Source organism: Miniopterus natalensis, chromosome 2, assembly GCF_054644295.1.
Source record: "Miniopterus natalensis isolate mMinNat1 chromosome 2, mMinNat1.hap1, whole genome shotgun sequence".
NCBI classification, from domain to species: domain Eukaryota; kingdom Metazoa; phylum Chordata; class Mammalia; order Chiroptera; family Miniopteridae; genus Miniopterus; species Miniopterus natalensis.
The window spans coordinates 74,487,354-74,559,442 of record NC_142082.1 but is presented as its reverse complement, the minus strand read 5'-3'; the positions used below and the strand labels follow the sequence as shown (position 1 = coordinate 74,559,442).

The following is a 72,089-nucleotide window of genomic DNA, read 5'->3' as shown; positions in this document are numbered from 1 at the left end:
ATGACCATATGATTTTTGTCCTTCATTTGTTTATGTGATGTATCACATTTATTGATTTGCAGATGTTATACCAGCCTTGCATCCCTGGAATAAATCCCACTTGGTTGTGGTGTATGATCTTTTTAATGTATTGCTGGATCCAGTTTGCTGGTATTTTGTGGAGGATTTTAGCATCTATGTTCATCAGGGATACTGGCCTGTAATTTTCTTTCATTGTAGTGTCTTCATCTGGTTTTGAGATTAGGATGATGCTGGCCTCATAAAAAGAGTTTGAGAGATTTCCCTCCTCTTGAATTTTCTGGAATAGTTTGAATAGAATAGGTGTTCATTCTTCTTTGAATGTTTGGTAAAACTTGTCTGTAAGTCCATCTGGTCCAGGACTTTTGTTTTCTGGGAGTTTTTTTAGTACTGCCTCAATTTCATTAGTTGTTATCAGCCTATTCAGGTTTTCTGCCTCTTCTTGACTCAGCTTTGGAAGATTGTATGCTTTCTCTTTTTTATTTGGATCTTTTCTCTTTGTTTCTTGGTGAGTCTGGCTAAAGGTGCATCAATCTTATTTATCTTTTCAAAGAAAGAGCTCTTGGTTTCATTGATTTTTTGTGTTTTTTTTTAGTCTTTATGTCATTCATTTCTGCTCTGTTCTTTAATATTTCCTTCCTTCTACTCCCTTGGTGCTTTTCTTGCTGTTCTTGTTCTAGTTCTTTAGTTGTTGTGTTAGATGGTTCAGTAGAGCTTTTTCTTGTTTCTCGAGGTATGACTGTACTGCTATGAACTTTTCTTTCAGGACTGCTTTCGCTGTGTCCCATAGGTTTTGGGTTGTTGTTTGTTCACTTTTGTTTTTTCCAAGAAGTGTTTGATTTCTTCCTTGATCTCATTGGTAAACCATTCATTGTTTAATAACATGCTATTTAGCTTCTATATGTTTGAATATTTTTGAGCTTTTTATACTGGTTGATTTCTAGTTTCATGGCATTGTGTTCCAAGAAGATGTTTGATATGATTTCAATCTTCTTGAATTTTTAGAGACTTGTCTTGTGCCCTAACAAGTGGTCTATTCTTGAGAATGTTCCATGTGCAAGTGAAAAGAATGTGTATTCTGCTGCTGTGGGATAAAATGTTCTGTAAATGTCAATTAAATCCATTAGATCTAGTGTGTCATTTAATGTCTGTGTTTCCCTATTGATTATTTGTCTTAATGATCAGTCCAGTGATGGTAGTGGGGTGTTAAAGTCCCCCACTGTGATTGTGTTGCTGTTGATCTCTCCCTTAAAGTCTGCCAAGAAATTTTTTATATATTTAGGTGCTCCTATATTGGGTGCATATATATTTATAAGGGTTATATCCTCCTGTTAGATTGATCCTTTTAGTATTATGTAGTGACCATCTTTGTCTCTTGTTATGGTCTTTATTTTGAAGTCTATTTTGTCAGAAATAAGTGTTGCTACTCCAGGTTTTTTTTTCCTTTCCATTTGCATGGAATATTTTATTCCATCCTGTCACTTTTAGCCTGTGTGAATCTTTTGCTCTCAGGTTGGTCTCTTGTAGACAGCATCTATTTGGGCCCTGTTTTCTTATGCATTCAGCTACCCTATGTATTTTGATTGGACCATTTATTTTGTTTACATTTAAGTTTACTATTGATATATGCTTATTTAATGCCATTTTCTCCCTTTATGCTGATGTACCTTTTTCTCACTATTTTTCTTTTTCTTAGAGCAGTCCTTTTTGCATTTCTTGCAATGCTGGTTTCATGGTACTGAACTCCTTTAGCCCTTTTTCATCTGGGAAGCTCGCTATTTCACCTTCAATTTTAAATGATAGCCTTGCTCGATAAAGCAATCTTGGTTGCATGTTCTTGCTTTTTATTACTTTGAGAACTTCATGCTACTCCCTTCTGGCCTGAAGAGTCTCTGTTGAGAAATCAGCTGTCAGCCTTATGGGGGTTCCCTTGTAGGTCACTGCTTGTCTCTCTCTTGCAGCCCCTAATATTCTCTCTTTTTCCTTGACATTTGCCATTTTAATTATGATGTGTCTTGGAGTGGGTCTCTTTGGGTCCCTCTTGTTTGGAACCCTCTGTGCTTCCTGAACTTGTGTGGCTTTCTCCCTTGCCAGCCTAGGGAAGTTTTCTGTCATTTCCTCCACCAAGTTCTCTGTCCCTTGCTCTCTTTTCTCCCCCTCTGGTATCCCTATGATGAGAATGTTGTTTTGCTTCATGTTGTCCCAAAGCTCCCTTAGACTGTCATGCTTTTTAAGTGCTTTTTCTTTTTGTTGCTCTGATTGAGTTTTTTCTACCTTATCTTCTAAGTCACTTTTCTATCCTTTGCTTGACTGAGCCTGCTTTTAATTCCTTCCAGCGTATTCTTGATACCAGATACAGTATTCTTCATTTCTGCCAGATTCTTATTTATGATATTTATCTCCTTTTTCATGTTTTCACTAAGTTCCTCGACCTTACCATTAAGTGTCTTGTTGTTTTCATTAATTTCCTTGAGCATCTTTATAACCATGACTCTGAACTCTATTTCTGATAACTCGATTAACTCCATCTCATCAAGGTCTTTTTCTGGCAACTTTTCCTTTTCTTTAGTTTGAGGGTTGTTTCTTTGTCTCCCCCTTTTGGTGGCTCTTAGTGTCTGTATCTATACATTAGATATTGTTGTTGTCTCCCAGTCTTGTGGGGTGGGATTTTGTAGGGCGTATCCAGTGGAGCCCAGAGATGTGTTTTCCTTATACTTCTGAGCTCTTTGTTCTAGGTGTGTCCCTTTTGTGGGTGTCCCTTTTATGGGTTCTTTGGGCTTTGCTGTTGTGATTGGGTCTAGATTGTTGACCCATTCTTGGGAAGACTCTCTTCTCAGGTTGGCTAATTGTGTGTCTCAGCCCCAACTACGTTGTGTGAGCTGTTGTACGGGTGCTGGCAAGGCTAGACAATACACAACCAAACTCCCAGGAAACAAGCGGTATCTTACAAAATATCTTGACAATGACAATGAAAACATCCCAAGTAAAAATAGAATTGGGAGAGTGAAGTGAGAACACAAATGCTAACTCAAAAAAAAAAAAAAAAAAAAAGGAAAAAAAGAAAGAGGGGAAAAAATAGAGATAGAGAAAAGGATATTATTGCTAATAGTAACAAAAATTAAAAATAATTATAATCAACTAAAATAAAATGTTAAAAATAGAGAAGCTACTGGGAGATAAAAGGGGCAGAGAAAAGATTCTGAAAGAAGGGCAAGCAGAAAATTAAGGGTAGAGTGTAGGAACAGGATAATAGTTGAAAATGAAAAAATAAAAATACAATAAAGAGACAAACAGAAACTAACAATCAAACAAAAAGGAAGACAGAGGGAGAAAAAGAAAAAGAAAGAGAGAAAGAGTTATGCCAATGGATGGAGAAGAGAGAGAGGGAGAAATAAAGCAAGGGGAGGGAGGGAGTCCAATAAGATATGGGGGAAACTATAGAGAAAAGCAGTAAACTTATTGGTTATAATGATAATGTCCCAGCAATTAAACAGGGAATATCAAGAAAATCTTGATAGTAGAACAAAAGATAGGAGAAAACAAAACAAAAACAAACCAAAATACCAGCAAAGCAAAACATATAAAAAAATTAATTAAAACATTAAAAAATTTGAAAAGAAAATTTTTTCCCCTCTCTCTCTTTTTCCTAAGAAATAAAGTCAGTCAGATGAGTTTCATCTGGGCAGTTTTTGTTGTCTGTGGCTCACTGTTTTGCTGATTTCAGTTCTCCTGAGAGGTACTTGTGTATCAGCCAATGTCAGGAGCTGTCTAGGTTTGGTCTGGTGTCCTTAGGTAGATGGTTCATCTGAGGCTCTCTGTGGGCCTCCTCACCCTTGTGGTTGCCTGGTCTTACTCCAGAGTCTTCTGAAGAGTTTTTAGTGTGCAAGGTGGCTAGTGTAGCTCGGGATATCACTCCTCTTACTTAGAGGTTTTGCTGTCAGGCACTCACTGTGCAGGAGTTAGTCTCTGCTCCACAGCCAGCTCCTCAGTCCCTACCCTATCTTCCAATTCTAGTTCCCCATGCACTGGCCTGCTGCAGGTTCAGATTGAATTCAGTCTGTTGCTTTTTTCTGTATGGTTAGTTTCAGAAGCCTGGGCTCACTGGGTTCGATTAAAAAACATTACAGGGAGCCCTTTGCCTGCCCAGCGCCCAGCAGGGGTTTTCAGCTTTTCCTCCAGTTCCCAAATATTAGTCCCTGAGAGTCTTATTCTTGCAATGTCCTCCTGTGAGCTGTTCTCCCTTCCCCCCTCAGGATTGTGCCTTGCGGAAGATATCTGGGGCATCAGTGAGCTGGACCAATATACCTGTCCTGTTGGGGGTGGTGCTCTTAGTCTGCAGGAGAGGTAGGGGTGCTCCACCCCTCCTTTCCCAGATCTGGTTGACTGGTTGCACAGAGTGAGAAAATTTCAAACCCTCCACAATGCAGACATAAATCCCAGCTTTCGCCAGTCTGTCTGCCCAATGCAAGCCAAGAAGGTGGGAGCCAGTTCAGTGATCAAAAACTCAAAAACACACAAAGCAACATACAGGCAGAGAGTCTGCCCTGCAAGGTCCAGCTGGTCCGGCTGCCCTTGCCCCTAGGAACCAAACAGTAGGGGACACATAGTAGGCTCCACGGAGCTCCCCTGCAACGCTGATCTCAGTAAAACTGGGGTGGTTCCTTGTGTGCTATCCTGGCACCGCTAAAGGTGGGTCAAGGATACCAGAGTCGCCCCACTGGGAGCTCAGGTGGCTGGAGGAAAGGTCCGCCCCACAGGCAGCTCCAGTCTCTCTCTGTCAGCAGGAGGGCTCCTCCCCTCCCCCACGCCACACAGATGCAGTGCTTTCTGGGGCTCAACACAGTGCCTTAGAGGGAGGCAGAGGGTTCCCTGTGCGTCTGCTCAGTGCAGACCTCTGGTCCCATACTACTCGGGTGCCGCACACTGTGGGACAGCCCTGTGTGTAAGACACCTGTTGCAGCTGCCATTAGAAGCTTTGTTTCCTAGGAAGGCGTCCCCTCCTCGCGGACTCACCGCTCCCCTGGGTCCCTCTGCCCTGTGCGCGGGGCGCTCCTTCCCCTCTAGTCCACTCCAGGTGTGGGATCCTTGCTTTTGGATGTGGGTCTGCACTCCCGAGGGGAGGGAACTTTGCAGCCTCCAAGCCTTGGGGCTTGGAGCCCAGCACAGGCTTCAGGGGGGGACTCCCCCTTTATACACCCCCCCTTACCAGACTCTATGATGTTTCCTCAGTGCTCTCTACTTGAAATATGTCCACTCAGGTATGTTTCTCTGGTGTTTCCAAGCTGGTTACCTAGTATTTTAAGAATATATCAAGTCTGTGGCTGGGACCAGGGGCGCTCTGCTGCTTCTCACAGGGCCGCCATCTTCGCCTCATCCTCACTACCCCTTTCTTTCCTTATGCTCTCCAGATCTTTCCTCTTCCTCATAGCATTTACATCTATGTGGGTTTTGCTCCTTTATAAATTTGATTTAGCCCATCATGAACTCTTCAGCTTCTCTCTGCATCAATTTAATTTTTTTGGCTGAATTTTGAGAGACAGAGAGAGCTTGTGAGCGAGTGCTCCAGGCTTTTAACAACCACGAATAAATGCATCTATAATCAGTCAACTTTGTTCCATCTCCATGGCTACTATTTTAGTTAAATCACTATTATCTCTCCCCTGAATTAGTATAGTAACTTTTCCTACCACCATCTTCTCTCACTCCCAAATCCATTTTCCACACCCTTCAGAGAGTTCCCATTACTTTCATGATAAAGTACCAATATTTTAACACCCTTATAAGACTCATGATCTAGCTCCATCACTGGCTCCTTCAGTGCATCTCCAGCCTCATTTCTCACTTCTCAGTCTTGTGCCCTACCTCTCATTATACTGAAAATATAAGTTACTTAAAATATACCACATTCTTGCTTACCTCTGGTTCTATGCTGTTCCTTCCATCTGGAAAACTCTTCCTCTACCACTACAACTGGCCTTCTCCTGCTTAATTTTCAGCTTAAACATCACTTCCTCCAGGAAGTCTTCCTTGACAGGTCACTTGACTATGCTGCTATATACTCCCTTAGTACTGCACTTTCTCTATCATATAAAAACAATTTATGTTTTGTCTGTTTGTCAGTCTTTTTAGGTAGAATGTAAGCTCCATGATAGCAAGGAATATATCTGTCTTGTTCACCACTGTATTCCTAGTATACAATAGGCACTTAATAAATATTTAATAAATGAGTAAACGCCCCATCATAGGTCACTGATACTGTTAGATATTGGGAGTAGGGGAAGTTCATGACATATGGCTGTACCTTAATTCTAATGGATATGTCTTTAAAAAAATTATCTTTATTGTTGGAAGCCGGTCTGTGAGACAAGAAGTTTTCCTTAGTAGCAACTATGGTCCTTATCGGCAACACAGTTGAAATACTTAGCAGTTACCCAAAATCTGATCTCTTTTTGTGACCTTGAATATTAAATTACTTTACCAGGTTGTAAGATTCCTGTGAAGCTCAGCCCAAAGCAACCTACCCTACTCCCACTGTAACAGAACTAAAATATCAACTCCTTGCCATGACCTGCAAGATCTCACAATGGGGTCTCTTCCTGCCACTCTCACCTCATCCCAATCTCTCTGTCTTACTCACTGTGCTCCAGCCTCCTCTATTCCTCAAATGCCCCTTGTGTGTATTTCAGGGCCTGTGCACTTGCTATTCATTCTATTAAGAGCTCTCTTCCCTAGATTGTTGCATAGTGAGGGTCTCCTTTTCATCCTTGGTTTTTAGTTAACACATCCCCCCCACCCAAGAGGCCTTCCCTAGACACCCTATGTAAAACAGCCCCCACCCTTTCTAAAATAAACCTTTTTTAGTTTATTTATCATAAACTAAAATTACCTGGTATATTTGCTTGCTCATTAATTCTCCGTCTCCCCATGAGAAGGTAAGCTCTAGGAGGGCAGGGAACTTGCTTGGCTCATCCTCTGTTGTATCATCAGAATCTAGAACAGTACTTAGGGTAACAGTTGCTCAAATAAATATGCCAAATGAATGAATGAATGAATGAATGAAATGAACAGGAAGGCTTGTACCCAGAATTGGCAAAGATTTTTTTTTTTTTACCTGAACCCTCGATGTTTTAATACTATACTCTTTCCTGAGGAAAATGCAAAAAGAAGACAGTCTAGCCAAATGTATGCCAACAGTGTTTTCTGCTTTCCCCTGCGGACTCCTCCAGGCTCCCTCATCCCTCTCCCACCCACTTCTGACCTGGACCCTTTCTCCTGACAGCCCAGGACAGAGCCAATCCTTACAGCCTCTCTTTCTCCCTATTGACTAGGGCTGCCCTGAGCCTATCAAGGTCCCTAGGGTGCATGCCAAACAAACTGCACATGTATCAAGTATTATTTGAAATAAGAAAGAGGATTAATTAGAGCTTTATAATCTCTGAACCTCTCCCCACCTTGCTGTCTTACACTGACAGGCATAGGCCAGGTTCTTTACTCATGCTGGGGATGTGAAGTTTACTTAGGATGCAAACAAGCCAAAAAGATAGTTTTGCAAAGAGATTTAAATATGTATCTGTCAGAATGGTCACTTGCCAAATGATGTTTGTGTTCTGTAATTCCATCACTTCATGTCTACATCTGGCGTTAAACATACTGTGGGCTTGGTATCCAGTCTCATAGAACCACCGATGCTGCTAAAATCAAATGATCTAAACACTCTGAAATTGTAAGGCCTTTGTTGAGGAAGGTCACCATGGTTCCATCAAAACCTGAAAAATACCTTTGGGGCACTCTGCACAGCACATTGGCCCAGCAAGAGCATTGTGTGCAAGCAGACCTGGAGATGGATTGCCCGGTCATCCAGCAAGTGAAGCATTATGTGTCTGTCTGGTTGAGAAGAGATAAAAAGCATGGATCAGACAGAATGAAATGTGGCCAATGTTTGGCAAGGGCTGTTCAATGAAAATAAAAGGTCTTAACAAAGAGTGGCTTGCAATTTCGGATCTCCTAGGAGAGAGAATTTGGTGTGTGTAATTAGAAATTTTATATCAGGTGTTAGATTCACAAAATAGGCAGGCTGCTTTCTGGAAGCCTGACATCTGAGGACAGGGAGTCACTGTGCTCTCCACTGGCTTGGGGCTGCCCCTAGGGAATAACTCACGGGGAGGTTGGAGGGCCAGACCTGGCTTATGCCCAGCATGTCAAAGAGCAATGAGTTATCCAAGAAGAGGCAAGGACTGAGCCCAAGAGAATCTGAAGAGACAAAGAAGCCAGTGTTCTGCCCTGGCTAGTGCCAAGAAGCCTCTTTTAACCTCATTGCTTTTACTCAAACATTTAGCAGTAAACTCATCCTTATGCCTTTAATGGTAAAAATCTTCTGGCCAGGGCAGGAATCAGATAACATAAATTTGGGTACATTTGAAAGTAAATGGAAAAAATGAGAAATGATGATACAGTTATATCAAGAAGGCTAAATGGACTGGAAGTTTGGTGGTTTTGAGGTGGCTTTGACTCCTCGTTTCCTGGTGCTTCGATGTTTATCTCTGGGCCTTGGTGGGGGATAAAGTGACTCATTGTACACGGGGCCATGTAGTACTTTCTGGACTGCGATAAACATTTGGAGACAAGGTTAAAGCAATCTGAGGCCAATTTTGCTAATTAAATTATACTGTTTAGCTCATAAGGTGTTTTTCTAAATTAAATTAAATCAGTAAACATTTATCAAGCATCTGACTGTCATGTGAGAGGCTAACACATAAAAATGAACAGGATTTGAAATGCAAGGAAATGTAAAACAAACCAGCAGCATGGAGATTATAGTTAATCTTTTCTGAATTGTCTCCACAGAGTTAGAGACAGGAAGTGAACTAACTTACTAACAGCCAAAAGGGAAACTTTTTCTGGGAAATATCCCTAGATATGGCCAAAATAAATATTTTGATCTGGGAGAAAACAAAAGTTAATATGAATGTAAAACTGACCTTCACATTAAGATGCTAGGGCAACTCAAAACGACTTTGATAAAATTAGTGAACATTTATTATGTGGTAGGTACTGATTCTATGAAATTTTAAAAAAACTGGCTGATATTCATGGGCACAAATTTAAGCATAAATTATTCTGTGCAAAATGGGTATTATGCTGTGGAAAAAAAAGTTCCTTTGTCTGCAAACCATTTTGTGGTTGTTTAGGAATGTTAGATGGGGAAAAAATTATTGTACTTGCAGTTCATGAATTTGGCAAAGCCTATCATTGATCCCTAGTGCATCAAAGGAAGAAATGTGGACTAGGTGATGTTATAATGAGGGGGATTTGTATTTGGTTAGTTGTCCATACCCCAGTAGCACTGATTTATTGATGACTGCTGTATCCCAGGATGTTCTTAAAGGCACGGAGCCTATTAGAGTTAACTGAAATATCACATCTTTGTTTTGGATTGGAATTATATCAACTTCACCCAACAAACACAAGCTGAGAAAAGCAAGAAAGGACGTTTAGAGTGTATGTAATTCATTCACTCCTGCAGCTGCCTTAAATTCTATCCTTAAATCAGGTTAGACTACCAGAAGAGTGACCCAAGGAGCTGGCAGCACCTCATGAGCTTCCCTCCCTCACCAACACGCCAGGGCCCAGCCACCTGCCTATCTGTTCTATCTCCTTGCTCTGCACAGCCCCTCTGCCCAGCAGGTTCTCTTAGTGTCCAGCTCTACTGTCCATGTGTGGACACCAAAGGCATGGAGGTTAAGAAAATTGCCAGGTCACAAAGTGAATAAGTGGAGGAACTGGGATTTCAGCAGGATCATAGATTCTGGATCAGGAAATGCAGGTCTGGGGCCTCTGATGACAGAGGGAAGGCTTGCCCCACCTTGCTGAGAAGCTTACTTCATCCAGCAGCATCAGCTGCTCTTTGGCCATCTGGGGAGGGAACCCCAAAAGGTTAAGCTTTTCCTCCTTTGGCAGGTTCCTGGTGGTCACAGCGCAGGGGCTGGTAGGCTCTGGCATTGGAGTTGGTGTGGAGCAGAATAGAGAAATGTTCAAGCACATGCCTGATTTCCCCATGCCTTTCCAAAGTCAGGAAAGATGTTAATACCTAGGGGGGAGCCCCAGCCCATGACTCCATTTCAGATAGTCTTCCTAGACTACAGTCCCTTCATCTTCCAGCTCTAGATACTCCAATGGGTTCTAGGTACTCCAGCTGGATATGGAGCTGTTGGACAGGACATGACAGGCCCACAACAGGGAAGTCAGCTGGAGAGACAGTGGAGCTGACTGCTCCACAGGACACCTGGGGCAGTTCAGACAATCAAAACAGAAGCAAAATGCAGAGATGCTCATGGCCTAGTGTGAAGTCAAACAACACATACTTTTCTCTAATATTCCTACAAATACATGAAGATTGACTTTCTACACTGCCACGCAGCTAGTGGTAGGGGGAGTGGAGGTCTGCATTACTTTAGGAATGGAACTGTGGGGCACTCTAGTGGGAAAGGCCCAGGAGGACCCTGAGGAGTCTGCAGATTTGAGTCTGAGTTCTGGGCCACTCAAGTCATCTCAGGGTGGTGGGGGTATAGACCCCTCTTACCCACTCTCACCTTAGATCAGCTCTAACCTGGGACACCTGGACCCATCCAGGGAGATGGAGAAGTTGTACCTGTCCACAGCTCCTCCATGGTCTCCTGAGTGGAGCTCTGGAAAGACAGTCCCCGGTATCTAGGCCAGGAGACACTGGGGTCTGCTTGGGCTTCATCACACGAGAAAACCCCACCACAAATTCTGCCTCCAGGATCAGGCACAGAGGGCCATCTGCATAGACTTCCAGGCAGGGAGGGAACAAATGACACCTGCAGAGCCTAGGATTAATAAGATAGGTGAGGTTGGTCCCCAGAACTCACCTTCTCATCCTGCCAGCCACGATCTGGGATATACCCACTCTCACCTTAGATCAGCTCTAACCTGGGACACCTGGACCCATCCAGGGAGATGGAGAAGTTGTACCTGTCCACAGCTCCTCCATGGTCTCCTGAGTGGAGCTCTGGAAAGACAGTCCCCGGTATCTAGGCCAGGAGACACTGGGGTCTGCTTGGGCTTCATCACACGAGAAAACCCCACCACAAATTCTGCCTCCAGGATCAGGCACAGAGGGCCATCTGCATAGACTTCCAGGCAGGGAGGGAACAAATGACACCTGCAGAGCCTAGGATTAATAAGATAGGTGAGGTTGGTCCCCAGAACTCACCTTCTCATCCTGCCAGCCACGATCTGGGATATACCCACTCTCACCTTAGATCAGCTCTAACCTGGGACACCTGGACCCATCCAGGGAGATGGAGAAGTTGTACCTGTCCACAGCTCCTCCATGGTCTCCTGAGTGGAGCTCTGGAAAGACAGTCCCCGGTATCTAGGCCAGGAGACACTGGGGTCTGCTTGGGCTTCATCACACGAGGAAACCCCACCACAAATTCTGCCTCCAGGATCAGGCACAGAGGGCCATCTGCATAGACTTCCAGGCAGGGAGGGAACAAATGACACCTGCAGAGCCTAGGATTAATAAGATAGGTGAGGTTGGTCCCCAGAACTCACCTTCTCATCCTGCCAGCCACGATCTGGGATATACACTTGACAGACCCACCAGGCTTGCAGCACCTAGCAACCTGCTCCTGCGCAGGAAGGCCCCCCTCACCACTGCCTTTTTTCCCCACCCTACCAACACAAGAAAGGGCAAGGGATGTGGGGTTGCCACATGGGATCACAGTGGCATGGCCTGAACTGGCCTGCCTTGTGTTACCTGAGGGTACACCTTGCTAAATGACTAGCAGCATAGAAGGTGAGGTTGAAGCCAGTGTCTACTGTGTGTGAAAATGCTTTCATTGTTAAATCTCCCTCAGCTGCAGTCTCTAAAGCTCAGCAGACAACTGGAAAATATGCTCCTATCACAGCTGTCTCCCTATTGACGTTCATCTGTGTTCTCGTTTTTTGCTATTATAAATAAGGCCACAGGAAATACACTTACACATATATTTTAGTATTTGTGTATGTTTGAGATAGAGTCCTAGAAGTGAGATTGATGGAGAAAAAAGTATGTTTTTGTAGTTTTGCTTGATGGTGACAAGTTTCCTTCTGTAGAAGCAGTACTCTAGCAGTATATGAGAGTGCAGTTCCAGACAGACTTTCCAGTAAAGGACTTTTGTCTGATAGATATGAAATAGTGTAATTGCAATCTGCAATTTGGTTTGTGAATGAGATTGTGAGTGATTCTACCAAGGGTATTGCCCTTGAAATGTTAGTGGTAGAAACCAGACTGTACTGTGTTGAGCGGGAGGCTACGAAAGAGAAAGAGAATGAGAAACACTGACTCTGAGGAGGGAGGGACTGGGCAGTAAGTGGAAAGAAAACTGTGCTCTTAAAATATATTTATTTCGCTACTATAAAATGCCACATTAGGTTTAAATGGTGTCAGGAAGAGTTCAGTAAAGTGAGAGGCCTTGAAGGGAAAGGCAGACAAGAGATCACTGATAGTGTACAGGTCCTAAAGGTGGGTAGGATGGGACACCAAACAGAGCTGCAGAGACTGGTCATACAGAGAAGGGGAAACAGCTCTTGGTTTGTAATAGGAAGCCATGTGCAGGTTGTCATCATGGCAAGACAGAATGGTAGATTCCTTCTCAGGATGATCGCTTTAAGAAGCAGGATGCAGGACCATGTGGTGAAAGTAAGGGTGGCCTTGGCTGGTGTGGCTCAGTTGGCTGAGTGTTGTCCTGTGCACCAAAAGGTCACTGGTTCAATTCCTGGTCAGGGCACATGGCCAGGTTGCAAGTTTGATCTCCCAGTCAGGAGCTGATCGATGTTTCTCTCTCACATCTATGTTTCTCTCTCTCTCTTCCTTCCTCTCTCTCTAAAATCAATAAAAACCTATTTTTAAAAATAGGTATAATTTAATGAGAAAAAGAAAGTGAGAGTGTATTTGTTATCTATTGCCACATAACAAATTATTCCTAAACATAGTCACTTAAAACAATAATCATTTCCTGTAGCTCACAGTTTTAGTAGTTTAAGAATTCATCTTAGTTTGAAGGTTCTGGCTTAGGGATTTTTGTGAGTTCGAAGCAGCATATCAGCTGGGACTGCAGACCTCTGAAGGCTTGACTGGTGCTGAAGGATTCACTTCCCATGTGGTTCACTCACACACTGGTATGTCTGAGTTGGCTTTTGGAGAGAGGCTCCAGTCCCTCTCTAAATAGCTCTGTCCCCAGGGCTCCTTCAGTGTCCTTGCAACATGGCTTCTCCCAGGGCCATCAGTGCAAGAGACCAAGGTGGAAGCTAGGTGCCTTCTAGGGACCTAGCCTTGGAAGTCAACTCCACAATATTTTATTAGTCACACAGCTCAGCTCTAACTAAATGCTGACGTGACTATCAGGAGGCTTGGATTGTTAAGGCTTTATAGGAAGCTTATTACCATAGGGGGGAAAAGTGAGGATGCATAGGATTTAAAGAGATTAGAGAAGGTTTGAGGAATAGGAAGCTTGTTTGACTTGTAGGATTGTCCTGCAACACCAAGGGCTATTTTCATGTTGGTGACCATGTGTTTCTAAAGGTGGCAATATTATGGGTCTCATGAAGGCTGGTCTGTCCAAAGGCTTCCATGGAGCAGGCCAGGGTGAAGCTGGGAGTTTGGGATTATTGAAAAGAGGGGTAATGTAATTAGGATGAGGAAAGGAGGTGGCTGATGAATAGTGGCAAGTAGGAAGGTGGGTGGACATGTGTAGTAAAAGAAAAAATGAACGAGCAAGAGAGAAATTGAGGAGACTGGGTTCAGAGAGAGAGATTTCTGAACTACTGTTCTAGATGGCAGAATGTCAGGTGATGACAGAGTCTAAGGTGGCTCCCATAGAAATGTGTGGCCAGGAGAAGTGGGGCAAACTCATAATACAGTGAAGGTCATTCTCAAGGCCTGATGTCATCTAAGGGAGGTGGGGCTGGAAGTTGAAAGAGTAATGCAAGTCCAATGCCAAAGCCTCAGTGAATAAGGGGTTGCAGCAGAGAAAGTGTTTATGACAAAAACTTGGATGGGAACAATGTGCCATGAGACTCAGTGAAGCTGAGGTGAAACAGCACTACATTAGCTATATCATTGGGGACACAGGAAGACAAGTTTTGCCATCAGACAGCCTTGAGTTTATCACCTGTTAAACAAAGCGAAGGCCCATTATCAAAGAAAGAACTCGTATTTTGAAGGAGGACATAATGGGCCGGCTAAGAGTGATTCATCCTCAGTAATCCAGGGAGGGAGGAAGACCTTGAAGATTATATTTTCCCATTTATTCCAGAACCTCTCCTGAGTGTAGAGGGGGAGTAAGAGGAGTGTTCTGGCTCTCCCACTGCCCTCTTGGTTAGGGAAATTTGCTGTCTGGATCACAAGATGGTGGCCATAATTTGCCCCCCACTTGTGGTAAGTTATTGGGCCCTCACAGCCTTCAGAAGGCCCCTGTACTATAGAACAGATAGGGGGAGGGGCTGAGCAGGTGAGGTGAGAGTGGAGCCCAGTAGCCCAGTAGCCCAGTGGTTACTGGTACCTGAATATGTGGTTCTTGGGGTTTGGGATTTGAGTGGTTTGAGTGTCTGTAAAGATGTCACTTTGTGGTCAATGTGCAGGAGCTTTTGAATAATACCTCTAATTCTTTCTATAAACCTGATGAAATAACAATGATATCCCTGGAACTTCAATTTCTTTATCTGTAAAATGGGAATAATCTTCCTCCATTGCAGTAATACCTTGGCCCTATTTTCTGGCCCTGGGGGTGACTGGGCTCTGCTCTTATGAAAGCTTTTTTTTTGTGTGTGTGTGGTATGTGTGTATGTATGTGTATGATCAATTACAGAAGTGTGGGGAAACCTCCAGACTTGTGAGAGTTACAACAGAGGGCATACCTGGAATCTTGTGATATTTCTTCTCTCCATCTCAGTCTTCTCTGTACCCAATCTCTCCTCAAAACAGGATGCATAGGGGAAGGAAGTGTTGCTAATGGCTTTATGTGAGTTAGAGAATCATTTTTTCCAAATAATTATTCTTTTGACCATAAGTTGGACTTGTTATCTTTCATGGTCTTAAGCCTCACAGCTAAACCTGGTCCTCAGGCATTTGATGATGGGTAAGGGGCTCCCCAGAAAATGTCAGCCTATATCAATATTTATTACATTTTGAAAGCTTCCTCCAAGGTCACTTTGTACATGTAATTTTCTGCTGAGAGTTATAAAGGGAAGGAGTGACTGTGTCCTAAACTCAAGCAATCGATATGGCCATTGGGAAGTCATTCACTCACTTACCAAGCATTTCTTTGATTTCGACAATGTCCCAGGATTATGTTCGACCTTGGAGATTGAGGATTTTAAGATCATAAGATTTAGTATCTAACTGGAAAAAGAAAATCATTTATATTTTAGAGAAGCATCTAACCTTGGGAGTTGGTGTAAGTAGATAGATGAGCATTAAGAATTGACCCCAAAAGCAAATGAGAGGACAGCTCAGAACCCTGCCTGTGTATCTTCCACTTTGGTTTTCTTGTTCCTACTCTTGTCATACTCAACCCTTTTCCTTGTCAAAACTGGTGTGGGTGGTCTTTGGCTAAGCTGTGATGTTCATGATGGTTTTAGAACTTGGTGACCTTCAAGGATGTGACTGTGGAGTTCACCCTGGAAGAGTGTGCATTTCTAGACCCTTTTCAAAGAACACTGTGTAGAGATATAATATTGAAGAACTGCAGGAAATTGATGTCACTTAGTAAGCCTGACATCATTTCTGCATTTATTTAATGACTCAGGTAACACATCTTTCTTTCAGAACAAATTCAGATAACATTCACAGAACCAAAAAGTCACCACTTAACTATTTTAAAAAGCATATAATTCAGTGACTTTTAGTAATGTCACAGTGTTGTGCAAATATCACCACTATCTAATTCCAGAACATTTTTATCACACCAAAAATAAACCCCACATTCCCCTTGACCCCCAGCTACTGGCTACCACTAATCTACTTTCTGTTTCTATAAATTTATTTATTCTTGATATTGTATATAAATTGAATCATAAAATACAGTAGTCTTCCCTTATCTGTGGTTTCACTTGCCATAGCTTAATTTACCCATAGTCAATCGTCATCCAAAAAGTTAAATGAAAAATTCCAGAAAAAAATCATTCATAAGTTTTAAATCACGTATTTCTCTGGATAGTGTGATGAAATCTTGTGCTGTCCCACTGAGTCCCACCTAGAAAGTGAGTCATCCCTTTGTGCAGTGCATCCACGATGTATATGCTATGAGCCCTTTAGTCACTCAATAGTCATCTTGGTTATCAGATATTCTGAGACAGAGAGGAGAGAGAGGAGAGAGAGGAGAGAGGGGAGAGAGGGGAGAGGGGAGAGGGGAGAGGGGAGAGGGGAGAGGGGAGAGGGGAGAGGGGAGAGGGGAGAGAGGAGAGAGGAGAGAGGAGAGAGGAGAGAGGAGAGAGGAGAGAGGAGAGAGGAGAGAGGAGAGAGGAGAGAGGAGAGAGGAGAGGTCCCACTTCCATATAACTTTTATTGCAGTATATTGTTATAACTTTTCTATTTTATTATTAGTTTTTTTAAATCCTCTGCTGTACCTAATTTATAAATTAAACTTTATCATAGGTATGTATGTATAGAGAAAAACACAGTATTCATAGGATTTGTTACTATCCATAGTTTCAGGCACCCATTGGGGTCTTGGAACAAATTCCCCACAGATAAGGGGGTACTTTTGTGTCTGGCATTTTTTGCTTAGCATGTTTTCAAGGTTAAGCCATGTTGCAGATTGAATGGAACTTCCTTTTGAAGTCTGAATATCATTCCATTGTGTGTATATACCACTTTTTGTGTATCTACTCATCAGTTGATGGGCATTTGAGTTGTTTCTACCTTTTGGCTATTGTGAATAGTGCTGCTACAAACATCCATGTACAAGTTTTTTCTCAAATGCTTGTTTTTGGCTTTCTTGAGAATATATCGAGGAATGGAATTCCTGGGCCATAGAGTTATTCTGTTTAACTTCTTGAAAAACCTTCAAACTGTTTTCCACAGTAGCTACACCATTTATATCCCCACCAGCAATGTATAATGGTTTCAATTTCTCCACATCCTCATCATTTGTTTATATTATTTTATTTTACTTTTTTACTATAGCCATCCTTATGAGTGCTAAGTAACATCTCATTGTGTTCTTTATTTCCCTAAAGAAAAATGAGGTTGACCATCATTTCATGTACTTTTGGCCATTTGTATGTCTTCTCTGGAGTAATGCTTATTCAAGTCCTTTGCCCATTTTAACAGGGGATGGGTTGCTTGTCTTTTTGTTGTTCAGTTGTAAGAGTTCTTTATATATTGATGCTGTCCCCTTACGAGGTATACGATTCACAAATATTTTCTCCATTTTGTGTATTCTTTTTGCTTTCTTGAAGAATAGTTTTGTTGGATATATAGTTTCTTCTTCCAACACTTTGAATATGTCAACCCTCTGTTTTATGGCCTTTATGATTTCTAATGAGAAATTAGCTGTTAAACTTATTTATGATTCCTTCTACATGATGACTTGCTTCTATTGCTACTTTCAGGACATTCTCATTGTTTTTGGCTTTCAACAGTTTGATGATAATATGTCTCAGTGTGGATATCCTTGAGTTTATTCTGTTTGGAGCTTGTTAAGTTTGCTGGATGTGCAGCTTTCATCAATTTGGGGATTATTTTGGCCATTAATTTTTTCAAATATGTTCTGACCCTTTTTCTCTCCTCTACTTCGGGGACTCTTATTATGCATATTTTGGGTGTTAAGTGTTGTCTCACAGGTTTCTTATGTTCTCTTCTTTTTGTCATTGTATTTTATTTTTCCTTTCTGTTCTCCAAATTGGCAATCTCAATTGACCTATTTTCAAGTTGACTGATTCTTTATTCTGACAGATCAAGTCTGTTGATAAACTTCTCTAGTGAATTTTCATTTCAGTTATTGTATATTTCAACTCCAAAATTTCTATTTGGTTAGTTTTTATAATTTCTATCTCTTTATAATGGTCTCACTTTCCTTTAGGTCTCTATCCATTGTTTCTTTTACCTCTGTTTACATACTTAAAATAGTTGATTTGAAGTCTCTAATAAGTCCTTTCCTCAGAGACATTTTCTATCAATTTCCTTTTCTTACATTTTGTTTTGTTTTTTGCATGCCTAATAATTTTTTGTTGTTGAAATGTGTACATTTGGAATATTATAAGATGGAAATTCTGGAAATTAAATATTCCCTCATTCCAAAATTATTTTGTTATTGCTTGTTGTAGCTGGTGTTGCTTGGTGACATTTCTAAACTAATTTTGTAATAATGTGTGTATCTGTTATATATGGCCACTGAATCTCTGTTCTGTTGGCTTAATGGTCAGCTAGTGATTTGTCAGAGATTTTCTTCAACACCTGTCCAGTTCCTTCCCATTTTACCTTACTAACAATTCCTTCTTTTTGTCAGTATCAATCTCAGTATTACTAGAGATTTAAAAATAAATAGCTAAAATGTTCATATTTATGTCCTTTTCATTGAAAACCTTCTGAAAAATTCTAATCCTTCAGAGGTTGCCTTCACTAACGTGTGCATTTTACCTTTTATTTTCTCCATTAACTAAAATTTCTTTTCAATTTGTTTCAGATTTGGACACCCTACTTAAACAAAAGGGTTAATTTTTAAGCAGCATGTTTGGTGTAAAAATGGTAAGATTTCTGATTTTCCACTATTGGAAAATGTCATAATTTAGAAAAGCCACAAAGTTACCAAGAGAGTCACAGTCCCATGAGAAAGTGGTGTTTCTTTAGAGACACCATCAAACTCTTGTAAATTTGAGAAAACTGTAAGTGATCTCCAAAGCTGTTTTTTCCCCTGAGTCTTCCCATAAGTAACTGTTCCCATAAATGTGACTGAGATATTCAGTGTTTATCAGAAAGTGCTCTGTGAATATGATAATGACTTGTTACAAAGCATCCACCTTTTTTAACTCCTAAGAACCCAAACTAACAGAAACTATAGACAAGCACCCAAAGTAGCAAAAACACCAATTATAATCCAATTGTAATAATGTTATGTGTAATAGAATTCCTGGTAGAGAGAATTCCTATGAGGACATTTAATATTAAAAATATTATTAATTATAGTTGAGAGTCATCTCTTAAAAGGAGAGACGTCATCTTGGAGTAAACCTCAATAAACATAATCAATGTTTTAAAGTCTTCAGCACAAAATCTGATCTTAAGCAGCACAAGAGGATTCATACTAGATAAAAACTCTATGATTGTAATCAATGTGGTAAATATTTCAGCAGTAGTTCTTACCTGACTGTTGATAAAAGAATATGTAATGGGGAGTAACTCTCTGAATGCAATGACTGTAGGGAAGTTTTCAGTCAGCCATCATCTCTTAGACTGCATGTGAAAATCCACATTGGAGGAAAAAACCCTATGAATGTAATCAGTGATTTCATATCTTCTGCACATGAAATTGAACAGATTCATGCAAAAAATGAAACTAGAACATTTTCTTATATCATATGCAAAAATAAACTCAAAATGGACTAAAGACTTGAAACCATAAAACTCCTAAAAGAAAACAGAGGCAGTAAACTCTTTGACACTGCTCTTAGTAGTATATATATTTTTTATATGTTTGCTTGGGCAACGGAAACAAAATAAAAAAATAAAAAAATGGGATTACATCAAACTAAAAGGTTTTGCCTAGCAAAGGAAACCATCAATGAAATGAAAAGACACTATACTGAATGGGAGAACATATTTGCCAATGATACATCCGATAAGGGGTTACTATCCAAAATACATAGAGAACTCACACAACTTAATACTAAAAGGACAATCAGATTAATAAATGGGCAGACAACCTGAACAGATATTTCTTTAAAGAGGACATATCAATGGCCAACAGGCATATGAAAAGATGCTCAGCATCATTATTCATCAGAGAAAATGTAAATTAAAACCACAATGAGATATTACCTCCCATCTGTCAGAATGGCTATCATCAATAAATCAACACACCGTAAGTGTTGGTGAGGATGTGGAGAAAAGAGAACCCTTGTACACCATAGATAGGGTTGCAAATTGGTGCAGCCACTGTGGAAAACAGTATGGCAAATTAAAAATAGAACTACCATATGACTCAGTTACACAACTTCCGGGTATTTATCTGAAGAAATCCAAAATATGAATTCAGAAGATATATGCACCCCTATGTTCACTGCTGAATTATTTACGATAGCCAAGATATGGAAACAACCTAAGTGTCCATTGATAGATGAGTGCATACATAGTGATGGTACATGTATAAAAAAGAATATGGTACATGGCCATAAAAAAGAATAAAATTTGACCATTTGTAACAATATGGTTGGACCTAGAGGATATTCTGCTAAGTAAAAAAGACAGAGAAAGACACATACCATTTAATTTCTCTTATATGTAGAATCTAAAACAATAATGAACAAACAAAACAGATATAAACTCATAGATACAGAGAACACACTGATGGTTGCCAAGTGGGAGAAGGTCTCAGGGCAGGGGGCTGGGTGAAAAGGGTAAAGGCATTAAGAAGTACAAATTGGCAGTTACAAAACAGTCACAGTGATGTTAAGTGCAGCATAGGAAATATAGTCAGTAACATTGTAATTACTATATATGGTGTCAAGTGTGTACTAGACTTATGAGGTATCACTTCATAAGTTATATAAATGTCTAACCACTATGCTATACACTTGAAACTAATATAATATTAAATGTCAACTGTAGTTGAAAATTAGAAAATAATCAAAAAGAAAATAGACTGAGGGTTTAAAGTGATCATGAGAGTTTCCCAATGAGACTTGTCTAGCTCTGAGGTGACTTCATCCAGAGCTTCCTGGGAGGAAATCTTATCTAAGGGAAGCAGATCTCATGATGGTGATAATTTCCTGAAGAGCTGAACTGTATCAAGAACCTTTGGGGAATTAAACATTAAATAGTGCATTAGGAAAAATAATCTTAAAGGTACAAACTTCTAGTTATAAAACAAGTAAGTCCTAGGGATGTAATAATAGTGTATTACATATATAGAAATTGCTAAAAGATATCTTAAACAATCTTATCACAAGGAAAAAAACTGTAACTATGGTAATGACAGATGTTAACTACTTGGAAAAAAAACTGTAACTATGGTAATGACAGATGTTAACTACTTTTATTGTGGTGCAATATATGCAAATATTAAATAATTATATTTTATACCTAAAGCTAATATTATATATCATTAAAAAATTATATATCAATTTTTAAAAAAAATCAGCAACAGCCGTGCCTGGTGTGGCTCAGTTGGTTGAGTGTTGTCCCATGAACTGAAAGGTCACTGGTTTGATTCCTGGTCAGGGCTCATGCCCAGGTTGCAGGTTTGATCCCTGGTTGGGGTGTGTGCAGGAGGCAACCAACTGACGTTTCTCTCTTTCTCTCTCCCTCCTTCTCTCTCTAAATTCAATAAAAACATTAAAAAATCAGCAACAACAAAAACAAAAATTTCAAATACTTGGCAAGTCTAACAAAAGGATGTGTTGTTTTTTTAATTAAAAATACTGCCAATCTAAAATTCTATGACCTAAGAAAAATATTTTTCAAAAATGAAGACAAAGATGTTTTCCAGTGTTTTGTTAAGCTGCAATAATTAATCCACAGCAGAACTGCACTTCAAGAAACACTGAAGAGATTTTTTTCAGGCTGATGGAAAATTATTCCATGTGGAGACACACAACTCTAGGAATGAAGATCAGCAGGAGACAAAAGGTAAGTAAATATAAATGAATATTAATTGTATAAAGCAACCCTGCATAGTTTTACAACTCTTATCTAAGTCTAAACTTTTTCCAAATAAAATGCTTTTAAAAACATGTTGAACTGATCCTCCAAATCTAGAGATCCCTCTAGTCCTCAGCACCAGAGACAACAGGAAGCCACTACAAAGGATTCCCAGTCTATCCCCAAATCTAGAGATTACAAGAACCCATTCTGTATCCAACAGTAGAGCTGCCAGAATACCTAGCAAAGGACCACCAACACTAGAGGCAAAAAGACCTCAGAAACTAAAATCCCCAAACACCCCAAATGATGTGGTCTGAGCAAGCAAGCAAGACTTCCATTCTTCCCAAACCTGAATAATGGGAATTCTATCAAGCACCTCCCCATCATTCCCAATTACAGAAATGACAGCAATCCCATAAGTGACTCCCTCACCTGCTCCTCAACACTAGTGCAACGGAGCCCCAGCCCAGTGACCCACCCAATCGATACCAGCAATACAGACAAGGGTACACCCAGAAAATGACACTTTTAATGCCCCCAACACTAGGGAAAAAAAGAGCTATATAAAAAGACCTCTTCAGTTCCCCTGACTAGAGATAAGAGGAATCCCATACAATTATCCCCCCATTCCTCTCCCCAAATGAGAGAAAATGAGATCTCCTTCCAGTAATCCCTCCCTGTTATCTCAGCACTTGAAAAATGGGAGCCACAGCCAGGCCTGGCCTTCCAGTCCCTCAGCATTAGAGACAACAGGAATCCCAGCCTCATGGCACCTCACCCAATTATCCCCAACATCATGAGAACTACATCATAAGATGGAAGCATCAGCAAGTGATCCCCCATACTCCTCAAGATTAGAGATAATGGAAGCCCCCAAAAGCAATTTTCAATCCTCTATACATTAAAGGATCCCTAGCAAATTCCACAGCATTCTCATCCAACAAATGCCACCTTGCTTCCCTTGATCCCCAAGAGTAGATATGCGCATCCCTAGCAAAGAGTAACTCGTGGCATTACCATACCACCATGACTGGGAAGTAATCTGAACAACCTCTGCCCACCGACACAAGGAACCTGTGGCACAGAGAGTCGGGTGAAGCCTCGGGTGTGGCTTGGAGAGGCAGAAAGCACCAGTCTGTGGCTGGGAAATCAGAGAAAGCCGAAGCCAGCCAGAGACAGTCCTACCGAATCATCTGAGCTGAGGACCAGGGGTAAGAGGCAGAAGGAGCTGAGGCCCGACCTGGCAGGGTGAGCTGAGGTCAGGAGGAAAGAGCCAAAGACCAGCAGAAAGAGACTGGTGATGAGTGGAGAAAGCCAAAAATGGGCGGAAAGAGCCAGAGTTTGGCAGAAAAAGCCAGAGATGGGCGGAAATTGCCGAGGCAGGGCAGAAAAAAACAAAGATGGATGGAAAGAGACCGGGTGGGAGGACCCAACATCTGGCAGGTGGAGCACAGCCCAGCTGAAAAGTGGTGAAAAGAGGACACTCACGGTGAAATGCAGATCAACCAATGCAGATGGCCCAGAACAACCAAAATGTCCATGAACTAATGATTAAATAAACAAAATGTGATATATCCAGACACTGAATATTATTCAGCCATAAGAGGTGTGAAGGAAACATGCTAACAAGATGGATGAACCTTGAGAATCTTAAGGGAAAGAAGCTAGTCATAGAGGACCACAAAATACATAATTCCATTTTATATGAAATGTCAAGAACAGGCAAATTTGTACAGACAAAATAGATTAGTGGTTGCTTAAGGCTGGGGGGCGGGGTGGGGAGAAGGAAATGCAGGAGTAATACTTGATTATTACTATTTGGTTCTTTTTACAATTTCTATCTCTTTGTAGGTATTGTTTGTTTGTTGAGACATTATTCTCTTTATTTTCTTAGGTCCTTTGTCCCTTGTTTCCTTTAACCCTTTGAGCATATATAAGACAGTTGTTTTAAAGTCTTTGGCAAGTCCAATGTCTAAGCTTCTTCAGGGACAGTTTCTATCAATGTCCATTTATTTCATCAGAACAGGCTATACTTTCCTGTATCTTCACATCACTTGTAATTTTGTGTTGCTGGACATTTTTCATATTATAATGTCATAATTGTGAAAATTAGATTCTCCCCCCACCCCAGGAGCTATAGTCATCCTTTTGTTTAGTGAGTTTTCAAACTGGTTTTGCAAGGACTATATTCCTTGATATGCATGGTCACTGAAATATTTTTTCCTCTGTATCAATACTCAGCCAATAGCCTGTCAGAAATTTCTCTAAATGCAAGGATAACAAAAAAAGGTAAAAAAATAAAAACCAAAACCAAAGCTAACTCCCCGAGGCTTATAGCTAAGCCACCTGCAACTCTTCCTTAGACTTTGCCACTTACTTGCATGGAGCCCACAAATCTTCCCAATGTGCAAGCTCAGCATCTTTCTTGGTCTTCTCTGATTATGCATCCATCCCTGGGCATGCACATTGCATTCTGGCTGCCCTGGTACATGCAGTGGCCCTTCTGAGCCTTTATATCCCCCAAACCTTTCTCCTCAGACACCTCCTTTCTGGTTTTGAGGGCCTCTCTGCTGCTTGCTTCATCCAACATTCCTTGCCCAGGCATTTACCAGTAGCATATACCTTAAATCTTTCATCAGATAATACCACCACCTGGAAAGCCATGCTAGCCTGAGGGGGAGAAATTTATGTCACCTTCTGCACTGGTTTCCTAAGGATCCAAGAAACAGACAGTTCACTACCATCCAGTCACAGAATCATCCTATTTTAAAGATAACGTCAATATTTGTTCCCTGGCACCAGATGCAACACAAGGAAACCAAGCCACCATTCTCACAACCTCTGCTGTACCAGGGAATGGGCAGCTGGCAGGCATTAACCAAAAATGCCACAATGCTTTCTGACCCAAATTCAGCCACATTTTTCTTTATAGTCATTCCACTGGCTGCTGTTAAGTTTTTGATTACGTCCCAGAGTTCTGAGACAGTTGATTCTGTCAGCTGTATCCAGCTTCATGCTTGCTTCAGTGGAGAGGCTGGTTCTCTGAGCACATTATTCTGCCTTTTTTGTTAACATGACTGAGAAAATGTTTTGATATATCATCTTTTTCCCTTATTCTCCCTCATGTTTATTTGGTGGCTGGTTTTCAAAAATTCTTATTTCACTTTGTGAAATTTCTCTTCCATATGAATTTAACAATTTCAACATTGCATCTAGTACTTTTGAGGAAACAACCCTTCCAATATGGTTACCATTCAGATCTGACTGAGCAATGAAGGCTGTCTGTATACTTTGTACAGATGATGCTAATATAACTTCAAGTCTCACCAGGCACAAGACAGTCACTTCAAAGATAGATTTCTCCCAACCCCAACTTGAGGGTAGAGGTTGTAGTGGGTTGAATAATGTCTCCCCTAAATTCATGTCTACCCACAGCCTCAGAATATGACTTTATTTAGAAGTAGGGTGTTTGAAAATGTGATTAAAAAGCTGAAGAAGAAATTACCCTGAATTTAGGGTGTGCACTAAATTCAATGACTGGTGTCCTTATAAGAAGGGGAGAGGACATGGAGACATAGATGGAAGAATATCAAGTGAAAGGCAGAGGTAGAAATTGGAGTTATGCTGCCACAAGCCAAGGAATGAAGGTACCACCTTGAAGGAGCTAGAAGATTCAAGGCGGGGAGGAGGGTTTCTCTGCTGTTTGTAAACCATTTAATTGTAGACTTCCCCATTTATTCTCACTCAAACCATCAAAACCTAATTATACATTATCTTAAAAGTTCTAATTATCACTCGGCTTATCATATGGATCTCCTGAAGATCATTAGCCATGCTGGATGTCATCAGGTCCCTAATTTCACAGGTCCCTAATTATCACAAGCTAAGCTTCTTCACTTTTCAATGTAACTCACCAAAATCATAGTCAACATCTAGTATTGGTCAGAAATAATTCAATGCGTGGCAGAGAAAGCCCAATTAAAATTAACTTAAGACAAAATCCTTTAACACTAGAAGAGGGAAGAAAAGATTAAATGAGAGAAGTAATCAGATCACCTAACTAGATTATGTCCAGGCACAGATACAGATAGAATACAAATAAGGGGGGCAGGTGTTTTTCAGACCATCTTCCAAGCCCACATACAATGCTCTTTTCTCAGGTGTCCTCAAACCCAGGCAGCCACGCCTACACTGTGGTCTCACTTCCCAGAACTCCAGGTCTGGGAGAGAAGCCAACCTTGTGTATACTCCCACTCCTTCTCCTTTTCCAGTAAAGGGTGCTGTGTCTAAAACCTATTGGACCAGGAAGAGCCACTGACACTCCTCTGTACAAGTCATTGAGTGGTTGGAATATGCAGATTAGCTCACACTAAAGAATCAGAATCCCCTAGGTAGAGTCAGCCCCAAACCAAAGCCATAGGTTTTGAGGGTGACGGACAGGGGGACACACCTAATTTAAAACCAGAGCCTGTTGTCCAGAGGCACAAGGCACAGCTCACCAACTAACTCTTTACCCTGTGTTTCTTAGTGAGACGTTGAACTTCTGAAATCAGGCTTTTTCCCCCACCACTGCTAAAACTACTCTATCAAAAGTTCTTGAGGAAGTCCAAAAATGCCAGATCCTTCCAAAACCACATCAGTCCTTTTCCTTCTTGATCTAGTGAAACAGTCTCCCCTTCTGACTTCTGTAATATGACACTTTTATTCCACCAAATATTTGTTTATCATACATCATGGAATACTGTGTCCCAAACTGTAAGCAAGGTGGACAAATTTCTTTGACTCAGGACTTAATGTCTTGATGAAGAAAACATGCCTGCTGCCAAAGTTCTAAGATAATAAATTCTGGACATTAATAACAACATAATGACTATTGTTAATAATTATTTATTGTGTACTTGAAAAATACAGAGTAGATCTCAAGTGCTTTCACCACAAAAAAATAGTGACTATGGGAGGTGTTGTATATGTTAATTAACTTGGTTGTGGTATATGTATATTAAGTTACACTGTATATCATATATATAATTTTTTGTCAATCATACTTTAATAAAGCTGGAAAAAAGGACATATGAAAATGTTTAAACCCTCAGCTTTAGAGAAATGCTAATAAAATCATAATGAGATACCATCATGCACACATCAAATAAGCCAAATGAAAAAGACAATAATCCCATGTGCTTTTAAGGCTATGGAACAATCAGATCATTCATGTACAGCTAGAGGGAGTTTAAACTGTTAGAAACACATTGTAAAATTTCTTGGCAGTGTCTCCTAAAGTTGTATATATAACTACCCTGTCCCCTGCACACAAAAGTCCACGACAAATTTATATAGTTGGGTAACAGCAACAGGAGTCCATAATAGCATTTCCAGCTAACCAAATGGTCATCAACAGAAGAATGAACAGGTACTGTGGTATTTGCACTCAGTATGACTCCATCCTACAATAAGATTTCACAAATAACTCTCAGAAGAGTAGAAATGGCTCTCCTAAATCTAATGTTGAGTCACACTCTATAGCCTAGTCTAAGTGATTCCCTGTAGGTATAGATATAAATGTAGATGGCAAAATCAATCTGTGTTGCTGTTGCAACAGTGGGTACCCTTGTGGGAGAAAGGATTACAGCCCCACTGGGTCTGCACACTAAAACTTCCTTCACCCCCAAATCTGGGCACTTAAAGCATGAACTTTGGAAAACATGATCCAGTGTTCTTTGACAGTTAGAGTTGGGCTCTAACAAAGAGATGACTTAGAGTATACCAAAAAGTGCCACCAAGAACGTCTGAAGCCAGGTGATTTGTCATCAGTGACATTTCTGATTGGGAGGCCCTAGATATTAAAAAAGTACCGTAGATGAGCAGGCAAGTGTCAGGGACTCGGTATAACACAATCAACATTATCATGTAATGCCATAAGTTCTTTGAAAATGCTCAATGAATGTACCAAACTTGGGTCAAGTCCTGAGGATAAGCCCCAAAGAGCAACTGGAATTTCTCCTGGTGCTTAGGTACACAGGAAGGGTCCTGATGAAATATCTGAGTCTCATGTAACTGCCAAAGATGGAATGAATTTAGATCTGAATATATTGGAGTCTGTGAACTTGCCTGTTTTGGCTTTTATTGGAATGACTCAACACCAGAGAAAGTTCTGGGGTTAAACACTACTAAAAGCCACTGCTCCCCTAGGCACCACAGTTGACAAATATGTATTTTTGTATTTCATTTACCCATTCATTTACTTACTTGACAATCCTTGGCCTTGAGTTGTTTCTTAGTCTATGAATCACTGATAATTGGGGCTGGATAGTTGTGGTGGGGACTGCCCTGTGCATTGCAGGGTGTTTGAAAGTATTCCTGGTCTCTACTCACTAGATGCCAGTATCAACCCTTTCCCTCCCCTCACACTGTGACAAAGACAAATGTCTTTAGTCATTGATAAATGTCCCCTGGGATACAAATGTGCTTTCTCTTGACAACCAGTGGCCTAGAATAGCAGTTTTCTGAGCTACCTGTTAAGGTTTTAGGCTTAGAATAATTTTAAATTCCTACTTGGGTCACTGCGGTTCTGCACTGTTTATCCCTCTTTCATCTAGCATACATCTTGCTACTGGATTTTGGTCCACTGGTGCCACCACATGAGTACTGTCATCAGACACTTTAGCAGGCTGTAGGTGGAGAGCCCAGATGCTGGCCTTATCCTGTTTTAAAATTTTAACCCTGGGTAATACAGTTCATCCACCTCCTGTTTTCAACCCTTTAATCACAGCATCCACCAAGGTCCGCAGAGAGAGGCAGGAATTTCCCAGAGAAAGTGCAGTAGACAGGGAAGAACAGATCTTAACTTCTTTTCTACTTCATCAGCTCTAGGTCCAGCTCCAGCTCATGAGCAGGCTGCAGTAAATTCCCATCTTACAAAAATAATCTTAATAGCCTTTGACCCTGTAGTTGGTTCTCAGGTCTTTTTTTTTTATTTCTCAAAATAGTTTCCTTCTCCAAGTGTGTGTTCCTGATTTTGATCTTTGGGGAGGCATCCAGATGCTGATTAATTTGCTAACTTAGGGCTATAAATTTTAGGCAACCTTTTTCTCTACTTGGTTTATTAAATATGTTCAAAAATTATAATTTTAGCTTAAATTTATACTAAAATTCATATGTTTCCACTATGGAAGAGTGAAGGCATAAAGACTATTAGAAGGGTTGCATGCAATAAATGACAAGAGGAAACTATAACTTGAATATCACTATTTGAAACCAATAATAACTTAGTAGATTAATACAATTATCAGTATTTTTCACTTCAAAAAACATTCTTCCAAGATGACAGTTGCCTACTGGTGGATGTTCACAAAACCACCTAAGAATTCATCTTTCTTAAAAACAGCACATGAACACAATCAAGCCTTCATTTCCATCTATAATATCCCTGGAACAACAGGTGCCAGACTAAAATGTTAAGTGACACCATGGAATTGCAATAAGCAAAATCCAAACTGTATTAAGCTCTGTAAGACATACAACCCTATTCCTTCTAGAAATTTACACACACTCTCTCTGTCTCTCTCTCGCTCTCACACACACCCTACCCCTCTCCTCTCCCATCCAAACATAGATGGGCTATAGAGACTAAAAAACGCTTTGCATATAGATCAACCAGCTGCAAATTACAAATTATGCAAAGACCCTGAATCAAATGAAATGTAAAACCAGAAAACAAACAAGACAGTTGGGAAAACTGGGACACCAATTAGATATCTGAATATGGAAAGAACTTATAGTGTTATGTTATGTTCCTGTTCTAAAGATCCCTGTCTTTGAAAGATACTAATGTTGCCAGTGGAAATGGGGTTTTTTACAGAGTCACAAGGAAAGCATTCCAGGAGATCCACATATGGGAAGAAGTGGTCTAGTAAAGAAGTTCAGCCTTGTCTTCATGGGACCCAGAAATAAGGCCAGTATCCAGACATTTGGCACCATTGGTTCAGTCCATGTCTGTGTTCTTTGTTGAGCTCCAACTAGCGCTGTGCCCAGGTCCGCACTGTCTGCGCTGGCCCCATGCTAGGGCCACACGGCTGCTATGGAGAGAAAAAGCAGGAGCCATCTGGGCAAGTGCATGTTGTGGGGTGCGGGGAGAGTGAGCTCTTTGTTAAGCTTGGGTTATATTATCTAGGGCTTGGGAAGGACCAGGCGCACTTTCAAAATAACCAATCAACTTCCCAAGTCTTTCACGGGCTTGAGCTGGGTCCTCTCCCTAACCAATTCATTTCCTAGATCTTGCAGGGTTCTATGGCTCTTAATCTGAGCCTTTTCCCAGGCTAGACAGACAGCCCTTCATGTTAGCCACTGTGGCTCCTATTGCACATGCCTCCAAGTGGAAGGACCTCCCCCTGCACCATCCTTACTTCTACTGGGCATGCACCCAGCAGAGCAATGCCCCCTGTATTGTTCTATCCCATTCCCCAATAATCTGCCAAGGATGGACAGGTGGTTCCCTGGGGAGTGTGTGAAGCTGTAGCTTCCTAGTGCAAGCAGGCTTATTATTTGATTCAGCTCCTAAGTTTATTCTGCTTCTTAATGTCTGCTTCTTTTTGCTCCCTTCTATAGTTAATATCTAGCTACCTATGCGAACACTAAGATGTTCTACTCTCAGGAATCTGCTCCAGGTTTGTTCCTGAGGAAAGAATCCAAATCGTTTATAAGTTGATAAATTTTGAGGTGAGAATATGGAAGCATAGGAATTGGTTTTTCACTAATCTCTACTTTTGTAGATTTTTGAGAATTTTCAGAAAAAAATTTAATATGAGTTGTATACTCAGTTCACTGTTCACATCACAATGCTTAAAACATCACAAATATAAACAATCCAGATAAAAGGATCATTTGTTTCTGATCCTTTTCATTTGTTTCTGATCCTTTGTCACTCGCAATGCATGCAGAGATACCCACTATCCAGAATGTAGCAGCTTTGCTTCTCTTCCTGAAGCTGTATTGTACTCTAAAAAAGGACCACCTCATTCTACACTTTGAATTCCTCATGCCTCTTACACCATTTGATGTTAGTTTCCTCTGAAGTCACTGATCTCAAGGGGCTGTTCATACCTGGTGATCGGGAGTGTAATTTAATTTCTGTCTTCACTGATTGCCATGAATTCACCTTTCTTCATACCGTAGTGTCGTAGCAGACACAATTACTTTAATATTCCTTTCAATCATTTGGTTAATTTCAAAGCATTGATCCATTCTCTACTCCCTACCCCTAATATACAGATACAATTGATCCTGCCTGGAATCCAGACACTGGTTCGTTTCAATGTTATCATGTACTATCAGTGTGCTCCAAAGTCTGAGAAACCCTTAAATGAGAAAAATATCCTTCATCTTAATAGTTGCATAAAGTTGGAGTTCTTAAAAAATAAATTCTGATGTCCTGGTCCCTCCCACAGCCATTTTGATACATTTTGTGAGAACCTGTCCAGGCACCATAGTGTTAACAACATCCCAGGTGTGTCTCATGCAAATCAAAGTCCAGGGCAACAGCTTCTAAAACAGCTAAAACACTATTCATCCTTGGCTGTCCTTTAGACCCTTGGAGAGTTGAAAATTCCTGTACACCAGGTTGCACCCCACATCAGCAGAGAAGAATTTCTGGGACAGGATAAAACCATCAGTAGTTTTTAGAACTCTCAGGTGATTCCAATGTACATCAGGTTGAGAACAAAGTAGATTTCCTGACTTTAATTGCAATTGAATTTCGATGATGCCAGACACTAACTCTGGATTTTTCCCATTTCCTTTGAGGTACTGGTCTGCAATAGCGACAACTGTCTTTTATCTATATGTTAAAGAATATATGACCAGGCTTTGGGGCAACTTTTAGAGGAAAGAGGAGTTTTAGAGAATAGGCTCAGAGATCAAAGCGTAAGTACCATGAATATAGAGCACAGCTGATATTTTCCCATATGAAGAGGGAGGCAAAGGGAGCACTAAAAAACCTAGTGGGTTTCTCTAGATCATTATATATATCTCATACCTGTCCAGGCTCCATCACCAGCACCAGCAGCTCCCATTTCCTCATAATTGCAGGCTCAGGGCCATTCTGCAGAGCTGTCAATTTTTTTTTTTTTTAATAAATGGGTACATTTTCAATGTCTGCAAGTCTTCCAATTGCAAGAAAGGTAAGCTCATGAGTATCTTAAAGATACGGTTTAATGAGCTGCAGGCATCTGCATTGAGTCCTCCACCAGCATCAAAAGACCAGAGACTCTCAGGACACCACACTTGGCAGCTGCTCAGATGTTAGATGGCAGCTCCCTGTGGAAAAATCAAAGCCTTTCACAGCCCAGAGTGGCCTGGCTTCTGGGAAGTATGAAGAATGAGGCAGATATGAAAAAACTCAGGGACAGGAAAAAGATTTTTTCAGACAGGATTAAGCAGATAGCATGATGTTGATGCAGTTTCCTGCACTGTGTATATGCGTGTGCTCGTGCATGTGCACACATGAGCGTGTGTGTGTGCATGTATGTTTTGTGCTGTGCTAAGCGTATCTATAGTGATGCTATTAACTGGAAATGCCTGGGAGCACTCACTTGCAGCAAGCTTCCCACAGACATCTCCCCTTTCAGAACCAATGTTAGGGCTGGACTGACCCTTGTGGTTCTTACTAAGATTGCCACATGCCCTCAGCAATAAAAATCAGGAAACTTTGAAAGCCAAGATTTATTACTCACAGGTTCTGCAGGTACCCCTAGCGCTACACAGTGAGGCCACAGGTAGAGAAAGAGCGAACACATGGACCTGAGGCTCTGCTTTTATTGTAGTCAAGGGTAGGGGCCTAGGGTTTCACAGATTTACTCTTTATTGGTAAATTTAAAATATAAGAGCAATAATTAAAGCATGGAAAAGCAAAAACCAACAGCCACATGATCAGTTATTTAAGTTAACCAGATATTTCTAAAACAAAGCAAACTTAGGGGGACTTGCAGCCTGGCTCTTTATCTAGTCCTGTGGCTGGCAATGTGTTTATAGGAGATAGCCATCTTTGAAATGAATGCCTCACCAATCAAAGGCTCAAAGTCAGGCACTTGCATTACAGTAAAAAACAACAGCAGCCCTAGCTGGTTTTGCTCAATGGTTAGAGTGTTGGCACGCAGACTGAAGGATCCCGGGTTCAATTCTGGCAAGGGCACATACCCTGGTTGCAGGCTCGATCCCAGGTGCCAGGGGCAACCAATCGATGTGTCTCTCTCACATAGATGTTTCTCTCTCTCTCTCTCCCTTCCACTCTCTGAAAAGCAATGGAAAAAATATCCTTGAGTGAAGATTAAAAAGAACAACAAAAAAACCAACAAAAAAACCAACAGCAACTGTCAGGCTCTTACACTACAGTTGTTTGAGATTTTTATTTTTATTCTTTAATTTTAATTAAATTTATTGGGGTGACACTGGTTAATGAAATTATATAGATTTTGGTGTATAATTCTATGACATATCATCTGTATATTGTATTATGTTAACCACCCCAAATCAAGTCTCTATCCAGCATCATTCATCCCCCTTTACCCTTTCCTTCCTCCCCCCACACTCCCTTTCCCTCTGGTAATCACCTTACTGTTGACTGTGTCTATTCACTTTTTTTTTTTTTTTTCTTAATCCTTTCACCTTTATCATCCAGTCCCCCAATCCCCCTCCCTTCTAACAGCTGTCAGTTGTTCTCTGTATCTATGAGTCTGTTTCTATTTTGTTTATTTTGTTCATTAGATTCCACATATAAGTGAAATCATACAGTATTTGTTTTTCTCTGAATGGTTTATTTCACAAACCACAATACTCCACAGGTCCGTTCATGATGTTGGAAAAGGTAAGATTTTCTTCCTTTTTGCAGCTGAGTAGTATTCCATGGTGTAAATGTACCACAGCATTTTTATGCAGTCATCTACTGATAGGCACCTGAGCTGCTTCCAAATCTTGGCTACTGTAAATAATGCTTCAATGAATATAGGGGTGCATATATTCTTTCAAATTAGTACAGTGGTACCTCGGTCTTCAAACATCTCCATTGATGAACATTTCAGTTTACAAACACTGTAAACCCAGAAGTAAATGCTTTGGTTTTCGAACAGGCCTCTGAAGTCAAACACGCCACTCGGCTTCCACTGAGGGCAAGATCCTGAGGCCCAGCTGTTGGCTGTTGATCCCTTGGTTTTTGAATGTTTCAGAACTTGGTCTTCCGGAAAGGATTACATTAGAAAACCAAGGTACCACTGTATTTCAGATTTCTTCAGATATATTTCCAGAAGTGGGATCATTGGGTAATAAGGCAGTTCCTTTTTATGTATTTTGAGGAAACTCCATACACTTTTCCACAGTGGCTTCACAGTCTGCATTCCCACCAGCAGTGCCCAGGGTTCCCTTTTCTCCACACCCTCACCAACACTTGTTTGTTGATTTATTAATGACAGCATTCTGAGAGGTGTGAGGTGATATTTCATTGTGGTTTTAATTTGCATTTCTGTGACTAGTGACATTGAGTATTTTTTCATATGTCTATTAAACAGCTGTATGTCCTCTTTGGAATAGTGTCTATTCAAGTCCTTTGCCCATTTTTAAAACTGGATTGTTTTTTAGGTGATGAGTTGTATAAATTATCTAAAAGTTTTGGATATTAACCCCTTCTCAGATGTATCATTGTCAAATATGTTCTCCCACTGAGTGGGTTTCATTTTGTAGATGGTTAACTTTGCTGTGCAAACACTCCTTAGTTTGATGTAGTCCCATTTGTTAATGTTTTCTTTTTTTCCCCTTGCCCAAGGACATATCAGAAAAAATACTGCTATGAGAAATGTCCAAGATTTTACTGCCTATGTTTATTCTAGAATATTTATGGTTTTGAGTCTAACATTTAAGTCTTTAATCCATTTTGGGTTTATTTTTGTGTATGGTGTAAGAAGGTGGTCTGATTTTTTTTTTTTTTCACATATCTGTTCAATTTTCCCAAAACCATTTATTGAGTACACTGTCTTTACCAAATTATATGTCCTTGCCTCCTTTGTCAAATATTGACTGACCATAGAGGCATGGGTTTATTTCTGGACTCTCTATTCTGTTCCACTGATCTGTATGTTTGTTTTTATGCCCATACCATGCTGCCTCAATTACTATGGACTTGCAGTATAGTTTGATATCTAGTAGTGTGATTCCTCCAACTTTGCTATTTTTCTCAAGATTGCTGTGGCTATTTGGGGTCTTCTGTAGTTCCATATAAATTTTTGGAATATTTGTTCTAGTTCTGCAAAATATGCCATGGTATCTTCATAGGAATTGCCTTGAATGTATAGATTACTTTAGGTAGTATGGACATTTTAATAATGATAATTCTTTTTTTTCTTCTTTTTTTAAATTATTTTTAAAAATTTATCTTTATTGTTGAAAGTATTACAGGTGTCCCATTTTTTCCCCCCCAACTGACCCCCTCCACCTTGCTCCCACCCTCTCCGCAGGCCTTCACCCTGTAATTGTCTGTGTCCATGGGTTATGCATATATGCATATAACTTCTTTGGTTAATCTCTTCCCACCCTCCACCCCCCCTTCTCTCTTCCCTCTGAAATATGATCGTCTGTTATATGCGTCAATGTCTCTGGATATATTTAGTTCATCAGATTCTTTTGTTCATTAGCTTCTTGTTAAAGAAGACCCTTCAACATTTCATGTAGTGCTGGTTTGGTGGTGATGAACTCCTTTAGCTTTTTCTTGTCTGAGAAGCTCTTTATCTGACCTTCAATTCTAAATGATAGCTTTGCTGGGTAGAGTAATCTTGGTTGTAGTTCCATGTTTTTCATCACTTTGAATATTTCTTGCCACTCCCTTCTGGCCTGCAAAGTTTCTGTTGAGAAATCAGCTGACAGTAGTATGGGTGCTCCCTTGTAGGTAATTAATTGCTTTTCTCTTGCTGCTTTTAAGATTCTCTCTTTGTCTTTAACCTTTGGCATTTTAATTATGATGTGTCTTGCTGCGGGCCTCTTTGGGTTCCTCTTGTTTGGGACCTTCTGTGCTTCCTGGACTTGTAAGTCGATTTCTTTCCCCAGGTAGGGGAAGTTTTCTATAGTTATTTTTCCAAATAGGTTTTCAATTTCTTGCTCTCTTTCCTCTCCTTCTGGCACCCCAATAAGACGAATGTTGGGCCTCTTGAAGTTGTCCCAGAGGCTCCTTCTACTATCTTCATATTTCTGTATTTTCTTTTTGCTCTTCTGGTTGGGTGATTTTTGTTTCTTCATGTTCCAAATTGCTGATCTGATTCTCAGTGTCCTCTACTTTACTGTTGATTCCCTATAAATTAGTCTTCATTTCAGTTTCTGTAGCCTTCATTTCAAATTGGTACTTTATTATGTTATTGGTTTTCTCAGTTATTTCCCTAACAGTCTGCTTAAACATCCTTATAACCATTATTCTGAACTCTCTATCTGTTAGCTTGCCTGGATCTATTTCACTTAGTTCCTTTTCTAGAGATTTCTTCTGTTCTTTCCTTCGTGGCATATTTCTTTGCCTCCGCATTTTGGCTGCTTCCTGGTGTTTGTTTCTATGTATTAGGTAGAGCTTCTATGTCTCCTGGAATATGTAGAGTGGCTTTGTGTAGTAGGTGTCCGGTAGGATCCAGTGGCTCAGCCTCCCCAGTCACCTGAGCTGCGCCTTCTAGGTGCTCCCCTGTGTGGGCTGCGTGCACTGTCCTGTTGTAGTTGAGCCTTGGTTGCTGTTGGCATTACTAGGAGGAATTGACCCCCAGGCCAATCAGCTGTGAGGACAGCTGCAACTACAGCCAGAGAGTTGCTGTGCTGGAGACACCCCTATGGATCAAGATTTACTTCAGTGGGGCTTTGGTGTTCACCAACTGCGCCCCTTGAGTGTGTCACTTCTGGATGTGGTAGGGTTGTAATCCAGTGTGGTTGAGTCTGACAACTAGGTGCACTGTCTCTGAGGCCTCCCGGGAGGTGCAAAGTCAGCCTGTGCCAGTACCTTGCTAAGGGCCACGCAGCATGAGCTACATAGCAAACCGTAGTTGCCTGCTACTTGTGCTGGGCTTGGAGGTGGCCAGGAGAGGCCAAGCTATGAGCCAATGCAGGCTGCCACTAGTGCCAGGCCTGGGGCCACTTATCAAGCTGTATGGGGCATGCTGCTGCTTGTTTGAGAGATTTTAGGAAAGTCCTAAGCACTGGAAATGGCTTGGATGAGCCTGCAAGTAGGGAGGGGCGGGGCCTCCGGGAATCATCGGGGCGGGAGCCAAAGGTGTGAGTCAGGTGCTGGCGATTCAAATATGGCACCTGCCTGCCGGCTGTGTGTGGGGAGGACTCGCCTAAGGAGCAATGGCGCCTCTGCCAGCCCTTCTGTCTGGGAGAAAGCTGCCCCTCCACCACTCGCCCCGATTTCAGGCAGGTTAGTTCCTCCCCAAGTGTCCCGGGTTCCTTTCAAGCTGCTGCCGGGTGCTGGGCTCAGAGGGAGCATGTCTGAGTCCATGCACGGGCACTTTAAGAGGAGCTGGTGGGGCTCCCGTAGCCTCCAAGACCCTCAGAGACAGTCCCCACTGGTTTCACAGCCCGGAGTTGTGGGGACTTTTCTTCTTGGCCCTGGAGCCCTGGGCTGGGGGCCTGCTGTGGGGCTGGGACCTCTCACTCCTCCGGGAAACCCCCACCGCCGAGATTCCCTCCTGGGTTTCAACCGCAGCACCAGGTGTGGGCCACGGCTGGGTCTCTGCGACTCAGCCCCGATCCGCCGGAGTCTCTGCCCCTCCTACTGCTCTCGATGCTCCTTCAGTTCCCTACTAGTAGGGCTTCTGTTCAGCCAGATTTCAGGAGGCCCTGAGTGATGGTGGTTCTGTATTTTAGTTGTAATTTTGATGTGGTTGCGGGAGGCAGGTGCAGCTGTTGCCTACGCCGCCATCTTGTTTTTCCCCCCAACAATGTTAATTCTTTCTATCCATGAACACGGTGAATGCTTCCACGTATTTATATCTTCTTTAATTTCTTTTTTCAGTGTCCTAAAATTGTCTGAGTACAGGTCTTTTACATCCTTGGTTAAGTTTATTTCAAAATTTTTTTTTTTTTTTGGAGATAACTATGAGTAGGGTTTTTTTCTTCCTTTTTTTTTTTTTGATAATTCATTATTGGTGTATAAAAATGCAACTAATTTCTGGATATTTGTTTTGTATCGTGCTACTTTACTAAATTCATTTATCAGTTCTAGTAGTTTTTCAGTGTAATCTTTAGGGTTCATAATATACAGTATCATGTAACAAATAATGACAGTTTTACTACTTTCTTTCCAATTTGGATGCCTCTTATTTCTTCTTGTCTGATGGCTTTGGCTGGGACTTCCAGTACTATATTGAATAAAACTCGTAAAAGTGGACATTCCTGTCTTGTTCCCAGTCTTAAGGGAAACACTTGTAGTTTTTGCCCATTGAGTCTGTTGGCTTTGGGTTTTTCATACATGGCCTTTATTATGTTGAGGTTGTTACCTCTATTCCCACTTAGCTGAGAGTATTTATCATAAATGGGTGCTATATTTTATCAAATGCTCCTTCTGTATCTATTGTTATGATCATGTGATTTTTATCCTTCATTTTGTTTATGTGATGTATCACATTTATTGATTTGCAAATATTGTACCAACCTTGCATCACTGGAATAAATCCCACTTATGGTGTATGATCTTTTTAATGTATTGCTGGATCCGGATTGCTAATATATTGCCGAGGCTTTTTGCATCTATGTTCATCAGGGATACTGGCCTATAATGTTCTTTTTTTGTAGTATCTTTATCTGGTTTTGGAATTAGGATAATGCTGGCCTCATAAAATGAGCTTGGGAGTCTTCCCTCTTGAATATTTTGAAATCCTTTGAGAGGGAAAGGTGTTAAGATCAAGGAAGAAATCAAAGGATAGCTTGAAACAAATGAAAATGAGAACACAACAACCCTAAATCTATGGGACAGAGCAAAAGTAGTCCAAGGAGAGAAATTTATAGCATTATGGGCCTACCTCAAGAAAAAATTGAATAAGCAATCTAACTTTACACTTAAATGTACTTAAAAAAGAACAACACACAAAGCCCAAAGTAAGAGAAAGGAAATAATAAATATCAGAAATAAACACAATAGAGTATAAAAAGACAATGTAAAAGATCAATGAAACCAAGAGCTGGTTTTTTGAAAAGATAAAATTGACAAACCTTTAACCAGACTGATCAAGAAAAAAAGAGAAGGGACCCAAATAAATAAAATCAGAAATGAAAGAGAAGTAACAACTGACACCAGGGAAATATAAAGGATTATAAGAAAATATTACTAATAAATATATGTTAACAAATTGGACAATCTGGACTAAATGGATAAATTCCTAAAACATACAATCTTCCAAAACTGAATCAAAAAGAATCAGAAAATTTGAATAGACTGATTATAACAAATGAAACTAAAGCAGCAATTAAAAAAAACTCCCAACAAATTAAAGTCCTGGACCAGATGACTTCTTAGGTGAATTTTACCAAACACTGAAAGAAGAACTAATACCTTGAGGTTGTTTTTTTAAAAAAATGTAGTCATTTATTGCTATGAACATCCTATTAGTACTGCTTTTGCTGCAACCCATAGGTTTTGGTATGTTGGTGTTTTCATTTTAGGTTGTTTCAAGCTATTTTTGATTTCCCTTTTGCCCATTGTTGTTGGAGAGTGTGGTGTTTACACATATTTGTGAGTTTTACAGTTTTCCTCCTGGTATTGATTTCTAGTTTCATACCATTTAAAAAAGATACCCTGGTATGATTTCAATATTTTTAAATTTTATGACTTTTTGTGAACTAACATGTGATTTGTTTGGGGGAATGCTCTATGTGCTCTAGAGAAGAATGTGTTTTCTGCTGCTATCAATGGTATGTTCTGTATATGTCTGTTAGGTCCATTTGATCTAAAGAATAATTCAAGTCCAACGTATCCTTATTGATTTTCTGTCTGGATGATCTATTCATTGCTGAAAGTTTGGTAGTAAAGTTCCCTACTATTATTGTTGTCAATTTCTCCCTTCCAATATGTTAATATTTGCTTAATATATTTGAGTGCTGTTATGTTGGGTGAATATATATTTGATTGTTATATCTTCTTGATGAGTTGACCCTTTTAATATTATATAATGACCTTCTTTGTCTCTTGTTACAATTTTTCGCTTCAAGGTTATTTTATCTGATGTACTAATTCTACTAATTCAGCCACTCTGTGACTTGATTGGAAAATTCAATCTATTTACATTTAAAGTAATTATTTATAGGTAAGGACTCACTAATACCTTTTAATTAATTGGTTTCTGGAGGTTTTGTAGTTCCTTTTTACTTCTTCTCCTGCTGCCTTCCTTTGTAAATCGATTTTCTGCAGTAGTATGCTTTAAACCTTTTATCTGTTGTGAATCCACTGTAGTTTTTTCTTTTGTGTTACCACAAGGGTTACATAAAACATTTTATAGATGTTTATTTTAGTCTGATAACAGCTTAATTTTGATCACATACAAAAACTATACACTTTACCTCCCCACTTTTGTTTTTGATGTCATAATTTATTTTGTGTATTCATTAACAAAGTATTTTAACTATAGTTACTTTTGCTACTCTTGTCTTTTATCCCTTATACGAGAGTTAAATTGGTAACAGTATTAGAGTATCCTGAATATGACTATAAACTTCCTTTTACCAAGGTTATATATATATTTTTATATGTTTTCATGTTACTAATTGGTATAATTTAATTTTACCTTAAAGAATTCCTTTCAGCACTTCTAAATCAGGCCTAGTGGTAATGAATTTCTCAGCTTTTGTTTGTCTGGGAAAGTCTTTACCCTTCCTTTATTTCTGAAGAAGTATTTCCCAGATAGAGTATTCCTAGATGGCAGTATATTTTTTAGCATTTTGGATATATCACCCCACTCTCCCATAACCTGAGAAATCCTTTGGAGGCTATAATCTTCATTGCTTTAGCTGTTTTAAAGATGTGTTTTTTGTCTTTGATTTTTGACAAAGACAAAAATGTTCATGCATTGTGTTCCTTATTATGTTGAATTGTCTTTCTGTGTTTTGTATATCAAACTGAGTGCCCTGAACACAGCTGTCTTGAATTTTTATCATAGAATTCATAGATTTTCATGTCTTTGAATTTTTGACAGTGTTACTATGTCTTAAAGAAGGTCCCTGTAGCATTAGTTTGTTTGGTACCTATGAGTTTCATGAACTTGGATATCAAATGTCTACCCAGATTTGTGAAGTTTTCATCCATTCTTTCCTTAAATACGCTATTTCCTCTCTTCTTGTGGAACTCCCATAGTTCTCAATTTTTTTTATGGTATCCAATAAATCATGCAGGCTTTCCTTACTCTTTATCATTCCTTTTTCTTTGTTCTACTCTGAATAGATAATTTAAAAGTCCTGCCTTGTATATCACACATTCTTTCTTCTGTTTGAACCATTCTGTGGTTGATACTATCTATCAAATTTTTCATTTCATTCTTTGACTTTTTTAAGCTTCGGACTCTCTGTTTGGTTCTTTTCATGATTTCTATATCTTTATTAAACTTCTCAATATGTTCATGTACTGTGTTCCTTATTATGTTGAATTTGTCTTTCTGTATTTTGTATATCAAATTGAGTGTCCTGAACACAGCTATCTTAATTTTTTCCCCTAGAATTCATGTCTTTGAATTTGGTTCTCAAAACATTATTGTGATATTTTGGTAATGTCATGTATGCTTATTTATTTTCATGTTCCGTGAAGTGTTGCATGGCTGTCTTTGTATATAAAGTATATTTACCTACTCTAGTCTTTATCAACAGCCTTAGGGGAAAAATACCTTATGTCAACCCTGATAGAAATTCCAAGTCTTTCTAAGATCACCTAAGGTTATAAAGATCTACACTTTTTACCCCTCCTTGTGGGAGAATCCTTAAGCTTGTATGTGAATTCTCAATCTGCAAATGCAGACGACCAAGTGCTGACAGTAAATCCTTTGTTTTTCCAAAGGTGGAAAACATTATGAAAATTATCTGAATTCCAGCTAGGGCACAAAGAAAGTGGTCTGAGAGTGGGAGCAAACACCAGGCAGGCCCGCTTCCAGGGGGGTACAAGCTCCCTGCTACCCGGTGTTTCCTGTGGGCCCAGCGCCTCTCCCTTTCCACAAGCGCAAAGCCTCTGTCCAGCCTCGTGGCAGGCCCGGGGGTCCCCTCTCCCCCGGTGACACGCAGTCACCCGCTCCCACACACATAGCCTGTGCACGTGTCATCCTCCGTCACACCCACACCCCAACTTACTCTCTCCTGCAACGTCGTCCTTCAACTCTCGGGTCCACCGGGGCTCGGTGGATGCCCGTAGCCGTACATAGTAAAGGTCCCCGGGCTCCTCCGCGTAGGCACCCCCATCGTCGTGCTCTTACCGGTCAATCTGAACCCTCGGCCCACAGAGGCCTTACCCCTCCCAAGGGAGAAGTGTGGGTCCCAAAGCCGGGCCCTCACGAGGCTCGTTTTCTGGAGCTTCCTGCAGCCCGAGGCACTGGGAAGAGTGCAGGGGCCCAGGCGGCGGGAGAGGCGGAAATCCGGGGATTTGTCAGAAGGGGCGGAGCCAGGGGCCTGTGCCATCAAGGTTGGTTGTGATTGGTCAGCCCTGCTCCCGCGTGAGGGGGGAGAGGGAGGTGCGAGGGAAACGCCCCACGCGGATGCCGCCCGATGCCTCAAAATTCCTCCAGCCAGACCCGTTCCCGGACTCGACCCCGCACATACCCCGGGCGGCGCCTCCAGGCGGTGTGCGCGGCCTGACCTACCCGGCTCGCGGCCTCGGTGACGGTATTGCCACTTGTTTCTCCTGTCCCTGCACATGGTAGAAACCCTAGTACGTCCATGTGAAAACAAAGAGATTTAGGGAAAGACTATCGTGGGGGGTGGCGGGGGGAGGCGGACGCTCTGCCTACGGGTTCGCCTAGTTTTATTTTTTACTTCTGTTAGATTGAGATGTAAAAGTGAGCTTAATAAAATAAGACTTTTATGGATCAAATTAACTTAACATTAAAAAATAACCTTTAGAGTCTCCTTGAGTCTAAGTATTATTAAACACTAAATAATTCCTCAGGCGAAATTACACCGCATTTTTCGCGGAGCCAGAGGCTGTCCGCACATCAGAGGTGAGGTCAGTAGACCAACTCTGCAGCCACGGAAGGTCCTGTGGCTCCGCGAAAAATGCAGTGACTTTCCCACCTGATTCCGCTTTACGGAGGGTGTGGATAACCCAGTCAGTCAGCAATCCAAACGAGACGTCCTGTCTCATATCAAAGGGACTTGAGAGATTCCGGAATTTATTTTTTAATTTTTAAATTTTATTTTTGTTTAAAATATTACAGATGTCCCTTTTTCTCCCCAATCACCCGTTGCACCCCGTCCCATCCCCCTCCCCAGTCCCTCTCCCCACCATTGTCCGTGTCCTTGGGTTGTGCATATCTGCATATTCATTCTTTGGTTACTCTCTCCCCCTCCACCCACCCGCCCTCCTCCATCCCTCTGACATTCATCAGTCTCATCTATGCTTCCATGTCATTGAATCTATTCTGTTCATCAGTTTATTAAGTTCTTTAGATTCCACTCCTAGGAATGTAACCTAGGTAAATTTCAAAGTGCTGATGCCTTCCCTACCTCTTACCTCTAATATATAGATACAATCAATCCTGATTGGGATCCAGTACTTTGCAATTTTAGCTTGTAATTCTAATGTCCTACAAAGTCTGAGAAACCCTGAGATGAGAAAAATACCCTTCATCTTAACTTACAGTAAAAAAACCTTAGAGTTCTTATAAAATAAATTCCTGGCCCTTCCCATGGCCATTGTGAAAAAGTGCCCAGGCACCACAGTGTTAACAACACTCCAGGTGTGACTCGTGCAAGCCAAGGTTCAGGACCACAGCCTCCAAACAGCTGGAGGCCTCGTTTTCACCCTTGGCTGTCCTCTACCCTTGGGGGGTTGTAAAATTTCTGTATATCAGGCTGTACCCCATATCAGCAGATAAGAACTTTAGGGATGGTATAGCATCGGTAGATTTTAAAACTCTCCGAGTGACTTCAATGTACATCCAGATTGAGAATTCCAGGAGATTTACTGACTTTAATCACAATCAAAATAAGATGATGTCAGATGCTAACTCTGGATTCTGTCATGTGCTCTGGAGTATTGGTCTAGAACAGTCACACACTCTGTTTTTCTTAAGTATGACCTGATTTCTCAGTTTCCATGGGAAGCAGGCCTGCTGCTTCGCCTCTTGACAAGCCCCTCATAGTCTCCAGGAGCTTGGTTTTTAGGCCTCTCCTTCTTGGGCCGGCCAAACTCATGCAAACAGGCTCAGCACCTCCAGCCTCCCTGGGTCTTTGCAATGGAGCTGGGATTAGGACAAGGCAAATGAGGCATTCCCCTGAGCAAAATTCTTCTTACTTTAACTAAAATATATTTGACATATAACCTTGTGAAAATCCAATGTGTACAACATGTTAATTTGATACATTTATATATCATAATATGCTTACCATATTAGCAATAATTAGCATCTTTATCACACTCCATAATTATTTCTTTTTAGTGGTTAGAATAATTCAGTTCTATTTTCTTAGCAAGTTTGATTATTATAATATAATACTGTTGTCTACATTCACCATACTGTGTACTACATCTCTAGGGCATATAAACTAAATAATATTTCAATGTGATGATTTTGATCTAGACTGTCTTCATACCATTCAGTCCCCCTTTGAAAGTGTACAATTCAGTGGCAGTTAGGACATTCAAAAGGTTGTGCAACCATCTCCTCTGTCTAATTCTAGAAACGTCTCATCGCCCCAGAAAGAAGTACCCATTAGCAGTCACTCCCCATTTCTCCCTCTCCCAGGTCCTGGCACCAATTTAATATTTTAAAAATCAAAATTAATGCAAAAAAATGTCATGTCTAATAAGCTGTAAAATTGTAAAATGAAGACAACCTGTGACACTGCAGTTTTGGCCCTGTACCACTCACCCCACCCTAATCTCCACACGATCTGCAATTTGCCTGGTGGAATGACCACCTCCTCCAAATATTTCCCCTCCTGGGTCCCCCAAAGAACAGGGGGTATGAACCTGGGGTGAAGTCTGGGTGGTGACTTGGTGGGTCCTCTCTACTCAAGCCTGTGGGGGAAAGCATCTAGGCTCTTTTATGTCCAGCCAGCTGGTTGGAGGACTTGCAGTCCATCTTTGGCATGCACTAGCCGAAATAGCATCCTCATTACTATCTATTTGGCACTTACTGTGTACTGAGTATGTTAAGTTCATTTTCTTTATTACTCAAAACAGTTTTAAGAAATTATTTCTATGGAGGCATTTGCATTGTGAGACATTCAACTACATTTGTATGCAGAGTAAACGTGAAAGCTTTTCCTGCTGCAAAGACAAGGGCAGTTGGAGATGTGTCCTTCCATATTTTCTGGAGTGCCTGTGTGATCTTAGTTAATCCTTAGAAAGCCCCCCTGAAGTGAGCACTGATATCACCCTCATTTTCAGGTGTATTGAGTGAGGCTCAATACAGAGAAGTCAGGTCACTTGTTCACGGTCACACAACATATGAGGAGGCATAACTTGAACACAGGCCTATCTGACTCGAATGCCAGGAGGAAGATAGGTAGAGGGGCCCTTGTGTGGAAGGGTTCCTCTCAGCTCAGCCAAAGTTGTGACTCATTTATTCAGCCATTCAACAAACATTTATTGGGTGTGACTGTGTGCCGAGTGGAGAGTGAATGCTACACATGGAGCACTGACCTCCTGAAACTCCTGGCTGAGGTGTGTGACACCATCCATTGTCAAGGAATCAAGCAGAAATCAGATGGGCACAGCTAGGGGAAGAGGAAAGAAAACAGCTTCCTGGGTGGACACCAGAGGAACTTAAACATCCCTGTTTAAAAATATATTCACAGCCCTGGCCAGTGTTGCTAAGTGGTTAGAGCATTGGCCCACACACCAAAGGGTTGCAGATTCGATTACCGATCAAGGTCATGTACCTGGGTTGCAGGTTAGATCCCAGCCTTGGTAGGAGTGTGTGCAGGAGGCAACCAACCGATGTGTCTCTCTCAATGTTTCTCTCCCTCTTTCTTTCTCTCTCTCCCCCTCCCTCCCTTCCACCTCTCTAAAAATCAGTGGAAAAAGTATCCTCAGATGAGGATAAATAAATAAATAAATAAGTAGATAAATAAAAATATATTCACAATATTCAAAATTTTAATAGTTTGAAGAAGGGGCGGTAAGAAGTCTCCTTCTCTTGCTAGAGCATCAGTAGAGGTGATATCGCCCCCAAGTGGGTGGAAATTGGTTCTGGGGGTAGACAAAACCTCTGGTTTTATGTATAAAGCACAGATATACGCAAAATATATAAGCAGACTTACCGTAGATCTGTGGTATTACAATTTTATTGGGAATGATTAGGAAAAATGTCTAAATATGATTGCTCCTTAGGACTAAATAACGAAATAAAGCAGCCACTGCTCAGATTTCTTGTGAGATCTACCTAAAATCTACATATCCGTTTATTCTTGTTTTTTTCATAAAATGGTAACATACCGCCTGGATTTTCTTTTTTCACGTAAATATATCTTGGGGATCACTCCGTGTTAGTGAAAACAACGTCCCCCCCTTTTCACAGCTGCATACTATTCCTTTACGTCCTAATGGAATTTATTTAACCAGTTTTCATGGATCGATTGGCATGTAACTTTGGAAACACGTAACATTGTTGTGTGTGCTGCAGTTTACACTGGATAACTGCACTTATGTCATTTCTCATGTGAGTGATTGTATCTGAAGAAGAAATCCCTGGAAGTGTGATAGTTGGGTCAGAAGGTATGTGTTTGTCATTTAAGTAGATATTGCAACTTGTCCTGCATAAGAGTTGCACCAATTTCTTTCTTCATCGTCAAAGTAAGAGAATGTCAGTTCCCCCACAGCCTCACCAACATGGGGTGTTAACCAAACATTTTGATCTTTGCCAATCTGATGGGGTAAAAATGGTATTGCAGTATAGTTTAAATGTTAATTTCCCTTATTAGGTTGAGAATCTTCTCCTGTGACTAAGAACCATTTTTCTTTATGAGCTCATGGTTTGCTAACTTTTCCATGGACTGTTGTAGTATTTTTCTTACTGAGTGTTTCCAAAAGCTCTGTTTATACAGGGGTGGGCAAAAGTAGATTTACAGCTCTGAGTACACGAAGCAGAGTTTATTCTTGAGTTATTATTTATTAATCATTGTGTTATTTTCCAACCAAACAACTGTAAACCTACTTTGCCCCACCCAGTATTATGAACATTATCACTTTGTGTTATGAGTTATAGTTTACTCTGATTGTCATTTGTCTTTTAAAAATATTATTTATTTACTTTATTTTTAAAATTATTATTTGTCTTGACTTTGGTCAGAGTGATTTTTACCTTGCAGCTATTTTATTTTATTTTATTTTATATGTTTTTATGTTTACATGGAGTCAGTTGTTTTAATCATTCTTTTTATGGCATCTGAGCTTTGTGTCACTGAGAAAAGGTGCAACCTTTGATAAGATGGGAGGTGGGAAGGAGCATTTTAAGTAGAGGGAATAGAAGGTGCTAAGGTCCTGAGGTAGGAAGGGGGCTTGGCACATATATAAGTCTGGATTCTTCAGAGAAATAAAAACAGTAAGATACATATGTAGAGAAAGAGAGATTTATTTTAAGAAACTGGCTACATGATTGTAGAGGCTAACAAGTTCAAAATCTGGCAGGCTGGAGACCCAGGAAGAATTATAATTCGAGTCCAAAGGTAGTCTGCTTGCAGAAGTCCTTCTTTAGAGGAGGTCAATCTTTGTTCTATTAGGGCCTTTAAAGGATTAGATAAGGCCCACCCACATTATGAGCTATAACTAGTTTTACTCAAAGTCTACTGATATGAATATTAATTTCATTTAAAAAATACCTTCACAACAACATCTAGTCTCATGTTTTACTAAACATCTGGGCACCTAGCCAAGTTGACACATAAAATTAACCATCACAAGTCCACCCCTTGTCACCTTTGTGCACACACATCTTCTTAAACCATTCTCTTGTGATATACAATATGGGCCCCCTGCTCTTCCTAGTGCTCCCACAGGCCCAGCAGGACAGGAATGCACCCAGTGAGGTCAGAATGGGGCCCCTAATACACATGGAGAAAGCAGACTCCAGGAGTGCCTGCCAGTGACCTAAGTGGGGAGTGCAGAGGCTTATCTAAGACTTCTGTGAGGAGGTAAGATTTCTAACAGACTTGAGATAGTGAGCTCTCCATACCTGTAAGTGTGCAAATAGGGGGTAGCACATGTCCTCAGGGTTGCATAGAAATTCATGCCCCAGGTAAGGTTTGGAGCTGGGGGAACTTTGGTCTGGTTTAAAATAAAGTCAACCAAGCAGCTTTTACTTCCTGTAGCACTGGAGACTCAGCCTGTCCTACATCCTTCTCTGTGTGTGTGTGTGGCTAGCAGTGCCCTAAGACTGTGGTGTGGGGTGGGTCTCACTTGAAGTCTGGAATGACTGGTTTGCTGCAGTCATTGTGGTTCTAAATTGGATTCTACCATCAGCTTCTTGACATGCTTCCCTGTAGTGGGAAGAATGAGAAGTTTTCCCTTACTACCCTTTAATCTGGGGGTTCTTGCTGATCCTACAGATTGAAGCTGCCTGACTTGTGGGGAGGTGAGTCAAGGGGGGAGGGGGTTCAACGCTGATTGTTGGTAATCTGAAGATCTTGGCCAGGACCCGTACCCACCCCCATTGCCTGATGAAGGGGTCAGGTCACATGGGCTCAATGCTCCATAAATATACAAGTTTCCACTCCAGAAAATTCCTGCATAAGAATAGTGCTGGCAGGTGAGTGAGGGAGAATGAGAGAGAGATGCTCAATAAATACTGACTGGTTGAGTGAAGGAAGGAAGAAATGATTCCTTGGACTAAAGGAGGGAGGACCCAGTGTGAACATGAATAAGCTCTTGTGCTTATTTTGTTGTTAACCGGGCAGATGTGTCCAGGCTGCTGACCCGGGTCATGGTGTTCATTGGGCTGGGCTGGACAGTGGTGTGAAGGCAGAGGGTCCTGCCTCCAGCAGGGGCTCAGGTTAGCTGAGAGAGACCAAGGGCACCCTGTGGGGAGAATGCCCAGTCTCCCATCATGAAAGGATGGATTCCCACTCCAGGCCTCTGCAGAGACTGGGTGGGCAGGAGAGGCCTCATAGAGCATCCTCAGGCAGACCCCAGAGAAAGCCCCTGGGGTGGTGTGGCAGAAACAGGCTGAGCAAGACCTGGGGAGATGGAGTAAACTTGGCTGAACTACTGCAGAAAGGAGGAAGATAGGGGAACAGCCCAGGACAGTTGACTCCTGGGGACTTGGGCGGGGGAAGTTTCCAAGTAGAGTCCCCACCTGGGGTATCTGCCTCAGGTTATGGTGGGCTGGGCAGCCTTGGGGAACATCATTGCCCACTGGTAACTCAACTAATGGGTTAGAGCCTGGGGACTGGTTCTGGGGTTGGGCCCAGGTGTTCTGGGGGTTCGTCATGGGAAGATCTTGGGAGACTATTATTGAGGGTCAGACATAGCAGATGACCTAGGACATTAGTGGGGGAGGGGGCAGAGCCTTCATGAGGGGCTGAGGCATGGGGACAGGAGGTGTACTGTGAGATGGGGGCTTAGAGCCCAGGGGAATCTTGAGGAACTATATAAAAAGTAACAGACCAGGGGGGTGAGATTAGGGGGTCCAAATCTGGGCATGTTTTGGGCGTGGGCTTGGGTGGAATCCCAAGCTGAGAGTGCCTTGTGGGGTGGGAGGCAGATCATGGGAGACAGGTTTGACAGGGTTAGGGGACTGATATCTATGTAGGTCCAGGTGTGGACCAGACTCTGCCCTGTGAGAAGGCAGGAGGAAGCCAGCTGGTTAGCAGAAGTTTTCCTGTCTCCCACCTTCACCCTTCATCAGTAGCATTTGCTGTCCCTGTTCTTCCTGCTGCTCCCTCAGGACCCAGCAGGAATGGAAGGCAGGCAACGAGGCCAGTGAGGAACCCCGATCCACACTGAGAAGTTCTAGGTGGGCTAGGCTGTGGCCACCACATGCTCCTCTGGGGGTAGCCTTGCCCGGAAGCAGCCCTGGAACCCCACGAAGAGCAAGGAGCCCCAGCAGAACAGCACTTTCTGAGCTATATTGTCTGCACCTCTGGGGGGGGGGGGCACCTCGAGAAGTCTCTATTTGGCTGTGGTGGAAACACCTACGGACGTTAGCTCTGGGATCTCTGGGGGCTGAACAGCTGCTCCTGGCACTGTAACAGCTCCTTGCCCAGAGTGACCGACAGTCCCTTGGGCAGCTTCAGGTTCTGCTTGCATTCCAGCTTGGCCCGGGCCTGCTCCTTCTGGAAGTCAGGGGTCACAAAGCAATAGCGGCGCTTGATGTTCTCCACAATGTCCAGGTCCTCCTGTCCCAGGCAAGCTGGAGCGCAGCAGCATCTCTGCCAGGAAGGCAGTCAGGTGGGTGCCCTTGAGATCCAGACTCTTGGTGGCATTTGGCAGGCGGTAGCCCCGGCAGACAGTCACTGTGCAGGTTACCCTGCGGCCTGTGCCGACCACCAGCTTGCTGGCCTGCCTGTGTGCCCAGGCAGACGGCACCAACTGGGAAGCCATGTACATGGCTGGTGAGTGCAGCAACTCAAAGGCCACCCCCACCAGATCCTCTCGGTTGGTGGTGGGCTGAAGGGTGGTGAGAGAACAGCAGCAGGTGGTCCAGGGTGGCCACGTGGAGGTTGTGGTCCAGCAGGTGGCACCAGATGAGCTTGGCCTCATCCCAGTTCACCACGATGTCTTACCGCCTGCAGCAGAGTCAGCTCCAGGAGAGCAAGGGTGGCCTCGCCTATGAACTTCTCCAGCACTGGCTGCCCCGTGGTGGCTGCCTTCTTAGGCTGGCAGCCCACAGTGGTGGCCATGGTGTAGGTGGGCCAGGCCTGCCCCACGAAGCCCATCATACGGGTGCCTGTGCCCATGTCAACGGCCACTGCATTCACCTTGCTGAAGGCATCTTGCTGCAGGGCCTTATTCACCAGGAATGAGATGGGTGTCAGGCTGGGCCACGGGTCCCTGGGGAGCGCTGGGGCTCTGAGGGATTGTGATTTGCATCTATGACTGCAGGAGGCTGGGTGGGCTGCTGGGCAAAGCTGGCCACTTTCCTCTGGGGTGCGTGGGTAGGGGGAGAAATAGTGAGAGAAGTGAGGTAGCCAGTGTGTGGCGTTAGCCCGCCTGCTGTTCCCTTAAGAAGACTACGATGCACTGGTGGGGGTGGGGTGGTGCCCTTCCCTGCCTCAGAAAGCTCCCAGGGTACTTATTTATGCTGCACGCACCCCAAAGTGCCAAATTTGGAGAAGCAGGAGCATAGAGGGCTCCAGAAAAGGGATCTCTGATCCAGCTCCCAAACCAGTAAGACCCAGGAATCCTTCTCTTGCTGCCTTGTCTTGAAGTTATTTATAGTGTGGTACTGAGAGCTGGTCACAAGCCTCCTCCTTGGAATGGCTTTCTGGTTTCCAGAAGGATACAGAAGCCAGCCTGGGCTGGGGGCAGGAGAATCAGACACCCCTGCACTAGGTTCTTGGACTCCTCTGCTCTCCCCGCTGCTGGAACAGCCTTCCTGACCCATTCCTGCCAAGCGGGAATTTGCCTCTTCACATCTCAGGGGGACACCTCCTCCTGGAAGCCTTTCTGATTTATCCTTTAGTCCTGAATGTGTGAATGTGTGTCATGGGGATATTAAAGTGAGAAAATTTATTTTTAAATATATTTTTTATTGATTTTAAAGAGAGAGGGAGAGGAAGAGAGAGATAGAAACATCGATGAGAGAGAAACATTGATCGGCTGCCTCCTGCACGCCCCATAGGGAATCGAGCTATAACCAGGACATGTGCCCTGGGGCCCAGGAACCAAACTGGTGACCTCTTGGTGCAAGGGACAACGCTCAACCAATGGAGCCACACTGGCCGGGCAAAGTGAGGAAGTTTAATTGACTAGTTGTGTCATGATTTACTATCCTGGCCAGAGAGTGAGGTTGAATTTTTATTAAATTAATTAATTAATTCTTTTGTGTATGGTCTCATATGTGTTTTTGGAAATGTTCTTTACTCAGCTATTTATTGAAGGTGCAGGTACATTTCCCTCCAGGCCTTATTGAGATATAATTTACACACATACATACCGTGTTGATTTGACACAGGTTATCATTCCAAAATAATAAGTACCTTAGAGTTAGCTAACACCTCCATCACCTCACATAATTACAACTTCTTTTTTGTGGTGAGAACATTTAAGTCTACACTCAGCAACTTCCAAGTATACAACACAGTGTTACTAACTATAATCACTGTGCTGTACATTAGACCCCCAGAACTTATTCATCTAATAACTGATTGGAAGTTTGTACCCTTTGACCAACATCTCCCTATTTCCCCAACCCCCAGGCTCTGGTAACCACCACTCTACTCTGTTTCTATTATTTAAGCGTTTTTAACTTTCATATGTAAGTGAGATAATACAGTATTTGTCTTTTCCTGACTGATTTCACTTTGCATACTGCCCTCCAGGTCCATTCTCAAGGTTCATCCATGTTGTATCAGGTGTTAGAACTTCCTTCCTTTTAAAGGCTGATTAATATTCCAATGTATGGTTGGACTACATTGTATTAATCCATTTATCTGTTGATGGACACTTGGGTTACTTCCACTTCCTGGCTACTGTGAATAATGCGGCTGTGAACATGGGTGTGTGAAATCTCTTTGGGACCCTGCTTTTAATTCTCAGGTACATACCCAGAAGTGGGGTTGCTGGATCATACAGTAATTCTATTTTAAAATTTTTGAGGGATCATCACACTGTTTTCCACAGCAGCAGTACCATTTTACATTTCCACGAGCAATGCAGAGGCTTCCCCTTTCTCCACATGCTCACCAACACTTGTTATTTTATTTTTCTCTTTTAATTATAGACATCTTAATGATTGTGAAGTTGTAATGGAGTTTTAAGCATCAGCATATTAGAAAGCTGCATGTGGTTCAGATAGACTATTCCATAAGTAACTGAATAGACTGTGCTCATGGCCCAGCCTTTGGTACCAATGTGATCCAGCCTTTGGTACCAATGTGATCTGGCTGTGTGCAGAAGGGGAGCCTCCCAGGACTCCACCTTATTCAACAAATATGCAGGATGAATCTTTGACCCCATGAAAGAGTATTTTGGTGAATTTATGTTACAGCCAATAATAAGACAATAATAAACATTTTCTCTCTTTAAAGAATCATTGTGGCAAGTCAGAGATGTTAGATAACAGCTTGGAGTGGGTAAATCTCACTGCAACTTTATGAGTTAGAAATGGGTAGTCTGATAGGGAAATAGAAGCTTAGAGAGGTGAAGTAACTTGTCCAAAGTCACACAGTGGGGATGGAAGCAAGAGCAGGATATGAATGTAGATCTCTGAAATATTGCAGTGACTGACTGTGGGTTGGGGAAATTGTGAGGTCTAGAACCCATCCAAAACAGTGGATGGGATGTCATGGGCCTCATTTTTCTCTTGGGTTAAACAGGGTATTGTGTCTGGCACATAATAGATTCTAGATGCTGGGATACTGCAGAGAGCAGGGCAGAGACATCACACTTAGAGGCAGCAAGACAACAATGTGTTTAAAACCACAGATCTGAAGCCAGCTGCTGTGGTTTAAACCCCGGCTCCTCCACTTAGTAGCTGAGACAAAATACTATCCTCTCTGTGCTTCAGTTTCCCCAGTGGCAGATTGGAAGTAATAATAGTGCTGACTTCAAAGGGCAGCTATGAGGATGGCACGTTGTTTGTGAAGTGTTTAGGTCAGTGAATGGCACATAGTAAGTGTTCTTTGAGGGCCTGTTACGTAAATTACAGGTAGTGTAGTCTTTGAATGGAATTAGGGACATAATCAGGCATTTTTCTTGGAAGGGCGTTTCTTGTGCAGACATCAGTTAGACTTCGTATGTGTGCTGTGAACTCACTGGTAGCCGGCACCTCTTTTCACCTGCCTGAAGTGGCTGGGAGTTGAGTTGTGTAGCCTCCTGCCAGCAGGGGGTGACCAAGACCATCAATTTCTTTTACTTTCTTTTAGCCAAATCCTTTGTTCTCTTGCCCAGTTCTCAACTATCGTTGCAAGTTAGAATCACCAGAAGAATTTAAAAATGTCTCCGTGTCCCAGCTGCACCCCAGACCAATTAAATCTGAATTTCTGCAGATGGTGACCAAACATTGGTGATTTTTTAAAACTCCCAGGAGATCTCAATGTGCAGCAAGTGAGGCGACTGATCTGAGACTTCAAAATTCTTAAACTCTTAATTTCTCCTGATCATCAGAAAGGATGGATAGTGAGACTGAGGTGAGGCAGTTTGCTCAGGCCAGCGGGCTCTCAGGCTTAAACATGTTTGAGAATCTCAGGAAGGCTTGTTAAAACAAACAGAACTGCTCTCACCCAGAAATTCTAATTCAGCAGGTCTGAAGAAAGAGCCCTGAGAATCTGCATTTCTCACAAGCTCTGAGGTGCTGCCGGTTGGTGGACTCAACTTTGAGCAGCATAGTCTGTAGCACTGCAGATATGTGGGAGATGAAAGGGAAAACTCAGTAAAGCTGGAACCCTTTACAGTATAGAATTATTTTATTTCTTAATTTTTTTAAGTTCAAAAATTTAAATTACTAAGTATTTCAGGCTTACAAAACTTACACACACACAGCCAATGCATCAAAAATACAGAATAAATCACAATGGCCAAGCTATGAAAACATACCAAATGTCTATCAATGGATGAATGGGTAAAGATGACATGGTATATATACAATAAAATATGATTCAGTCATGTGAAAGAAGACATGCTTGCCATTTGCCACAACATGGATGAACCTTGAGAGTATTATGGTAAATAAAATAAATCAGATACATAAATACTGTGGGATCTTACTTATGTGAAGTCTAAAAACCACTGGAGAACAAATAGGAGTGCTGTATATTAATCATGTCTTTTTATTTGGTACTTATGATCTGTTGACATCTTGCTGACCTGCAAGAGACTGCGCCTTTCAGAGTTAGCTAATTCCTTCAGATAGCAAAGGATTCCCCTGCGAGTGCTCCTTTCATGTGCAAACCAAATAATCCAGAGCCCACACCCCCAGCCACATCCTTTCTGGAGCTCTCACACTCAGGGCCACTGTTCCTCTGCCCAAATCACCCCAGGGCCAGGTGCCAGACACTAGAGCCAGCCCCTACACCCCGAGCCTACTGAATTATTCAAACTAGCAACTCCTAAGCCTGCTCACCTGCCTCACCCATTTGTTCTTGTGGAAAAACAATGAAGGTTCTTGCCCACATTCCTCCCTCACTCCTCTGTCTCTTGACTGACCCTGGTGCCTCTCCCTGTGCCCCTGTGCCCCATGCATGTTATGCCCCCTCCTCATGGGAACTGAGAGAAACAAGTTATCTTCTCAATGGCAATCATCTCCTGCTCTGCTGGTCTTGTCATACCTGAATAATAATACACTTTTGTTTTAAAACAAACTCCATTCATTCTGCTCACTCAGAATTTGCTTGGATTGTCTAGAATTTTTCAGTCATACATGCCAATGCTCCTTCCTCCATTCCTGTGGTTTATTAAGAACTGGGCATAATTTTTTTCCCATGCTCAGCTGGGGCAAATTTTAGATGTAGAGCACTCCCGCTGTAGTTAATTTTCTCTTCTCTGAGAAGGGGAAGCCAGAAGAGGTGTCTGATGTAACTAACTCCTTTCCTTGGAACCTCCATCCCTTGACTATTAGGTCATCACTCTTGGATGAAGAAGGTGCTGGTGGGTAAAACAGGGAGAGACCCATTCCAGGGAGGTGTTACCTGGAGTAACTGAGAAATGGGGAGAGCTGGTGGGTGTCTCTCCCTGGGTAGCTCACTGTCCTAGCTCAGAGGATTTCAGAGCAAAGTAAGGAAAGAATAGGCAAGACAGGATACATTACGAAATGCTAGGACCTGTGTTCCTAGACTGCAGACCAAATATCTGGATATTTCACAACATCTTTCTACTTTAAGTCCACAGGAGCTGTGGGCGAAGACCAGGCTGTGACTGGGGCTGGGGCTGCCCCCAGGCCTGAAAGCCTTGGCCACTGTGGGCTAAGGATGTGGTTATTGTCTATTATCTAGTTTGCCAAATTTTGGATGTAGAGATTCTTGTCTCCCTTTCTCTGCACCAAAGGAAACTTAGAGACCCCTCTGTTTACCTAACTCATTAAGCAGCATGCCCTGCTGGGCCTGGAGTTTCCAATAGGAGTCAGGGAAGCCCAACTCCAGGTTCCCATCCTGAGTGTCGCCAGAAATTTATAATGTAGAGTGTTACATGCCATCTGCAATTTAGGGAAGACAGGAACCCTGCTTTCCCATTCACCAGGGTTTCCTATAGTCCAGTAAGGAACTTGGGGGGCACCTCTTGACCCCTCCATCCAGGCTGGAAAATGGGCAGAGCAGGATGAGATGGTCCAGAGGAATGAGCTTAGCCCCTGCTTTGCACCCACTTGGGAAGCTGGCTGGGCCAGAAAGCAGAGCTTTGTGAAGATATATGAGGGGAGAAAGGAGACACTCCATCTGATGGGAGCTGGAGACAAGCATTTTATCTCACAGGGACTCAGAGAATGTTTGACATGAAAATCAGCCCAGGACCATTAGTCGGATAGTAGAAGCAAGACTATAAAGAGCTGAAAAGATTGGCCTGTGCACGTGGGAGGTAAGGATCTTAACCACAAAAACCTGTGAGCCCATGAGAGGACAGTTCTAAGGTCCTGGGGAAGCTGAAAGCAGTGCCTCCTACATATGCCAACCAGCACCTGCTCTGGATCCCACAGGGATGGGCAATGGGGCTGCAGACTTTGGCCAGTGAGGTTCCTGCCTTCACACGGCTCCCCACTCCAAAGCCTGAAGCTCAGTGGGGAGGGAGCTTAAAAAAAAAAATCCCAGCAGAACAGCATTAGCTCTCTATCAGAGCACCTTGCCCCGCAGCAGACAGGGGGCAGCGCCCCCACACCAACCGATCTAGCAGTGTCCTCAACCTGGGCTGGACCCAGGCATCTCAGCGTTGTGCACGGCCACTAGGGAATGGAATGACCACAGCTAATTATATTCCCCAAAGTCTTCCTGGCCTTACTTGGAGCTGCCTTGGTGCTCACAGTGGCATTTGGATATCTCAAGATATGACTTCTGGTCTGGGAGGGGCAGGTAGGCCATTGGAGGTGACTATGGCCCTAGGAAAGCCCAGGCAGGACACGGTGAGGTAAGTGGTCCTCTGTGTCCAGGCCATTGCCCGTGATTGAGAACCCTGGCTCCAGGCCCAGGCACCATAATAGAGGCAACCACCCACAGGTTCTCAGTCCAGGGACCTGCTCACTCTCCCTGCATCACTCTGCTCAGAGCTTGGGTGTTCCTGGGGCTGCAGCAACATCAGCAGGCTCTAATGGACCCCTTCTGAGTCTTCTTGGAGGGAGCTTGTGAACTACAGCAGGGGATGTACCTCTCCAGGCCTGGCTCCCCAGCCCCCTCCCTCTATGTCCGTCCACGCAGGAACTAACTGCTCTCCCTTCCCAGGCGTGCAGACCAGAGAGCTGGGTGTGCTGTGGAGGCTGCAGAGTTAGGGATAGGGCACTGGTCTGCAGAAAGAGATGTTTTGCCCTTAATAGAAACACACATCAGTAATAAATTTACCTGACATTTCTGGCTGCATGAGCCTCTGCCAGCCCCATGCAGGTGGCCCAGCCTCCCTGTATAAGTCTGCAGGGGTGCGTGATGGCCAATTACGTGACAACCTGACGAGGCCACAGTGCCCAGGCATTGGGTCAAACACTGGTTTAGATGTTGCTGTGGAAATGGCTATTTTAGATGAGATTAACGTTTAAATCAATAGGCTTTGAATAAAGCAGATCACTATATCGCGGTGGGCCACATCCTATCAGTCAAAGGCCTAGAAAGAACAAAGAGTGACCTCCCAAAGAGGAAGAAGTTCTGCCAACAGAGGACCTTCAGGCTCTATTTACGCCAGTACCTTGGGTCTCCAGCCTGATGCCCATCCTGCAGATTTTGGACTTCCCATGCCTCCACAAGTGTGAGCCTATTTCTTACAATAAATGTCTCTCCGTAGACACACACAGGCACACACACAGTTATACACACACACACAGACATCCTACTGGTTCTGTTTCTCTGGAGGACCCTGACTTACCCAGATCACAGTGGAAAATGTTAATGGCATTTAGTGGATGTGCTTTCTCTTCAAAACACCCCTTGCTAACAAGCACTTCCCTCAGTACAGTGGTGCCAAGTATGACCCTGAGGAATGAACTGGGCAGGCCAGGGCAGGAGCTGGCACACTCTGAGCTTGTCAGATAGGGTCCCTTTGCTCAAAGCCGGCTCACCGCATGCACAGAGCCTGACAGACAAATGACTCACACTTGGGTGTGTCAGCTTCATTCAACATTTTGTGGTCACTTTTTTTTCTGTGGGCATGTTGCGCATTTGGTTTGTTTGCCTGCTCTGGCCAGATTCCTCCCATTTGCACATACATACATCTCTTGAGTGCTCCACAGGTGCCTGGGCCTGAGTGTGAAGTACTCAGGGAAGTGGCATTTGGCCACTGAGGAGTCCTGGAGAGATGCTGAACCTCAACCAGGACTAATGGAAGAACATCATGTCCCCCAAAGACCTTTCCATCCCCAGTTCCCAGTGTAAAGCAAACTTTACACAACATGGCTCAGTTACTTTGTCAGGATGCTAGAAAACTAGCTCACTTTTGTAAAAACTGGTGAAGATAGGAGTCAAGCTTTTGTAATACAAATAAAAATTTAAAAATTTTGCAACAACAACATGGCAAAGCAACAAGGCCAGATGCACACACATGTATGTGCATGCCTGTACACAGACAAAAATGCACACAAACAAACATATGCACCTACACACACACACCCATATACACAAACACGTGCATAGATGAGTGAACATTCACATGCATACATACTAAGCGAGGCCCCATGACAACAATCAGCTTCATGTCCAGGTCAGCCCTGACTCCATGCTGGCCTCATGGTGGCCACTTTTTGCTGTGTCAATGAAGAACTAGGGGTTTTCAGGGAAGGTACATGTGACCAAGAATGATAGTGATTACATGGAATTCTTGGCCGGAACTGTCCTGTAAAGCAGGTTTTCCTGGACAAGTCTGGGGCAAGATGGGGGCTGTGGGTCCTGCTTCATGTGGCCATGTGTGGGGCACACTAGGCACAAGTACACATTTTTTCTCTTGTCTGGGCCTGAGTTCACAGTGCAGGTCTCAAGAGCTAGCAAGTCAGGAATGCCCAGGTGACAAGATGGGAATGTTGGGAAGTCAGTATTCAGACCTGACCACATGACCCCACCCAGATTCTGGCCCTGGGTAGAGCAGGCATGAGGAAGGGTGCTGACAGTCAGCAGTGTCCATGACTCAGTTGGGGGCAGGAGATGCTCAGGAAAAGAGGACTTCCAATCATTCTCTGGAGAAGCAAATACCAGGTGTTTGTTCTGCAGACAATGACCTGCTTTAAATGTGGAGGGGAACTTGGGCTGCAGGGGGAACCTGGTGGTGTGACTTAGTCTGGTTAGTAACACACTATAGACCAAGCCAGGCAGAAGTGTGGTAAGAAAGATAAGTGTGATCCTTGCTTTGTCTTTCTTAAATTCAGAGTATTCATGAGGGAGGTGCTGGAAGCAAGGTATCTCTTCTCATGATGAGTGTTGGGGGTTCAAGCCTCAGGGTGACTATTGTTCTTGACCCTGTGAGCCCAGATGCCCTCTAAGGCTTCCTGCCCAAGGATCTGAAGAGGAGCATCCCCAACCCCTGCCTCCTTCCCTTCTTTCCTAGGAGGGGCTTCTCTAGCAGGGCCTGCATACAGTCATTATCACAGGGGCCACAGGGTAGGTGTGAGAGGCTCCCCATGCCAGATCCATGCAAGTGCCATGTAGCTGACTTCTTCCCATTCTCACTGCTCTGATGTTCAGGAGAAATCGAGAGCCTCCTTTCCAGAAACCACATATGTATATGGGAAAAAAACAACCCAAGCCCAGCTTGGTGAAACGACTTTGGAACTTCCTTTCTTCTAACATGGCATGTGGAATTCTCGCACTCCTAACCCCATCTACTTAGTTCCTTCACCGGTGAAGCTCCCATATGGCTGGAGTCTGAAATGACACCAGCATTTCTGCTGAGGATTACATGAAACCAAAATGATTCTTTCTGCAAGCATTATACAATGGCTTTTATTTTAAAAGTATCTCTCTCAGTCTTGGGGATCAGGAGTGAAACCTTCTACTCCAAAACTTTGGCCAGAGGACAGAGGTTTATTCATGGGATAAAGTCAACAGGGACAAATGAAGACCTCTTCCCTTCCAGTGCAAGTGTCCTCATGAGGTTCTCATGTGGCACAGATCGGCCCCTACACAGATCCCTGCATGGGGCACTGGGAGGAGGGGAGAAGATTGGTCTCTGGAAGCACAGTTGGGCCATGAAAAGGGAGTAAGACTGTCTGCTGGTTGTTGAGCTGCAAGGGTTAGATGTGTGCCCCCAACAAAAAACATATTCCAAGTGTCATATGTGCTTTAGAACACTTTGAGAACACTTTGACAATGTCCAGGAGCCAGAAATAAGGGAGTGATTGGAAACCACCCAGGGAGAACAAAGCCTGGAGTAGGCCATTAATACCTGTGGGATGGCTGACCACCGGTACCTGAGAGCTGTGTGATGCTTCCTCACAATGAGGACATCACAAAGATGTTCAACTCTGGGCAGTACTTGCTTGTGCAGCCTGGTTGGGCACCTGCAGTCACCAGGTGCCCAAGTAATGCTACAGGCTCTTGGGGAAGGACATGACAATGTGGCTGTGGAAGGATGCAGTGACCAGTACCTGACAGCTCTGGGTCTCAGCAGGACAATTCCAAGGCCTCTTTCTGGGAGTGGGGAGGACAGGCATGATGGGCACCCAGGTCAGTGACAGAGATGGGAGGCCTCACTCCCTGACCAGGACTTCCTCCTTGACTGGGCTCATCTGAGTCATGGCCTTGCCCTGCACAGACCAGTTTTAGTGGGAATCCTCCCCACTCTTAAAGGAGAAATAAAGAGCTTCCCAGACCAAAAAAAAAAAAAAAAAAAAAAAGCTAAAGGAGTTTGTTACTACCAAGCCAGCATTACAAAAAATATTAAAAGAAGCTAAAGAAGAAAAAGCAAAACAAAACAAGAGGAACATAGTTAAAAAAATAAAATAGCAATAAATTCAGACCTATCAATATGTTACTTTAAATGTAAATGACTTAAATGCTCAAATCAAGAGACATAAGGTAGCTGAATGGATAAGAAAACAAGACCCATGTATATGCTGTCTTCAAGAGACCCACCTCAGAACAAAAGATATACACAGGCTAAAAGTAAAGGGATGGAAAAAAATATTTCATGCAACTGGAAAGGAAAAGAAAAGCTGGGGTAGCAATACTTATATCTGACAAAATAGACTTTAAAACCAAGGATATTGTAAGAAACAAAGAAGGACACTACATAATAATAAAGGGATCAATCCAAGAAGAGGATATAACCCTTGTAAACATTTTTGCACCCAACATAGGAGCACCTAAACATGTAAAGCAAATCTTGATGGACATAAAGGGAGAGATTGACAGTAATACAGTGATATAGGGGATTTTAGCACCTCATTGACATCAATGGATAGATCCTCCAGACAGAAAATCAACAATGAGACAGCAGCCTTAAATGATATACTAGATCAAGTGGATTTAATTGATATCTTCAGAACATTCTACCCCAAGAATATACATTCTTTTCTAGTGCACATGGAATGTTTTCTAGGCTAGACCACATATTAGGACACAAAACAAGTCTCAGTACATTTAAGAAGATTGAAATCATATAAAGCATCTTCTCTGACCATAATGCTATGAAACTTGAAACCAATCACAAGAAGAAAACCAAAAAACACATAAAGACGTGGAGGCTAAATAACATGTTAGTAAACAATGAATGGGTTAACAACGAGATCAGGGAAGAAAGCATAAGATACCTTGAAAAGAATGAAAATGAGAATACAAAAACCCAAAATCTCTGAGACACAAGGAAAGCAGTACTAAGAGGGAAATTCATAGCATTACAGGCCTATCTCAAGAAATAAGAAAAAGCTCAAATAAACAATCTAACTTTACCCTTAAAGGAACTAGAAAAAGAACAGAAAACAAAGCCCAGAGTGAGTAGAAGGAAATAATAAAGATCAGAGAAGAAATAAATGAAATAGAGTCTAAAAAACAATACAAAAATCAATGAAACCAGGAGCTGATTCTTTGAAAAGATAAACAAGATTGACAAACTTTTAACCATACTCATCAAGAAAAAAAGAGAGAGGACCCAAATAAATAAAAAGTGAAAGAGGAGAAGTAACTGACACCAAAGTAAAACAAAGAATTGCAAGAAAATATTACTAACAACTGTATGTCAACAAATTGAACAATCTGGAAGCAATGGGTAAATTCCTAGACACATACAAACTTCTAAAACTAAATCAAGAAAATCCGGAGAACCTGAATAGACAGATTACAACTAGTGAAATTGAAGCAGTAATAAAAAAGACTCCCAACAAATAAAAGTCCTGGACCTGATGGCTTTATAGCTGAATTTTACCAAACATTCAAAGAAGAACTAATATCTATCCTTCTCAAACTATTCCCAAAAATTCAACAGGGGGGAAGATTTCAAACTCACTTAACAAGGCCAGCATTATGCTAATTCCAAAGCCAGACAAAGGCATGACAAAAAAAGATAATTATAGGCAAATATCCCTGTTGAACATAGATGCTAAAATCCTCAACAAAACATTAGAAAACTGAATCCAGCAATACACACATTAAAAAGATCAGCTTGGCTGGCATGGCTCAGCAATTAAGTATTGACCTATATGATCCAGGAGATAGAAGTTCAATTCCCAGTCAGGGCACGTGCCCGGGTTTCGAGCTTGATCCCCAGTGAGGAGTATGCAGGAGGCAGCCAATCAATGACTTACTGATCATTGATGTTTCTATCTCTCTCTCTCCCTTCCTCTCTCTGAAATAAAAAAAGATATATTAAAAAAAAAAAAAGATCATACACCATGATCAAGTGGGATTTATTCTGGGGATGCAAAGTTGGTACAACACCCCCAAAACAGTAAATGTGATACACCACATAAACAAATTGAAAGATAAAAACCCCTTGATCATATCAATAGATACAGAAAAAGCATTTGATAAAATACAGCACCCATTTATGATAAAAACTCTCAGCAAAGGGGGCACAGAGGGAACATACCTCAACGTAATAAAGGCCATATATGACAAACCCGCAGCCAAAATCATATTCAGTGGACAAAAATTTCAAGCGTTCCCCATAAGATCGGGAACAAGACAGGGATGCCCACTTTCACCACTCTTACTCAACATAGTACTGGAAGTCCTAGCCACAGTGATCAGACAAGAAAAATAAAAGACATCCACATTGGAAAGGAATAAGTAAAACTGTAACTATTTGCAGATGACATGATAGTATATATAGAGAACCCTAAAGATTCCACCAAAAAACTATATCTGATCAATGAATTCAGTAAAGTAGCAGGGTACAAAATAAATATCCAGAAGTCAGTTGCATTTTTATACACCAATAATGAACTATCAGAAAGGGAAACAAAAAAAAAAAACACATGATCCCATTCACAATTGCTTCAAAAAGAATAAAATACCTAGGACTATATTTAACCAAGAATCTAAAAGACCTGCACTCAGAAAATTATAAGACACTGAAGAAAGAAAATGAGGAAGATACAAATAAATGGAAGCATATACTGTGTTCATGGATAGGAAGAATTAATGAAATAAAATGTCCATACTTCCCAAAACAATCTACAGATTCAATGCAATTCTTATCAAGATACTAATGGAGTATTTCACATAGCTAGATTAAATGTTTCAAAAATGTGTATGGAACACAAAATACCTGAATAGCAACAGGAATCTTGAGAAAGAAGAACAAAGTTAGAGGAATTAGTCTACCTGATATCAAACTATACTACAAGGCCATAGTAATCAAAACAGCATAGTACTGGGCCGACTGGCATGGCTCAGAGATTGAGCATTGACCTATGATCCAGAAGATCCCAGTTTGATTCCAGGTTAGGGAACATGCCCAGGTTTTGGGCTTGATCCTCCAGCGGGGGGCGTGCAGGAGGCAGCTGATCAATGACTCTCTCATCATTGATGTTTCTATCTCTTTCTCTCTCTCCCTCCCTCTCTCTGAAATCAATAAAAAAATAAAATCAAACAAACAAACAAAAAAACAGCATAGCACTGGCATTAAAGCAGACATAGATCAATGGAACAGAACAGAGAGCCCAGAAATAAATCCATGCCTTTATAGTCAATTAATTTGACAAAGGAGCCAAAAAAAAAACAAAAAAAAAAACAATGGACTAACGAGAGTCTATTCAATAAATAGTGTTAGGAAAATTGGACAGATATGTGCAAAAAAATTAAACTGACCACCTTCTTACACCGCATACAAGAATAAACTCAAAATGGATTAAAGACTTAAATGTTAGACTTGAAACCATAAAAATCCTAAAAGAAAATATAGGCAGTAAAATCACAGACATTTCTCATAGCAATATTTTTTCTGATACATCTCCCCAGGCAAGGGAAACAAAAAAAAATAAACAAATGCGGCTACATCAAACGAAAGTTTTTGCACAGCAAAGGAAACCATCAACAAAATGAAAACACAAACCACTTAATGGGAGGACATGATACATCTGATAAGGGGTTAATATCCACAATTTATAAAGAACTTATAAAACTCAATACCTCCCCCAACAATCCAATTAAAAAAATAGGCAAAAGTCCTGAATAGACACTTCTCCAAAGAGGACATACGGATGGCCAATAGACATATGAAAGGATGCTGAACATCACTAATTATCAAAGAAATGCAAATTAAAACCACAATGAGATATCACCTCACACCAGTCAGAATGGCTACCATCAATAACTCAAAAAACATGTGTTGGTGAGGGTGTGGAGAAAAGGAAACCCTCATGCACTGGTAGTGGGAATGCAGATTGGTGCAGCCACTGTGTAAAGCAGTATGGAGTTGCCTCAAAAAAATTAAAAAATGGAATTGCCTTATGACAGAGTGATTCCTCTTCTGGGAATTTATTCAAAGAAACTTAAAACACTAATTCAAAAGAATATATGTTCATTGCCGTGCTATTTACAATAGCCAAGATCTGGAAACAGCCCAAGTGTCCATCAGTGGATGAGTGGATAAAAAAACTGTGGGACATTTACACCCTGGAATACTATTCTGCTGTAAAAAGGAAGAAAATTTTACCCTTTGCAACAACAGCATGGATGGACACTATGCGAAGTGAAATGAGTTAGTCAGAGAAAGACACGTACCATGTGATTTCACTCATATGTGGAATTTAATGAGCAAACTGAACTACCAAGCAAAACAGACACATACTTATAGATAGAGAGCAAGCAGACAGCTCGGGTTGGGAGGAGTTTTGGGGGGGTGGAGGAATGGAGCAAAAAAAAGAGAGAACTCATGGACATGGACAACAGTGTGGGGATTGTGGGGGTGGAGGGGGATGGGTGGAGGCGGTAGAGGTCATAGAGGAAATAAAAGGTGATAAAAAAAAGAAATTTAAACAGAAACAAACAAGTGTTGGCAAGGATGTGAAAAAAAGGGAACCTTCATGCCCTATTGGGAATGCCAATTGTTGTAGCCACTGTGGAAAACAATATGGACTTTCTTTAAAAAATTAAAAATGGATCTGCCTTATGACCCAGTGACTTCACTTATGGGAATATGTCTGAGGAAACTCAAACACTAATTTGAAAGAATATATGCACTCCTATTTTCATTGCAGCATTATTTATAATAGCCAAAATTTGGAAGCAGCCCAAGTGCCCATCAGTAGATGACTGGATTAAAAAGCTGTGGTGCATTTACACCGCGGAATACCACTGGGCCATAAAAAAGAAGGAAATCTGACCTTTTGTGACAGCAAGGATAGACTTGGAAAGTACTATGCTAAGAGAAATAAGCCAGTCAGAGGAAGACAAATACCATATGATTTCACTTATATGCGGAATCTAATGAACCAAATAAACAAACAAAATAGAAAGAGACTCAGAGATACAGAGAACAGACCTACAGTTGTCAAACGAGAGAGAGGTTAGGTGAAAAAGATGAAGAGATTAAGAGAGAAAAAACTCAGACCAGGCAACAGTATGGTGATTCCTAGAGGGAAAGTTGGTGGGAGGAGGTAAAAGAGGGTAAAGGGGGGATAAATGGTGACAGAAGGAGACTTAATTTTGGGTGGTAAACACACAATATAATATACAGGTGATGTATTATAGAATTGTACACTTGAAACCTATATTATTTTATTAACCAATGTCACCCCAATAAATTCAATAATTTTTTTTTTTATTAGCAAAAGAACCAAGAATGCAGACATTTTAAAAATCCCGACTGCTATGAACATAAGTTGAGGTTTTCAGCCCTGGTACAAGCTGAATCAAAAAAAGAAATAAAAAGTTTAATGGTGCATTAACACATTTTTTCACTCATTTGCCATACTTACAGTGAAAATACAGATTTGGTCTAAATGTACAAACTCACAAGCAACAATGTACAACCTTTCTTCATTCTCCATGCTGAGAGACCTAAAAGTTTAAGGGTCAAACAATACCAAGTGTGCAGACTTTAAAAACCATCTAAGTTAGGGGATTCACTAGTTTTAGCTAAGATACATCTGAAACACTGAGAAGTGGTCAGTTATGTACAATAATGTGAAGTAAATTTTTTCGAAATAAACCTTTAGTGGAAAAACCCTGAAGAATATACCAGAGGAGCAATAATTTGCCAGCTTAAGGTATCAACCAATTTGTTTCAGCCAGTTTGAGTTCCTGTTCTAAAATCTAAAACTTATTTTTTTGTGTGAGCCAAGAGCTTCCTATCACGTCAGCATCTATGTTATTTATGAAGCAAAGGAGACTTAGGTGAAATGTTTTTATTCATCACAACTACTGTATCAATTGCCTAGGACCTTAACAGCATTATGGAAGTCTGGGAAATATTTGTACATAAGGCCATTGCCTTAGCTGACTTAAAATTGCCCCCATACAGTGGTCCATAACAAGCCTTAGGGAAGCCTTTAAGAAAACAAACAGGTTGAAAAATGGATTAAAGGAGGCAAATGCAGCATCTGCCTTTAGAGCTATAAATTCAGGAATCCTCTCAATTATGAAGCCTTGCAGAGAAGTTGTTTCTCTTTCTCAAAATCTGGTGATGACAACATTCCTTACTACAGATCTGGCATTTTTTCATCATCACTGTCTTGTGAATCATCACCTGCTTCATCTACTCTGGTCAACCTGAGCCCTCATCAGCACCCATGTTCATCATCTCAGAGAAACAATCAAAATCAGACACGTCTTCATTTGAATCACCTTCCCAGTCTCTCCAATTAAAGTCCATACTAAGCCAATTAAACTTTGCCCTTTTGTTAACCTTGGCCATGACTGGCCAGATTCTTCTTTTCCTGAACAACATAAAATTAATCTGTCTTTTTATGCTTGGAATCATTTGTATCAGTTTCAATGAAATGATTAAAATATCACTTTTTCCAAGACAACTGAATGTAAATTTGGATTTTTCAAAATTTATATTAACATCTTCATTGTTTTCAACACAAAATTTGATGAAGACATAGTCTTTTTTATTGTACCACTTTGCAAAAACGTGCTGCATTGTTAATGGGGCAGGGGGATGGGGATGGGTGAATGGGTGGGAAGTGGACTCTCCCCTAGTGGTGACTCCGGCATTTTCTCCTGGTGAGACCTCTTCTCGCTTCCCTCAGGCAACGGTGGCAGTGGAGGGCTGGACCTGGGTCCCCAGAAGGCACCTTGCAGAGAGAGGGGTTCCTCCAGTTATGCAGAAGAGGAAAGTGTAGGAAAAGGGTCACAAGGACAGAATGAATTTGCGTGTGTGCAAGTGAGAGCTGGTGAGAGTATATATGGTGCCTTTTCAAAGTGTATTCAATGCAACATATGTGGCAAATACTTCCCCCCCAAGGAAAAATCACCACATGGACACAATTAAATTTTATTACTCATAGAAGCATCTTTTATACATGTGACTTGGTAGTGTATTCCATGCACCAAAATGTGCTAAACATTCTCTCAGTAAAGTAACTCTGTACTTGTTAATATATATAAATATTCTTAGCAACATCTTTTGTACACAAAATATTTTAAATGTTAAACACAAAATATTTTAAATGCATATTAATGTGGTGAATATATTCTTTCAGTGAAATAACATTTGCTCTTATTCACATACACAACTAGCACCATTCGAAACATCTTTTTGTATATGTTTCTTTACATAGTGTATTAAATGCAGCATATGCGATGAACACATTTTTTCATCAAAATAACATGACCTGGACACAGGAAGTTATATCACTCCCAGAAACATGTATTATAAATGTCACATTATAGAGTGTGAGCCATCCACCAAATGTAGTGAATGTTTTCTTTCAATGAAATAACATGGTGCTTATCCATATATAAAACTAGCATTCTGAAGAACACTTTTTTATATGCACCTTCACAAAGCTCATATACATATATTGTGAAAATCATCTTTTACTGAAATAACACTATATTTGTTCATATATAAAATCTGAATCATTGGAAATATCTTTTATATGCAAGCATTTACATAGGGCATGAAATGCAACAGATGTGGTGAACACATTGTTTAACTGAAATAACATCAACTGGACATAAAAAATTTTATTACTCTTAGAAACATTTAAACATGTGGCTCTACATGTGCATTAAATGCAGAATAGTGTGGTGAACACATGTTATTTCATAGAGGTAACTCTCTCTATACACCTATACAATTAACATTCTAATAATATTTTTCTCACAGTATTCTCATTTTTTACCTCCTTGAAAATTCAACTTCATTATTTTTCTATTAATAAAGTATATGCTAATCATAAAAAGAATGCAAATAATATAGAATTATATTATTTACAAAGTATATACAAAATATATAATAAACAAAGTGCAAAGCCATATTATTCTGCCACTGAATCCCTAGCAAATAACCACTGGTAACAGATTGTTTTATAACTAATTTACATACCTTTTTCTATACACGTATACATAAGCATTTATAAAAATTTAGTATAAATGAGTCATACAACAACTACTATGCTACATACAGACTTTTTTTTACATATGTTGCCCCCCAAGAATGAATGTAGTTATTGAGAAGGGCTTCTGGTGGCTAACTGGGCTCAGCTTCATAGATAGAGCCTAGCAGCTGTTGCTAAACAAGGGCCTCTCATGCAGGACAGGCTTTAGGAAGAAGCCCACACTAAGCTGCCTGCCTCCCACACAGAACTGCCTCCCTGTTCTGTGTTCCTGCGGTCTGAGCCAGCCCTCATAAAGGAGTTCCTGGAATCCTATTTCACCAATAGGACTGAGAGTTTTCTTGTCCAATCAGAGCTTTGCATCTATATCCCTCTATTAGCATCTTCACTGACCAATCTAAGCAGCTCCACTCCAATCAATCAAGATGGTTCTTTTTGGATCAATCCAACTGCAAGGATCTGGTGTACTCATTTGCAGGAAAACAGACCAATCAGGGGCCTGCGGTGGGCACTTCTCTATGTAAGTTAGCTCCCCTCTGGCTGGGGGAGTGCACTTTTCCTTTTCGCCAAAGACTGAAGACTGAGTTTCTCTAGTTGGAGCTGAAACACCAACAACATCTCAGGGGACCAGAGTGGAGCAGATCAGAGCAGTGTTATGCTGGTGGGGGGCCTCTCCTGAGGGCCGCATCACCCAGGTGCCACCCCACCACATGCTGTTCCACATGCTGTGTAATAGAGCTGTAACACTATTGAGCTATCTCACAACTGTGCTGCTCTGCAGCTGTGCTGTATCACAATTGCACTGAATAAAGTCTCCTTCACTGAACCCTCAAATTGGGGATTCCTGTTGGCATTGAATTGGTGCCGAAGACCATATGTTGACACATGCTTCATGGACATCTCTAATGCTCAGACATGTAGATCCATTTTTAAGAAATTGCCATTAGGGTAATTATAAACAATTAGAAATGCTGTTGAACTAGTTAAGAAAAGATCAGAAAGGGAACATGTATATCAGTGTTTCTCTTCTTCATTCTACCCATTTTCTGAGGCATGGAAATGTCATGTTGGACTTGGAACATTGCTTCCTAATAATTGAAGGTGATGGATTATAATTCTGGGCTCCTTACTGATGACTTGTGGAGCCTGGATTGTGCAGATATGGGAAGTGATCCACCCATGTTGAATTGGAAGAGAATTATAGACAAGCTGAAACTGCCTTTGCACAACAGACTAGGAACATTAATTTTTATTTAGTGATAAGTACAGATCATATTCTACAGTTTCCAAACTCATAATTATGGCAATGTCTAATAACTTTTTATAATATTGCTTTTTAATATTTGCATTACACTTTTTTACACATTTAATATTGCATTACACTTGGTGAACACATTCTTTTATTGAAATAGCACTACCTGGACCCAATGGAATTTTATCATTCATGGAAATTTTCTTATGCATGTGACATTACATAGTTTATTACAAGCTGAACACATTCTTTGGATGAAATAACATTGTGTTTATTTATAGATAAAACTAGCATTTTGAGAAAGATCTTTTATATATGTGCACTAGAGAGTGTATTCAACCAAGGCCTGTAGTGATCACATTATTCACTGCGATAATGACCCAAATCCAATTAAATTGTATTGGTTTTAGAAATATATTTTATTCAAGTGATTTTACATAGTGGATTGTATGCATCACAGTATGGTGAACACATTTTGTCAATGAAAACACGCTGCTATTATGTAGAGATACAACAGACATTCTTAGAAACATGTCTTATACTTGCTTGCATGATTACATATTGTATTAAATGCAGCACAGTGTGGTGATCACATCTTTCACAGGAGTAACATTACCTAGATACAATGCAGTTTTATAACCCATAGAAATATCTTTTATACATGTGACACTACATAGTGTACCCCATGCACCACCCACTGGTGAACACATTCTTTCAATGAAATAACACTGCAGTTATTCATATATATGTTCACATATATAACTAACATTCTTAATGTCTTTTATACATATGTATTTTTCAAAGTGTATTAAATGAAGTGCAATCTGTTGAACACGTTTATTCTCTGAAATAACACTGTATTCATACCTATAGCTACCATTCTTAGAAATATCTTTGACTCGTGTGCCTTTGCAGAATGTGTCAAATACAGCAGGATATGATGAACACATTTATTCCTGGAATAACACTAATAATTAACATATAAAACTACTACTCTTAGAAATATAGTTTGTACACATGACTTTTAAAAGTTTTTTTTAAAGTGGAATAGTGTGAATATACTCTCATTGAAATAACAGTGTACACAAAACTCAGCATTTTAGAAACATCTATGCATGCCTATCAGTACTAGACTTGCCTTATTAGAACTGCAAAGGGATGTACTTCAAACTGAAATGAAAGGATGTTAATTAACATCATATAACCATATGAATGTAAAAAAAAAATCTCACTGGGAAAGGTAAGTACATGTGTAAATAATTTACAACTATAGATTAAAGGTTAAAAATCAAACATTAAAAATAACAATAACTCAATAATTTGGTATTGGACACATATATGAAAAAGATGTAAATTATATCAATACCCTGAAATGAGATGGGAAGATAAAAGTATAAAGTTTCTGTGTGCTATCAAAGTTAGCTTACAATAAGATAATATATTTTATGTAAGCCTCACAGTAACCACAAAGGAAAAACCTGGAGTGAATACACAAACATTATGGCAGTGTCAAGGCAAACCACCACAAAAAGTT

At 41.4% G+C, this 72,089-nt stretch overlaps 2 pseudogenes; both read right to left on the bottom strand.

The window, feature by feature from the left end:
• Positions 1–49,887: 49,887 nt before the first annotated feature.
• LOC107531344 (actin-like protein 9) lies at positions 49,888–51,627 on the bottom strand (annotated as a pseudogene).
• Positions 51,628–67,437: 15,810 nt separating this feature from the next.
• LOC107531364 (prostaglandin E synthase 3-like) lies at positions 67,438–67,883 on the bottom strand (annotated as a pseudogene).
• Positions 67,884–72,089: the final 4,206 nt, after the last annotated feature.